This window comes from Lithobates pipiens, unplaced genomic scaffold (genome assembly GCF_037356315.1).
Source record: "Lithobates pipiens isolate NorthernLeopardFrog02 unplaced genomic scaffold, aLitPip1_a1.2 Scaffold_3, whole genome shotgun sequence".
NCBI classification, from domain to species: Eukaryota; Metazoa; Chordata; class Amphibia; order Anura; family Ranidae; genus Lithobates; species Lithobates pipiens.
The window spans coordinates 86451357-86523445 of record NW_027507790.1 but is presented as its reverse complement, the minus strand read 5'-3'; the positions used below and the strand labels follow the sequence as shown (position 1 = coordinate 86523445).

Here is a 72089-nt window from a genome sequence, read left to right as displayed (position 1 = left end):
AGACGTTGTTACCATGTTAACCAGCTACATAGCCCTGTTATCGGAATTCAGCACATCTATGTTGGAATGAGTAGTATCTCATATTCAAAAAACTTCCATGTTATTCTCTTTGGCTATTTACTGGATATATTGTTGGAACTATGCTATACTGACTTGCCCTATTGACACTGTGTGTTTTTAGATGTATTTTTTCTATGTATAATAAATGTATAGTTTTTTAATAAGTAGATTTGTTTGTGGTTGTGCCTATAAGGTCCAAGCCCTCCAACTCCATTTTCTTGCATTGTAATTTATTTTACAGTTTCTAACAAACATAACATGTCCCCCCCCCCTTCTCTCTCCTCTCTCTCTCAGGAGAAGCTGTTCTGTGAAGGATGGGGGGTGCTGGGCAGGTTTAGGCATGCCTGTCTAAGCCCCTGTACACATGGTCGGAGATTTCCACAACCAAATCCGTCGGATTTTGTCCGTCAGATTTAGTCTGACGGATTGTGTCCGAAACTGTTGCATACACACGGTCGGACTAAGTTGTCGAAAAATCCGATCTTTCAGAACGTGATGACGTAATTTCGTTACAATGGGACTAGATTCAGGCTAGTAGCCAATAGCTTTGATGTAGGAATTTGATCTGAGCATGCATGGCACTTGGTCCGATCAAAATTCTCTACACATGATCGGATTACGTCCGACAGGCCCAGTTGGTTGGGAAATATTTCCAACATGTTGGAAAATTGGGTCCGACGGAGATTCGGACGGAATCAGTCCGATGCATACCACACACAGTCGGATTATCTGACGACACGGTCCGATAAAACGCATTCCGACGGATTCTCCGACCGTGTGTACCCCGCATAAGAATGACAAACAACCTTTTCAGGAAGTGCAGGACAACTTGGCAAATTCAGATAAAGGGAGATAGTGTTGTCGGTGAAGAGCAGGAAGTAACTGATTGTCTGGCTTAATTAAGACTTTCTAAGCTAAACAATCAGCTAGCCAGAAAATGGACAATATCAAAGAAAATGATATTTAACATACCATTAATAGGGAAAAGAAAAAAAAACATTTTTGTCTCTACTTTAAAGCTCTTACCTCAAAGGTTTTACTTTGTATTTGTGCAGTAGTGCTGTCTTGAAATCTTCAAATGCACATATTCGCCAGCACACCACAGATTGTCCATTACACATTTTTTTTTTGAAGAAGAAAAAGAATAATCACATCACAAAAGACTCCTCAGAGCCATGCAGGACCCCTTTGTCAGGCATGTGATGCCTCCATGTGATCTCTCCAGTTTCTTTTTATATTCTTCCTGATCTGATGATGTTGTATAGAAACATTTGTAATAAAAGGACATACTACACCAGACTTGGGGTCTGTTCTTTTAGGCCTCAGGAGAAGTTCCCTATCAGTCATAGGAATGAGTCGAATGAGGGACCATTGGGAGGCACAATGGACTCCCATTAACTCTGCTGATACACCAATGCCACATCCCAAAATCAACTGATAGTAAATTACAAAGGGCTTTGAACCATAGTTCTCCTATGGGCATGACTCCAACAGGTAAGTAAAAGACAAAATCTTTATTGATACTTAATACAATTCATATTAAAAAACAGCTACATTTAAAACCATAGTAGCATTGAGCACCATTTGTAGAAGGAGATGGTGGTCCAAAATTTGTCCAAAATTTGTGGAAATGATGATCTTTCTATGTTCCTCAGTGGATGAAAAATAAAATGTTTTTACTACTGTAAAATATTTTTTTTTCTTGAAGTCCACCAATGGACGCAGGTTGTCCCCCCCCCCCCCCCACACACACCCCGTTATTGGTCTGATGTGTGACTTACATATTTGAGGAATTAACATTAAAGGCAGGATTATATGGGGGCTGGCTTAACAATCTTTTTATTTGCCACTGTACAAACCCTCTAAAGGCAACAGTTTAATCCACAGGTCTAAGAATTACTATATTTGCGTGTCCTTCAATGGACTTCACAAAAAAGATTTTATTTGTGACCAGAGTTATGCTATTACTCAAACTACAAATGACATTGTGTCTCATAAATTAATATATCTAAAGTCATTTTTTTTTGTTTTGGTTAAAGTAGAGAAGGGTTTAAACCACTGTCATGGTTTTTCAAACCTGACTGGTTCTAACCCAGATATTTTCACCCAGTCTTCCTCCAGAGGATTCCAGAGGTTCCTTGAGTAGTGGCTAATTTAATTACCATCATAGCTCTGGGTCCATGCCACTTGGCAAATCCAGTGGATTGATACCAATGATCTATTGATCTATTTGTAAGGGTGGCAATCGGACCACTGATATAAGTGAGGCATTCTTCCTACTGACCACCAATGTGAAGACATTCTTCCTACTAATCACCAATGTAAGGAAGCATTCTTCCTACTGACTACCAATGTAAGGAGGCATTCTTCCTACTGACTACCAATGTAAGGAGGCATTCTTCCTACTGACCACCAATGTGAAGACATTCTTCCAACTGACCACCAATGTAAGGAAGCATTCTTCCTTCTGACCACCAATGTAAGGAGGCATTCTTCCTACTGACCACCAATGTAAGGAAGCATTCTTCCTACCGACCACCAATGTAGGGATTGCATTCCTCCCACTGACCACCAATGTCAGCAGGCATGTCCACTAATTAATGGGCTGTAATATTTTTTTCAGTAAATTGTTACTGTGTTTTTCTGCTTACTTACAATGTCCTCCATGAACTCCTGAACCACTTATTTTCCCCTTTACTTCTGTTTGTAACTTTCTGTCAAACATACTGCTTTATGCACAGCACATATCCCATAGTCCATCTCTGCAGCAAGCAAGAGATGGTGACGTTACTCCAAAGACATGCTTGTAGGTTAATTGGATCCTTTCTAAATTGGCCCTAGTATATGTATGAATGTGAGTTAGGGACCTTAGATTGTAAGCTCCTTGAGAGTAGGGACTGATGTGAATGTCCAATATGTAGCAGAATCTCTTTCCTCTCCCAGCTTAATGAGAGCCTGTGAGGCCACAGACCGCTGACATCCTTCAATATGTGGTGGGTTGTGAGGCGTAGTGGGTGGTGAAAGTCATTGGACGCCAGACACTTCTTGGATGTAAAAGAGGTTTTATTTCTTTTGACGGTCCTTTATTTTTAACCAAAATTTCAGAAATAACAATGTATCCCTGAACCCGGCGCTAAATGGATTTTGTAAATCTTATCCCTACAGCTGCTGTTATCTCAAAAAATATATATAAAACTCAACAAAATACCTCTGTCTGATTAATAAACCAAGCAGTAACAGCGCTACATAATATTTACAACATAAATTATCAATTGTATATCATCATGCATCAAATTGCATAATAAACGTATAAAATCGCACAAATGGAAAAATGCATATAAAAAAACACACTTCAAAAAATAATAAAAAATTGCATTAGAAATTAGGACTGTTACTGCTACATGTATCACCATAGGCTACCAGTCCAAATAGAAGTATTTTCTAACACGTAAAGAAATCTCACATGCGCTAATACAGTTCAAATGATTTTATAACAGCAAACAGTGTCCATATATATCATTGGAGAGAATATAGAGAAGCAAAGTCACGCAGAGTGTCCCGCAACTTCCTGAAAATTAGAAAATCCTTTCCTTCTGTTATAAACCATCACCATTCACACCATGTGCAGTATCCCACAGATGGCCGCTTACCAGAGGGTCTATACAATCAAGCACATAATAAGGGTGTCTCACTGCTTTATATCGGCACTCCACTCTTGTAATCCTCCCAATGATCTCATTAGCGTCAAAAGCATGTAAGGGTAAACACAAGGCTTCCAATAGTGTTATATCTTTTATTAAAACACAAGCCAAAAACCACAAACTACATGCGCTTACATTTAAAACATCCTCCCTGTTGTACAGGGTGCCCGTAAGGTCCTCCATGTCTCTCAGTTTGTTTACTTTGGAAAACCACAGGGACTTTGCCGACGGGTTCTCCGATCTCCAGCACAGGAAAATGCATGCTTTAGCAGCATTTAGAAGCTGAATGGTCAAGGAATTCTTGTATTTCTTGGTTGGTCATTCCGACAGGTGCAGCAAACAGGCCGCAGGGTTCCCCTCTAGAGAGATGTTGGTCAAGTGTTTGATTACGCGGGTCACCTTCATCCAAAATGGGGTGATTTTGGGGCATGCCCAGAATGCATGTAGCATTGTCCCTTCTGCGGTGCTACAATGCCAGTAGCGATTGGAGACCTGCGGAAAGAAATGGTGGAGAGTAGTGGGTACTCTATACCAACGAGTTGTTATTTTATAGCAGGTCTCCTGGACTCTGGTGGCAATAGAGGATTTCTGGGCAAAGTGGAGAATCTTCTTCCTTTGGGAGTCAGTAAATTGGGTGCCAAGTTCCGTTTCCCACTTGCTGATTGGGTCAGAGAGGCGTAGATACGCGAGAGGCAGTGTCACGTTGGCTCTCCTCTGTGACAAACGAGCTCTAGGTTGGTGAGTTGACGGGAGATGCCCGGTCGCCGCAGGTAGCTGCACAAGAAGTTGCGCAAACTGCAAGCCGTTCCAAAAGTCCAAGGGAGGGTCTGTCGCCAATGCCCCAGCCGCCAGGGAGAGCCGACCATCCGGCCCTAAGAAGTCACACAAGCGGCGCCTAATGCCCGCTGCCAGCCGTTGAAGGTGGGGGTTCCGTAGGCCGGGTTTTAATTCCAGGTTGCCCAGGACTGCCACCATTGGAGATGGCAGTGGAGACACCGAGGAGCGCCGGAAGGTATCTCTGGCTACTGATAAAGTGCTGCCCAGCGTAGGGTGGTCCGCTAAGCCTAGCGGTAAGGGTGTGGTGATCCACTGGCCAGCTCTTGGCCGTGCCCTCGGAGTCCTCCATCTCCATGGCTACCCAGTGCTTTGCTTCAGCATTGCAGTGCCAGTCCACTATTCTAGTGAGGTGGACCACCCTGTGATAGGCTTTCATATACGGAAGTCCAACCCCACCATTACTTTTCGCCAGATAAAGGAGTTGCAGCCTAATGCGGGGCTGGCGACGAGACCAAACAAACGCACGGAACAAAGAGTTAATTTGTTTGAAAAATGCTGGAGGTAGGCAGATAGGGAGCGCCTGCATCAGATACAGCACCTAGGTAGCAAAGTCATTTTAAGGGTGTTGCAACGACCAAACCACATCAGCGTGAGAGTGTGCCAGTGAAGAAGGTCCATCTTTAGAGGGAGAAGCATTGTCGAGAAGTTTGCTAAATAAAGGTCGGCGGGATCAGGGGTAATGTCCACTCCCAGGTACCGAATATGGACAGGTGCCCATCTCAGTGGGAAGGTCGAACACAAACGTTGAACCACGTCCGCACTCGCCGATATGTTGAGAATGGAGGATTTGGTCAAATTGATTTTAAAGAGAGATAGTGCCCCATATTCTTGGAGGGATTGAAGCAAATTAGGAAGGGAGGTGAGTGGCTCTGTTAGAAAGAAAATTAGGTCGTCCGCAAATGCGGCCACCGTGTGGGGCCCGGAAGTTTTCGGGTAGCCAATGATGCCCGCGTCTGCCCTTATCCTACATAGGATTGGTGCCAGTGACAATATGAAAATCAGGGGGGACAGAGGGCAGCCCTGCCGTGTTCCATTCCGAATATTGAAAAGATCAGACCGCATCTCATTTACTTTGACTGCTGCAGTGGGATGAGAATAAAGGGACAGTATCCACCTCATCATCGATGAGCGGAGGCCAATATGCTTCAGCATGGCTTGAATAAAAGACCAATCCATGTGGTCGAAAGCCTTCTCCCCATCGGTAGACAGCAGGAGAAGGGCTCGTTTGGAGGTCCTAGCCGCGTGGATCAAGTTCGCCACTCGGATGGTATTGTCCCGTGGCTCCCATAGCAGCACAAAGCCAACTTGGTCTCTATGGACGAGATGGGGGATGCGAGGAAGGAGCCTGCTTGCCAGAATTTTAGCAAAGAGTTTCAGGTCTGTGTTGAGAAGTACGATCGGGCGGTAACTCCCACGCCACAGCAGGTCCTTCCCCATCTTTGGAATGAGGGAGATGTAGGCCCTCAGGGAGTCTACCAGAAAGGGATTACCCTCCGTGATGAAATTAAGGGTGGAGACTAAGGGTTGTGACAGCAAATCAAAAAGGTTTTAAAGTAAGTTGTGGTCAGCCCATCGGGACCAGGGGCCTTCCTTGGTTTCAAGGTGGCTAGGACCACTCCCAGTCCGTGATGGGCTCCTCCAATACGGTGCTGGGGAGTGATGGCATACCTGAGGTAGCTACGTAGGACTGCGGGGTTAAACCGGCTTTGGCCGGGGGAACAGCGGGAGGGGACTTGTCTAGATCGTAGAGACCTTCATAGAAGGAGCGGAACTCCATTGCTCTATCTGAGGAGGTGTTAAGCTTTTGTCCCGTTGAGGTTAAAATATGCGAGATTAACGTTTTGGTGCGTGGGCCTCGTAGGGCCCAAGCCAGCAGTGATCCAGGTTTGTTTGAGAATTCATACATGGTGCAGTGTGCCCATGCCAGTTTCTGCTTCGTTTTATGAAACAAAAGCATACGGAGTTCCTCATGGGCCTTTAAGAGGTCCTGAAGTGTTGCTCGAGTGAGACTTGCTTTATGTAGACACTCCAGGCTCCTTATTCGCCCCAGGAGTTCTTCCGTGCGTCGGGTTCTTTCCCGTTTTTCAGGCAGGCCCCTATTGTAATCAGTGTTCCCCTGACGACTGCCTTGTGGGCTTCCAAGACCACCAAGGGGTTGGCAACGAACCCCCCATTGATGGAGAAGTACTCGCGCAGAGTGTTCAATATCTCCATGCAGGTTTCCTCCGATTGTAACAGGGCTTCGGTCAGATTCCAAGATAGGGGGGGTTTCCGGTCCCAGTTGCAGTGTCATATGAACTGGCGCATGGTCCGAGAATGAAATGACATTGATGGAGGTAAACACTACTCTAGATAAGTCCTTGTGCATTATCAGCAGATAGTCTAACCTTGAGTATGTGTGATGCACCTGAGAGAAAAAGGTGTAGTCTTGGTCTTGCACATGGAGCAGCCGCCAGGGTTCTACTAGGTGAAGAGTGTGGAGGTCCGCCTTCAGGCGCTTTAGGTGTGAGAAGGCCAGATGAGAGGCCCCTCGAGAGACATCAAGGGTGGGGTCCATAGCGAAATTAAGGTCCCCGTCAAAGATCAGCACCCCCTCCGCAAATTCTAAGAGCTCAGAAAGTATTCGGCGTAAGAATTTTTGTCTTGCAGATACTGTGGACTCCTGGGGAGCACTCGAGGTGTCCAAACAGGAGGCCGTCCTAATTAGGGGTGGTTGGAGCGCAAGGATTTGCTCTAGTCGAGCAGTTACAGATTAGATAGGTAAAACAAACAGTACCAATAGAGATGCAGGGGTCAATGCCCCAGAGAAACATATTCTAAACAGATTCGTAAGCCACCATAACATAACTATAATTTAACCAATAGTAAGCGACAGTATAAGCCGTGGATCCACTGTGATCAACCGTGGCCATCGGCGATAAAGCCCCAGGGAAGTACAGGTATGTCAGGGGATTGGGCACCAGCCTCCCGACAAGTAGTCAGGGTTGATCCACAGCTGGGGTATATTTTAATATTACCCAGGGCACCATGACCGAGGGACCATACAGATATTCACACGAGCCCTGAAACATAACATATAAAAGCGTGTAAACAGTGGGTGAAACAGGAACATATGTGTGCAACTTAGACATCACCTATACCCATGGTTGATCAGTGCGGGCCATCAGGTAGGCCACACTCCCCCCACCCCTGCTAGGCAGCAGTCACTCCAGCATGCTGTAGGGGGTGGACCAAAATGGATCAACGGGTCCAGAGGTATCTGGCCAGTTCGGGACTTAGGGTCTCAATCAAGAAGAGGGAGGGATTTGTGGAGTCACATCCCCACTGCACCCACCGGGTGGGGAGGGCTGAATTGAGTCTAGGAACTAAGGTTGCCAGGCAAGGTCAGGGGTGTTGGAGCCTGTCGCCCACTCGTGGCCCCCTCAGGTACCTCCACTCCACCCGATGCGTGGGAGGATCAGTGCCCCCAGCCAGGTGGCACAGTGGCACTCGGGCCCACTCCCCACTCAAGTCTCAAACATATGTGAAGGCTGACAAAGTCCTCCGAAGTTCCTTGGATACCAGGAAGGCCCCCTCAATGAGCAATGACCTATAGGAGGTGCCATGGACCAGCAGCAACATGGGCTAACGGGGACACCCGTATGGGCAGGCACTAGGCAGTCCTGGGCATTAGTGTACAGGTGTATTGACAGCTGGGGTGCTAACAGGCAAGTCCTGTAGCAGGCCGTTTGTGTGACAGTCAGAGTTGCTTACTGGTCTCCATGACGAAGAGAGAAGTCAGATCTCCGATGACATGGCATCTGGCATTTTCCTGGCTGGGTGCACCTGAGCGAGGCTAACGGACACGCTGCGGTCTGGGTAGGGGTGGACCGAGCACCTCCTGGGATAGCAGGTGGTCAAACCAGTTGGATACGCTCACCGGAGGCGTGTTGAGGAAACTGAACAAATCCAGGAGTTGGTCCGGTGAGCAAAGGAAAAACTCGGCACCCCGTCTCCTCACTATTAGGTGAAAGGGATGGCCCCAGCGATACGTGGCCTCAGCCTTAAGGATCATCTCGAGGAGAGGTCGCATGAGCCCCCTCAGGGCCCTTGTTTGCCTGGAGATGTCGGGATAGATCCGGATCGAAGCTCCGTCAAAGTCAATTGGGCCTCTCTCCCAAGCCCGGTGCAGAATCTCCTCTTTTATGGTGAAAAACTGCACCCTGAATAGGATATCTCTCGGGAGGTTGATTGTTGCAGGGTCCTGTGGTGTTATGGAGGATGCTCTGGGTCCCGGTATGCGGTGGACCCTGTCCAGCTCTAGTTATGATCCTGGTGGCTTCCTCAAGAGCTGGTTGAAGATGGCCACCACTGTGGTGCGGAGATCGGGCCCCATGGTTGCTTCGGGGATGCCACGTAGGCGCAGATTGTTCCGTCTGCTCCTGTTTTCTCAATCTTCAAGCTTCAATTGGACCTCCACCCTGTGACTGCGGAAGGCCCTCTGTTCCGTCTCAAGGGTGGTGAGGCGGGCATCCACTGAGGAGTTGGAGGACTCCAGAACAACAACCCTCTCCTCTACATTGTCCACTTGCTGGCGTATGTCAGGTAGCTCCCTGGACAGGGCATTTACAATTGATGCTGCCATTTCCTGCAGGTCCTGCTTAGTGGGCAGGTCTGCCACAATGTCCCGGAGGGAGCCTTCCGCGCTGCCGTCCGGTTCCCCAGCATGGGCTGAGCTGGTCTGTGGTTCTGAGCCTGGGATAGCAGGGGACAGGATGGGTGAAGGCGCTCTGCCACTCTGTGCGGGCATGCTGCCGCTTACAGCAGCTCCCGTCTGCGAGCCTTTCTTAGTGTGGATGACGGCGCTCACAGGTGTGACTCGCGGCTGCGCCATCTTGGCCGATGCAGCGGGGAAGGAGTGCAGTACTGGTGGAGGAAATAATGAGTAATCTCGGGCCCCCTTCATGCTCCCGTGCTCAGCAGCTGCTTGCGAACCCCCGGGCATGGAATGTCAGCCTACTTGGCTGTTCCGGTGGGCTGTTCTCATGCTGCCATTGCTTGGCCACACCCCCCAGTCCTTTTTATATATTTTGGGGGAAAGAGGGAAGGGCTAGGACATCCTTAGATAGTTGCAAACTCAATTGTCAGACTCCTAGACTTCAATAGGAGAACAGTCGTACAGGCAAAGGTCCCAGCAAGGTGCCACTTCTTCTAACTAGAATGTATCAGTTCTTTCAACTCCACTACAACTGCTCCTTGCAGTTCTTCAATACTGAGCTCCTGGTCTCTCACTAGACCCACTGATTCACTATGAATCCCTTGAGCTCCTCCAAGGTTTGCAGTGGTATCCCCTCAAGCGTCACCCCTGCTTCTCTGCTGGGCCCCTAGCTTGGCACTCCAGATACTTCTCAAGCTTTACCCCTATTGACCGGCTCGGTCCCTAGCTTGACACACAATACTGCACTGTGTCACCTGGTTGGGTCCCTGACTTGATCACCACCTGAAATTTCCCAATTCTCCACCTTGCCTTTTCAGTGAGAATATGATTCCGGTACTTGCTTCAGTTACTCACTGTGGTCCCTGGTAAAGGCGTGTGGTCCCTCCGTGGCGACAGCTTCCCCTCTACCTCCAACCACTGACAGGTTCTTTGGCCGACAGAACCGCCACTTTTGGTTGGACTGCAAGCCGCAGTCCCAACCCTGTGCTGAATTTTTACTTCTGGATAGGCCCTCACACAGCCTGGCAGCCAGATGCCCCTGGTATAGGCCCAATCTCCAGCCTAGCAGCCTGGGGCAGATGACACACGTCCACCCAGAAGGCAGTCTGGGTGGCACAAAGCACAGATCACCTGACCTCTATATATAGGTTCTCCCTTCAGGCCAAGGTATTCAAGAAAACCCCTGCCCATTGGCTGGGGTTCATGCCATGAATTTATTCTCAAAACAGGAGTTTATTGTCACTTTATGCTGCAACAGAGGCTAGACAGGGTTGTACACGTGCTGCAGCAAATATTATACACCATGTCAGACTCCGCTTTGCTCCAACTATCCTGCAACTTAAGCAGTGCATGTGTGAATTTTTCAGGGTTAACCAGGGCCGGTGCCAGCATAAGGCTGCTTAGGCAGCCGCCTAAGGGTGCCAGGATGGGGGATGAAGGGAAGGAAGCTCACTCCCAGCACAGAGCCCAGGCTCTCACCAACAATTGGGACCTGGGACTCCCGGTTCCTGATCACCTGATTGTTGTGATAGCCTCTGATTGGCTATCACAGTGATCAGTCACTGTGCAGCCCATCCATGTCTTTTTTTCTCTCTCTATTAATGGAGAGAAAGAGACGCAAAGGGGTTAAAGTACCTTTTCCATTCCCTAATGCTGTGCCCTCTCTTTTACCAAGTACAGTTTGGAAGTTTTAACTGCCCGTAGCCAATGAGGGGAAGAGGGGAATGCATAACCCCATCCCCCTTGTTACACACTACTGTTTAGCCCCTGTTCACATTGACTGGGGCTTTGAAATCATGCGACTTCATCTGAAATCGCACAATTTCAAAGCTGCATGTCAGGAAGACATCTGTGTGGCTTTATGCATAGATGTCTATGCAAGTCACACCCGAAATCGCCAAAAGTAGTGCAGGAACGAAAGTTGGCGTCACACCAATTGGAACAGAGATTACAGGCAATAGTCTGTGACTTGTAATGCGATCTGACCTGTCAAATCACATGACAAGTCGCTCCAATGTGACACAGCTCAAATTTTGAGTGCTATTTGACGTCCATCACATTATGGGCGAAACGTGAAAGAGGTACCAGTATAGGAGAGGGCATAGGACATCTTGCATCTCACCTTCCCTCTAAAAAGCAATCCATTGCAGATTGCTTTTAAGATGGGTGTCAAGGGCTGCTGCGAATGTGAATGAGCCCTTAGTTATAGAATTTGGCTTTGGAGAACCTAAACCTAGAACAATGTAAGTGTGAAGAGAACTGGGTGTGTATAACTTATTTATATTGTCTAGGAATAAATCCTGGCCCAATATACAGATAATAAAATCATGCCCCAGAAATAACAGGAGACAGACCTGGAAGCTCTGCAGACTATGGGCATAGCACCCCCATTATTATAGCCCAGTGTGAAGGAAGTCCTCTCAGCTATCGCTCAGTATAACACTCAGACACTAAAGTCTTCTCATTAATAGAGCTTTAGACAAGATCTCCGCCAAGCCTGTTAAAAGCTCAGAGGTTAGCAGAAGCTGACATCCCGCAGATCAGCTCACTCGCTCTGTGATGACGCAAGGAGGGGATCCTAATCCTCTCTATCTGGTTGGTGGATCGGGAGGCCTGTCTTCATTTGGATTGGTCAACACCTCGTTCATCCCAGCAGAGTGACAGGTAGGCGGGACTTCCAGCATTAGAAAACCAGTGGCAGCGTATAAAAGTTCCTCCCTGTGTATAGAAGTTGTTGGGTGGATCGCTGTGTGTGTGGACGGACTGATCGGAGTTCTGCGTTGTCACCATGCTCCGGGCCGCCCTAGGTAACCTCTGCTCCAGGGTCTCATCTGTCCCTCTGGGGACACAGCTCACAAGGTTCTCTGCCGCTGCCATTCCTGCACCCAACCCTAAACCAGACGTGCACTTTAACCAGGTAATCTATATCTATGTATGACACAAGTCATTTCACTCTAGGCTTGTCCTGCGGCCGCCCTGTGGGCCATTGCATTGTTAAAATGATCCTGGTCCTATATCTCTGAGCGACCCCGATCTGTGATAGTGGGGGGGGGGGGGGGTGTCTGAATGTCTGAATGTGGGCTCATCTTGGGGTGCAGCATGTAGCTGAAGGAAGGGGGGTCATCTTGGGGTGCAGCATGTAGCTGGAGGAAGGGGGGGGGGGGCTCATCTTGGGGTGTAGCTGGAGGAAGGGGGGCTCATCTTGGGGTGTAGCTGGAGGAAGGGGGGCTCATCTTGGGGTGTAGCTGGAGGGAGGGGGGCTCATCTGGGGGGTGCAGCATCTTGCCGGAGAGGGGGCTCATCTGGGGGGTGCAGCATGTAGCTGGATGGAGGGAGGATCATCTGGGGGGTGCAGCATGTAGCTGGAGGGAGGGGGGCTCATCTGGGGGGTGCAGCATGTAGCTGGAGGGAGGGGGGCTCATCTGGGGGGTGCAGCATGTAGCTGGAGGGAGGGGGGGCTCATCTGGGGGGTGCAGCATGTAGCTGGAGGAGGGGGGGGGGGGGGTCTTCTGGTAATAATATTTAATCTTCATGCAAACTGTTGCATGGCGTGCTGTGAAACCCTGCCAGTTGTATCCCTAACATGGATTCAAAGTTTCTAGTATGCAAACAGAAGTGAAGATTGGCACAGCCCACCAGTGCATAGTCTGTCCCTCCTCCTCCCCCCCCCCCCCCCCCTCCTCTTTTTTTTTTTTTCTCCACTAAACTTTCTGACTTGTATTTCTAGCTGTGTAAATCTAGCCCATGTTAGGAATTTGCTGAATCATAATGTTTATTAGGAGGAAGACAAACATTGTGTATCAGTAGCTAAAAGTGCCAACAGTGCTGTACACAGACATGAATGATCTCACATGCAGCATTCATATCATTGCTGTTGCGCTCCAGTGTAATATAACAGAATAGATAATCGGTGGAATGATCAGAATGGAGGGGGTGTAACTACGTTTACTAAACGGGTACATAGTTAGAATCCATAATGCACAACCAAGTCCGGGTGGAGAAGTGCATTGATGGCGTGCAGGGTAATACAAAATGGATCAGGAAAGTTGCTCACACATATGGACTCTTCACAGCAATGTCTTTGTGGCTACACTAGGGTAGTGTGACTGCATAGCATAGCGGAGTGTTTAGCTGAGAATCGCTACTTGAGTAAATTGGGTCAGAACCCAAACCGCTACTTGCGATTATCCTGATAGCCTTCCACAATAAAGTCCATGGTAGTTCTGGTAATGGGTGAAGAGCTGGAGGAGACTAAAGGCAAAAGGACACCCGCTGGTACTGGAGCACTCTGATATCTATTGGGGAAGGGCTCCCCGCAATGGCTGGCTTTTCAGAAGCTGCAAGCTGTTAGTAAAGGGGCACACCGCTACAGTACTAATACTTAGAACTTGGTTACTTGTTATCTGATACAATGGGGGAGAATTTACTAAAACTTTTTAACCACTTCAGCACTAGAAATATTTACCCCCTTAATGACCAGGTAATTGTATTTATTTATTTTTTATTTTTTCCCCACAAATAGAGCTTTATTTTGGTGGTATTTGATCACCTCTGCAGTTTTATTTTTTGTGCTATTAGCAAAAAAACACCAATTTTGAAAACAAAATTTTTTTACTTTCTGCTATAGTACATAGCCAAAAATAATAATAAAAAAAGTTCATCAATTTAGGCCAATGTGTATTCTACATATATATGGTAAAAAAAAAGAAAATCCCAATAAGCGTATATTGATTAGGTTGCGCAAAAGTTGGTGTCTACAAACTATGGTCTAGATTTATGGATATATTCTATTTATTTTTACTAGTAATAGCGGTGATCTGCAATTTTTAGCTTGTGACATTGCGGTGGAAAAATCTGACCTTAAGTGATGCTTTTTGGGGACCAGTAACACCAATACAGTGATCAGTGCTAAAAAAAAAAATTGTACTGATTACTGTATAAATGACACTGGCAGGGAAAGGGTTAAATGTGTTCCCTCTGTTTTCTTTCTGTGTGGGGGAAGTGCTGACAGGAACACTGAGATCTGCTGTTCCTAGTGATTAGGAACAGCGATCTCCATGTTGTCCCATCAAAACAGGGATTTGCCTTGTTTACATAGGCAGATCCCCGTTCTGACTTTCTGTACTGCGATTGCGGATGGCATGGTGGCCATTAGGTGGTCTCCTGAGCTTGTGCATTGGCTCCTCTGTGCAGCGAGCACGCACCCACACTATTGCATGAAACGACATACAGGTACTTTGTCTCGCAAAATGGAGCCACCCTGCCGGAGTATAGTTGTGGTGGGCAGTCTTTAAGTGGTTCAGCTGCTGTTCACACTTGTGTGATCCAGTTGCTGCATGTGATTTGCACAGGAATCGCACCACATTCCTATGCACATCACATGTCCTGTCTTTGCGGCATGATTTGAGCCATACCTTATGTATATGTTCGGTAATGTAAATATTTCCTAAACATGTACAGTTTAGGAGACATTAACTGTACATGCAGCCTGTGACATCACTGGAGCATGCACTCTGAAGGAACGACCATCCGTGCGGTTTCTTCAGAGCTCCATGCCATGACCGCTTGCTCCTGTGCGCATGCGTGAGTGACATCGTGCTTATGGCCAGTCAGAGCTGGACTCCACAAACCCAGAAGCAAGATGGATGAAGATGAAATCTGTCTCGTATGTATGTAGATATATTAATAATAAAAAAAAATTACGGTCAAAAATGTCAATTTATTTAAGACAAATGTGGTACAACAGTCAAGCTGATGGTAGCTGTTACAGATCAATACTGGTTTGTGTATACAAGGTATGTACAGTTGAACAAAGAGTATAATCAGTTTATGCGCTCTATTTGTTTTGAAGGCAGCAAAGATTTGATAGGCGGAGCCAACAATTATTTGTTCAACGTCAGCAATATTGAACCACCTGGAAATGGTTAATGGTGAGGGGGAGGGAAGGAAGGGTATGGGGACAGGAAGGGGGAGAGCAACCCACATTCATAAAGTTTTTGGTTATCGGGCTACTCGTGCTGTTCATGGTAACCAGCTGTCGTCAAACTTTTTGGTACATTTCCTGTTTAGGCAAGTCATTTTATATAGCGGTAAGGCAATATTGATGGAGTTCTCCTCCCAGAAAGTCACTGTTGGTGGAGAGGCAGAGTTCCACTTAAGTAGAATGGCTTTCTTGGCATAATCATAGGATAAGAAATCAGGAGTTTGGTGTAGCGGGGCCTCTGATCATCTTCCTGTATGCCGAGCAGAGCCGGCTCTGGAGACAGTGCCAAGGACAACTGGAGGCGCTAGTTAGCAGTTTAAAAAACTGCTGCCAAGAACTGTGCCACCTTAGGACAGCACCAGTACATGTGGCAATACGTGCCAATTTCCATCTGGCATCTGCTATATAACTAAACCCTCTGGGGGTACAGTCTAATACACCTTATGTAGGAACTTAGTTTGTATCAGTTTATCCCTATATGAAATAACCAGTCCCAAACTATCCTCAAAACACTCATTACTAGTCCTCTCCTTAACGTAGGGATACCGATTTTCCAAGCCTCCCAAAGCCCCTCCAGCTTGGGAGAATCCAAGCTAAGTAGTGACTTATATGAGGGAACATAGGGGTTTGGTCAAGGACTCCTGGGCTAAGAGCTCCTCTATGGGATCCATGGTCATGACGATATGCAACAGAAATTGGGCCCTAATGGCGTGACTTAGCTGGCAATAACGGAAGTGCATCCATCTAGGTCAGGGGTCTCAAACTGGCGGCCCTATAGATGTTGCAAAACTACTAGGGATGCACCGAAATTTCGGCCGCCGAAACATATCGGCCGAAAATGCTCCTTTCGGCAAATTGCCGAAAGAGAAAAACGGCCGATAATGGAGCCGGAAATGGGGCGTGGCCTGTGTGGGGGCAGGGCTCCACCCCCGCCCCTGGTACCGCCCATCATGGGGGTGTCCTGTAGCGGAGGAGAGCCACCTCCGGAACATCACGGCTTTCATTTCAATGTGTGCCCCCATACTGCAGCCAGCCTGTGAAGGGGAGAGGAGAGCGGCGTCCGCTGCCTGTGTGGTCACAGCGCTGGGAACATCACAGCTTTCATTTCAATAGCTGTGTGTTCCCGGCCGCGCCGTCACACACAGCCCCTCCCCCTTGTCCGGGCACTTTGATAGACAGATCACCCGCAGGGAACACACAGCTATTGAAATGAAAGCTGTGATGTTCCCAGCGCTGTGACCACACAGGCAGCGGACGCCGCTCTCCTCTCCCCTTCACAGGCTGCCTGCAGTATGGGGGCACACTCTGGCTGCAGTATAGGGGCGCAGTATGTGGGCACACTCTGGCTGCAGTATGTGGGCACACTCTGGCTGCAGTATAGGGGCACAGTATGTGGGCACACTCTGGCTGCAGTATAGGGGCGCAGTATGTGGGCACACTCTAGCTGCAGTATGGGGGCACACTCTGGCTGCAGTATAGGGGTGCAGTATGTGGGCACACTCTGGCTGCAGTATGTGGGCACACTCTGGCTGCAGTATAGGGGCGCAGTATGTGGGCACACTCTAGCTGCAGTATGGGGGCACACTCTGGCTGCAGTATAGGGCTGCAGTATGTGGGCACACTCTGGCTGCAGTATGGGGGCACACTCTGGCTGCAGTATAGGGGCGCAGTATGTGGGCACACTCTGGCTGCAGTATGGGGGCACACTCTGGCTGCAGTATAGGGGCGCAGTATGTGGGCACACTCTGGCTGCAGAATGGGGGCACACTCTGTGGGCACACTCTGGCTGCAGTATAGGGGGACACTCTGGCTGCAGAATGGGGGCACACTCTGGCTGCAGTATAGGGGCGCAGTATGTGGGCACACTCTGGCTGCAGAATGGGGGCACACTCTGGCTGCAGTATGGGGGCACACCTCCTGTACCACATCCTCTGTCCCTGACGGTCTCCTGTACCATGTCGCCAGTCCCTGACGGTCTCCTGTATAAAAATTTTTTTTTTTTTAAATGTTTCGGTATCGGTGCTGTTTCGGTATCGGTTTCGGTTTTCGGCCTAGTGTATTTTTCATTTTCGGTATCGGCACCAAAAAACCCATTCGGTGCACCCCTAAAAACTACAAGTCCCATGAGGCATTGCAAAGCTGACAGTTACAAGCACGACACCCACAGGCAGAGGCATGATGGGACTTGTAGTTTTGCAACAGCTGGAGGGCCACCAGTTTAAGACCTTTGATCTAGGTAAATTAAACTTGGTCCAGAGGTCCTTGTATCCAAGTTATGTCCTGGCTGCAATTATGTCTCTAAGGGCCTTAACACCATGTTTCGCCCCAACTTGTGGGTCCGGGATGGACCGGCAGTGTGGGAGATTAGGATTACCCCATAGTGGATGAAAGGGTGACAAGGAATTCTGTCTATGAAACCTCTTCGTAATGACCACCCATACTCAGTCGTCATGGTCGGATGCAGTAGGTCGGCGTATGTCCCTGGACCCCAGTACACCGAGTTCACCAAATTGTTGAGAGCGCAGTGTGGCTGCATCCAGGCACACAGCTGCGCTGGTGCTTGAATGGACAAACCACCAGCGGACCAAGACCAATATGCCCACCCAGTAGTATACCTGGAAACAAGGCAATGCCACCCCCCCCCCCCCCCACAATGGACAAGGAGACGCAGGCTCAATCTTGCCAAATGTGCAGTGGAACCCTCTCAGATAAAGGCCCTAATGTATCTGTCTAGGTCCTGGAAGCAAGAACCCTGTGTCCATAACAGGGAATTTCTAAATGAGTAATTGAACTTGGGGAGAGACTTGGAGCGAGCTGGGCCGCAGGTAGCATGGAGTGCAGCAGATCTTCCATGAAGGTGGACGGATTCAGCCATTCTGACCCCTCAGCCAGCCCCACAATGCGCAGGTTATTTCACCGGCTCCTGTTCTCTGCGTCCTCCGTGCGGTCTTCAATGACTTTCACTTTCCTTTGCAAGGTTCGGATCGCTGTAGTGTGCTCCTGCCACATCCTCCACACAGCCAACCCGTTCAGCGACCGCAAGCTGGCCACAGATCTTATCAAGATCCTGTCTGATCAATCCAGTATCAATCTGTACGGTCTCCAGCTTCCCCGTTAGTTCCATCTGGCAGGCTGTTATTGCCGTCATGACCTGGGGTATACCAGAGAGCCAAGGAGAGGCATCCTTGACAGGTGTTGTCTGGGTGACCATGTTGGATCTCCTTCCCACCCTGCACAGTCTAGGGCTGTCTGGCTCGGGTATACACTGGGGAAATTGGAGTCTTACCACCTTTCAATTCTACGTGACTATTTGGAAGGCATAGAGGGACAATCCACCCCGCTCGGGGGTTAAGTAGTCCAGGCAGGAGAATAGTTACGGATGATACCCTAGCAGAGCTCTGTGAAGCATGTCTGCTCATGCTGCCATCTTGGACATGCCCCCGTTTTTAAGGTATGTTTAACATAATGTGCTAGTATGTGATGCATACTAGCACATTATGCCTTTACTTTGCCGGGCAAAAAAAAGTCAAACAGTTTACAACCGCTTTAATGTCAGCTCCGGCATCCCTTTAAACACTTTTGGGTTTGGGAAGGATTGCCCTTTAAGTGACTGTCAGTGGTCACATGCTTGAAAGCCAGTCCTGCCAGCTACTTCAGTCTAGGCCAAGAGTTGTCTTTGGCAGCTCGGCCTTTGTCCTGTGAGCACACTTGCTCTCAGCACATAGTGTCTAGCAAAAGTATTCACCCCCCCTTGGCATTTTTGTTGCCTCACAACCTGGAATTAACATGGATTGTTTGAGGATTTGCATAAATTTTAATTTGCAGAACATGCCCACAACTTTGGGGGGGGGGGTGTTGTGCTTTTTTGTGAAGCAAACAATAAGACAAAATAACAGACCATCAATGTGCATAATTATTCACCCCCCCCCCCCCCCCCCCCAAGTCAATACTTTGTAGAGCCACCTTTTGCGGCCATCACAGCTCCACGTTGCTTTGGATCAGCCTCTGAGATTGCCACATCTTTCCACTGGGATTTTTGCCTATTCCTCCTTGCTGAACTGCTTGTGAACAGCAATTACCTCTTTAAGGCTGACAACTGATTTTTCAATTGGATTGAGGTCTGGATTTTGATTAGACCATTCCAACATATTTTACATGTTCCACTTAAACCACTCAAGTGTTGCTTTAGCAGTTTGTTTGGGGTCATTGTCCTGCTGGAAGGTGAACCTCCGTCCTAGTTTTTCTCAAGAATATCCCTGTATTTGGCAACATCCATATTTCCATCAACTCTGACCAGTTTCCCAGCCTGGACTGCTGAAAAATATCCCCACCGCATAATGCTACCACCACCACGTTGGCTCACCACCATACTTTTCTTTGGCCAAAAAGTTAAATTTGATCTCATCAGACCAGAGCATCTTCCTCCATACATTTTTGTGAGTCTCCCACATGCCTTATCGCAAACTCAAAATGTCATTTTTGTTTCATTTTGCTGAAAGTAATGGGCTTTATGGCAGAGTGGCCAGAAGAGAGCCAACTTCATGGAGCATACAGCTCCTTGTCGTCATGTGTACAGATACTCCAGTCTCTGCTGTGGACCTCTGCAGCTCCTCCAGGGTCACCTTGGGTCTCTTTGCTGCCTTTCTGATGCCCTCCTTGCCCGGTCCGTTGAGTTTTGGTGTGCCATGTTCTTTCCATTTTGGTTATGATAGATTTGATGGTGCTCCTAGGGATCATCAAAGATTTGAATATTATATTTATTTATTTTTATAACCTAACCCTGACTTGTACTTCTCAACAACCTTGTCCCTTACTTGTTTGGATCATTCCTTAGTCTTAATGGCAGTGTTTGGTTAGTGGTGTCTCTTGCTTAGGTGTTGCAGCCTCTGGGGCTTCAGTGAATACATACGCATGTGCCAATTATCGTTTTTTTATTTCTGAAAAATAACTTTATGTATATATTTTACTTCACCATCTTAGAATATTGTTCTGATCCATCACATATAATTCAAATAAAAAACAATAAAAGCTGTAATGTAACAAAATGGGTAAAAAGCCAAGGGGGGATGGGGGGGGGGTGAATACTTTTACAAGGCACTGTAAATATCTGTCACCCAGTGATACATGTATGCAGCGTGTGGGCTTTAATGTTCACCCTTGTGCTGCATGCATATATGTTGGACAGTCTTATTCCTTTGACATTGTTGCCCTCTGTTCTAGAAGCCTTCAGAATGCAGGGGAGGGGGGAGGAGGAAACAATCAAACCAGCCGCTCCTCCATAACGTGCAAAGTGTTGAGGAATTTCTGACCCTCCAATGTGTGTGGGGGGGGGGGGGGACATTCAGTACACCACTGCAATATATGCATATTACCATATATTTTATCCATTTTAAAAGAGAAGGTCAGGATTTAAAAAAAATACTTGCCTAGGTGGATGTAGCATCGATTTCCTCACCAGCTCTTCTGTGAGAACAGAATGATCAAATGCTGCTGATCTCAAATTTTTTTCCCCCCTTTATATCAAGGGAAAACTGGCCCAAAATAGTAAAAAAAAAAATTATTTTTTTTTTTTTTTTTTTTTACATTTTACCCATGCATTTCTTGCTACCACCAAAAAACAACCGCAAATATATTCTCCTCCTGCCAATTGCAGTGCTACCACATATCTGCAGTGTTTTTAATTCTTATTATTCTTGACCTAAATCAAACCAAGATCAAGGGGGCTTGAGTGGCTGATCCAAAGCTGGGTGTTCCGGGTCCCAATTGTTGGTACAGGGCCTGGGGCTCTTGGTGAGACCCTGGTCTCTGTGCTGGGAGTTTGCCGCAGAGCACAAAGGCAGAAATGCATAGAAATGGCCCCACAGGAAAAAGCCCAGTCAAGTGAGGCCGCATATATGTTGTGTTAACATTTTAGAACCTGTTGTTCTGCTTTTACCAAGAGGGAAAATGACCCAGATCTCAAAGTACCTTGGTCTTCTAAATACCTGAAGAGTCTGTAGAAAGCTGTTTGCAGTTGTATACATTATGTAATGGTGTCAGTATATGCTTATTCTGTAAATCTTTCTTTTAGGTTCTGTTTATACTTGTGCAATTTCTGGTGTGATTTGAGTCGCACAGCATCGCATGAAAACGACCTTGTTTTTTAATGGTGGATGTTTTCATCCATGCGAGTTTGGGGAAGGGCCCTGTGCTACTTGGGTACGATGCAATGCGCTTTTGTGGCCACTAGACTTCAGTTGAAATGTATCAAAACGCATGCATACATTTTTGATGTGGTGTGTTTTTTTTTTTTTTTTTTTTTTTTTTTTTAATCTCTTCTCCTCCTTTACCGGTCCGTGTGCTGTTAGTAGTAGAACGTGTCCAAATGCACAGCTGGTAAATCAAAACCAAAATCACACTTGACAAAATAATCAAAACCGCATTGCAAAGCACTAGCAATGCAGAATCGCACCTCAAATCGCAGTCTAAACTGTGCGAATGTAAACCAGGCCTTGAGTTTCCAGCTGAGGTCATGTTTTTTATGGAGTATTTTAAAAGCTGTTTGCTATGCATTTCATATATCTGATGCCAGTAAAAATAAATTGGTACCAACAAACACCATTGCCTGTGATATTTATTTATGGCGATATTCAAACATTCTAAAACGTCCAGATTAAACAATTGTCCCGCTCCTCTGAGGCATGCTATTTGGTGTGACGGAGCCGCTTTGAAAGGCTTCTGCCATTCTCAAGCATATGGAACAGATTCTGTTTACTGCTGTTACTTTAGTTACATAATTGGACTCTTGGCACTGACTTATTTACACACGGGTACAGTCATAACTTGGTTAAAGCAGAACAAAGAGCCAATAATGCAGGCCATTATGTTTAATAGGCAAACTAGCCACAGCAGTTATTGGTCTGTAATTGGTGTCCTAAATTTTGCCATTTTAAACTTAGTTCAAACAAGGACAGGAGATTAAAAATGGATAGTAAAATGGCAAAATTATTATTACTATCTGGCTGAAACTGCATCGCACAGAGCTCACATGTTGCAGTGCAGTGTGAATCGCATCTGATGTCTGACATCGCACCAGTGGGAACCAGCCTTTAAGTATATACATGCATACTTTATTTGTATATATTTTTTTTTTTGCCTTTAATGCATTCTCTGTATTAAAGTAAAAAAAAAAAACTTACACTAGCAGTGCCCTCCCTTCCTAACACCTCCTTGTATTGATCCAACGCTGTGCCCAGGTTCAGTTCTTACCCACTCCCTATTCTCACAAGTTTGGCTAAGAGCAGTGGGCACTGTTGGCTCCTGCTGCTGTCAATCAAATAAGCGATTAGGGAGGCCTGGCTGTGTCTATTGATGCACATGGCCTGGTTTAGGAACAAGCTGGCAGTGTGCCCCCATGGCAAGTGGTTTTCTGTGGGGGGGGGGGGGGGCACATGGAGAAGAAGGGCCAAGAGCACTGGCAGGGAACCCTAGAAAAGGGAGATTCAGTGTGTGTGTGTGTGTGTGTGTGTCTCTCTTAACAATAGGTAAAGAATAGGTAAAGCTGCATGGTGCAATTTAGAGTGGCTGACATTTAATTGATAAAGAATCTGGAAGGTCTAGAGTTGACATAAGGTGTCTCTGTTTATACTAGGCATTTAATTTGGTGGTAACCTCGTATATTTGCATGTTTTTGTTTACACCACTTGGCAGTAAGATATCAGCACCATGTTGCAACAGGTATCCTGAGAAGTGTTTTCTCTAGTCTCAAAATCCATGCCGTCTCCATGCCTACTTGGTGCCTACATTAACTGGCTTGACAAGGTCTCGCACCTTACAGATGTGCTGGAGAAAGAAAAGGGAATAGGTAGTCTATACATCACTGAGAACTGCTTTTAATTTGAACTGCAAAACTATAAACTGTTTGCAACATCAAACTTCTAATTTAGCCCATGCATTTTAAAGTGTAGTTTGCATTGCGTAGCACTAGCATCAACCTGTCTAACCAGCCTTGTCTAATCCCCTGCACTGCTGCACTTACTGTAGACTGAGAATGTCTATCTGAGCGCTTTTTAGGCCCCATTCACACCTCAGTGTTTTGTGGATTGAAGCTCAAAGCTCCAAAATATAAAAAAAATCGGTTCTCTATAGTCACCTGAAGCTCAACGTTCTGGAGCATTTTTTTGTGTGTGTTTTTTTATTTTTTTTCAAAGCGTCTTTTTTGTTCCATAGAAATGCATGGAAACGCTTGATTTTGTGGTCTTTTGCTATGCTGTTCTGAGCGTTTTTCTGCTCAAATGCAAGAAATTTAATTGGTCAATACATTAAACAATAAAAAATAACCCTAATGAAACCCCCTACAAAAAAATAAATAAATAAAAAAGTGGATGAAAAACATGGCATGAAACAGATTGTTTTTCTCTATTGGCTTAAAAAGGCCCATGCAAGAGCCTGAATATCTCCAACATGACTCCGGTGGGAATGCAGCCTAAAACAGAGCTCAACTACTTTGTAGCATGCTGTTAACAGTTTGTATAATCTTATTTTAATAAAATTTTACAAGGCATTTTGTGACCATTTCAGCATTTTTGTCTTTCTATTTGTGATATAGATATGTTGTAATGCTAATCTGTGTGCTACTTCTACTTCATTTGGTCCAGTTACAGGCAGATTGGTGACCTCACTTTTCTCTACAGCAGTGTTGTCACCAATTTATCACATTTGGCAGGGATGCCTAGATCTGTCTAAAACACTATTAGAAATTCTTTTGCAGGCAAACCATCGGTCATGTACATGCGTTATAACACGCTTTTTAGCAGTTTGCATGAAGTTCAGTGCATCGCCTGTAAAATTGGCTGGTAGGATTTAGGTTTTGTTCTGTTTCCTTACCAGCCTGTTTGCTGTGTGGTGTTTTTTTATTTTTATTTTTTTCTAAAATGGCATCTTGTGGTGATGTTGGAGGTTACAAATTGGTGAATTTATATATCCAAATCTTGTTTCAGCTTTTCATAAACAATGAATGGCATGATGCATCCAACAAGAAGACCTTCCCCACCATCAACCCATCCACAGGAGAGGTCATCTGCCATGTTGCAGAGGGTGATAAAGTAAGTAGAATCTGTCCCTTTCTGACTTTTTTTTTTTTTATTTTTTTTTATTTTTTTCTGTACTGTAACTTTTTAGTTTAGTTTATCCCAAAGTTTGATTAACTTCTAATTGAACTTTAAGAATTCTTGAAGGAGACCTTTCAAAGTAGAGGCAGGGAGTTATATTAGTGACCTTGAACTTGCTACTGACATACATTTGCTACACTTAGTTTTTTTTTTTTTTTTTTTTTGTTTAATGTATCTAGAACTGAACTCGGATTGGGAAACTAAGTTAATGGGTTGTAAAGAAATATAATAAAATCGGCAAACAAGATTTTATGAGAAACTTTGAGGGTGGTAATGTCTTGATTGCTTCAAATGAGCTGAACAATCGCTAAACGAAAAGGAAGGGGATCGTGGTTACTCTTTACTCTGTTCCTCCAGCAGCTGTGAAAAGTCTCATGTATATTAATGTTATGCGTATGGGCTTTTTTTTTATAAAACTTTGACCCAGTTTTCAATATGTGGTATATGTCAGACAGAATAACAAGTAAAGTGCTATGTATGTACAGAAACTCCCAGCAGCCATACAGTGAGGGGGGAGAGGAGAGTATTTGATCCCCTGCTAATTTTGTATGTTTGCCCACTGACAAATGATCAGTCTAATTTTTAAAGGTAGGTTTATTTTAACAGTGAGAGACAGAATATCAAAATCCAGAAAAAAAAATGATTTCAAAAGTTATAAATTGATTTGCACTTTAATGAGTGAAATAAATGTTTGACCCCTTTGCAAAACATGACTTCGTACTTGGTGGCCAAACCCTTGTTGGCAATTAGAGGTCAGACTGTACTTGTAGTTGGCACCCTAGATTCTCTTTGCAGATCCGCTTTAATGACTTGAAGAGGTTGTATACCCGAAAAAAATCCTTTTTTTTTTTTTTTTTTTTTTTTTTTAAACCTGTAAGGTAAAGGCATGCACCGCATACTAGCTCATTGTGAAATACTTACCTGAGATCGAAGCGTCGGCATTGTATCCCGGTCACCATTGAGGGAGCTGAAATTTTTCCCCTTGGCGTGACTACCAGGTTTAGGTCTCCAGCGCTGTGAGTGCCCAGAGCCGATGATTTTCTGGCAGCATCCGGTGGCCTTTCAGAGCACATGTGCTGCTGACGTCAGCAGTTGCATGCAAGGTGAATATCTCCTAAACCGTACAGGTTTGAGATATTCATTTTACCTACAGATAAACCTTATTCTAGGCTTACCTGTAGGTAAAAAAATGTAAAAAGGGGTATACAGCTGTTTTTTAAAGGGAAAGTAAACCCTGATGGGTTTTACTTGCTTTCTTTTACCCCACAAAGTAAAAAAAAAAAAAAGCATAATGTGCTCGTATGCATCACATACTAGCACGTTGTGATGCTTGCCTGCAAACAAAGCCTGCACTGCTCCCGCTGCAGGTCGCATCCATCTTTGCCTATCTTCCTTTCGGGGCCATTGACTCCAGTTCTGTGATTGGCCGGAGCCCCGTGAAGTCACTCCTGCGCATAGCAGCTGCCGAACACTGCACACTCGCCTGAAGAAACGGCACTTAGAGCCATTTCTTTACAATGTATGCACTGGTGACCTCATCGGCGCAATATACAGTAAATGCCTTCTAAACTGTGCATGTTTAGGAGATATTTACAGTACCTATAGGTACGCCTTAGTCTAGGCTTATCTATATGTACAACTTGCAAAAGAAGGTTTAAAACCTTTAAAGTTTCAAGGCTTACGTTTGGTAACCTGAACCTTCAGCTCCCTTAACATTTTCTATGGGATTAAGGTCTGGAGACTGACTAGGCCACTCCAAGACCTTAATGTGCTTCTTCTTGAGCCACTCCTTTGTTGCCTTGGCTGTGTGTTTTGGGTCATTGCCATGCTGGAATACCCATCCACGACCCATTTTCTATGCCCTGGTTGAGGAAAGGAGGTTCTCAACCAAGAGTGGACTACATGGCCCGTCGGTTTTTTTTTTTTTTTTTTTTTTTTAAAGTGTGTTCACTGTTACAGAAAATCAAAAATGTGTTTGATCCATCCGAGGGTGGTCTCTCTCCACTGATTCCTGCTGAGCAGGCAGATGACAGGTCCTGCCCGCTCCGCTATGCATAGATAAGGACGGAGCCTGCTCTGCTCTATGGGGCAGTCTGATGGAAACAGACTGCATTTCCATTTCCATCTGGTAGCCATCGGATAACAAATGTATCGCCAAACCTCCTGTTTTCAGCAGATGCCAGGCAGGTGTCCGCTGACATCTGTCTCCCCATAGAGGACAATGGGTGGCCCAATCGGGTCCATCTGAACGGCAAGGTGGACCTAATCATGTGAAAGAAGCCCATGTTCTTTTGCAGTTTCTTATTTGCAGTTTCAGCTGTACTTTTGAGCATCGTTTTGCAGTGTAAAAAAACAAAACAAAAAAAATCCTTCCAACACCATCTCTCACCCAGGTTTATATAAAACTGGTGTGTCTGGGGGCAGGATCTAGCATGGTGTGGCTTGTAGCAACAGCAGCAATGCAAGCTAATATACAGTATTTGGGAAATCTTTCAAAACTTGTTGTGCAAGGTTGTTTGTGGAATCTAATAGAACTGTGTATTGCACAAGTATTTTGGCTATCGGTTTATCTTGTCTAAGTTGGCATGCTCAGTTCTACAGTTTTGATATTTTCTACTTTTTGTATTGCAGAACAATAAGATGGGTAAATTGAGGTTTTGCAATAGTAGAAAATGTGTCTTTTGTAGGTGAGGCACAGGGTGGGCACCTTTTTGTATAAAGAGATGTGTAATCTGGGCTGCAACTAATGATTTTTATGATCAATTCCTCCCAGTTTGGTCTATAAATTTTTAGATCTGTAAAGGTTTAAAAATTTGTTCTCGACTATCTGTATGCAGTAAATGTATATAACCAGCTATATGGTTGGGCATCAACGTATCTAATAACAGACAGTACTATTAGAGGTTGAATCTGGTACTTATTATTATTATTATTATTATTTACCAATTCCCATCCAGGCCAATTCTGACATTTTTCTCCTACATGTAAAATGCATCCTTTTTTTCTTTTTTTCTAGCAAAAAAAAAAATTGCATAGAACCCCCAAAACATTATATATGGTGTTTGGTTTTTTTTTTTCTTTTATTTGGTTATTCTAATCGTTGGTAGGGTCAAATCGACATTCATTTTTGACCACAGTGATGCAAAAATTCAAAATGGCAGAATTAAAAAAAATAAAAATAAAAATAAAAAAACTCTTCTCAATAGAACAAATTTCGACAGTGTATAGCATCTCACAAAAGTGTTTACGCCCCTCATATTTTTGTAAATGTTTTATCTTTTTATGTGATGATACTTTGCTACAATGTAAAGTAGTGAGTGTACAGCTTGTATAACGGTGTAAATTTGCTGTCCCCTCAAATTAACTCCACACAGTCATTAATGTCGAAACCGCTGGCAACTAAAGTGAGTACATCCCTAAGTGAAAATGTCCAAATTGGGGCCCAATTAGCCATTTTCCCTCTTCAGTGTCATGCGACTCGTTAGTGTTTACAAGGTCGCAGCCGTGTCAAATTTGGTGGATCTCTCTCGATCTCTGGATCTGGGAAAAAAAGAACTGTTCTACATAAAGATGGCCTAGGCTATAAGATTTTCAAGACCCTAATTGAGCTGCAGCACGGTGGCCTAGACCCTACAGCAGTTTAACATGACAGGTTCCACTCAGAACAGGCCTTGCCATGGTCGACCAAAGAAGTTGAGTGGACGTGCTCAGCATCATATCCAGAGGTTGTCTTTGGATAATAGACGTATGAGTGCTACCAGCATTGCTGCAGAGTTTGAAGAGGTGGGAGGTCAGCCTGTCGGTGCTCAGACCATACGCCGGCCACTGCATCAAATTGGTCTCCATGGCTGTCGTCCCAGAATGAAAGCCTCTTCTAAAGATTATGCACAAAGCGCGCAAACGTTTGCTGAGACAAGCAGACTAAGGACATGATCCCCTCCCATTGGAGACTGGGCTACAGGGCAGTATTCCAACATAATATTGACCCCCAAACACACCTCCGACAACCACTGCCTTGCTAAAGAAGCTGAGGGTTAAGTTGCTGGACTGGCCAAGCATGTCTCCAGACCTAAATCCTATTGAGCATCTGTGGGGCATCCTCAAACAGAAGGCAGAGGAGCACAAGGTCTCTAACATCCACAAGCTCTGTGATGTCCTCATGGAGTGGAACAGGACTCCAGTGGAATTCTGTCAAGCTATGAACTCCATGCCCAAGAGGTTTAAGGTAGTGCTGGAAAATAATGGTGGCCACACAAAATATTGACACTTTGGGCCCAATATGGACATTTTCACTTAGGGGTGTACTTGCTTTTGTTGGCAAAGGTTTAGACATTAATGGCTGTGTTATTTTGAGGGGACAGCAAATTTACACTTGTACAAGCTGTACACTCACTAATTGACATTGTAGTAAACATTTCTTCAGTGTTGTCACATGAAAAGATATTATAAAATTGCCAACGTGTAAGGCATACTCTCAAAAGATACTGTATGTGTGGGGGGGGTTGGCTGTGTGGTTGTTTGGTGTGTGTGACACACCTTCTCGGCATGATGCTGCCACCACCATGCTTCACTGTTGGGACTGTATTGGACAGGTGATGAGCAGTGCCCGGTTTTCTCCACACATACCACTTAGAATTAAGGCCAAAAAGTTCTATCTTGGTCTCATCAGACCAAAGAATCTTATTTCTCACCATCTTGGAGTCCTTTCGGGGTGTGTGTTTTTTTTTTTTTTTTTTTGCAAACTCCATGTGGGCTTTTATGTGTCTTGCACTGAGGAGAGGCTTCTATCGGGCCACTCTGCCATAAAGCCCCGACTGGTGGAGGGCTACAGTGATGGTTGGCTTTCTACAACTTTCTCCCAACGGCATCTCTGGAGCTCAGCCACAGTGATCTTTGGGTTCCTCTTTACCTCTATCACTAAGGCTCTTCTCCTCCCCCGATGGCTCAGTTTGGCCAGACTGCCAGCTCTAGGAAGGGTTCTGGTCTTCTCAAACGTCTTCCATTTAATAGATTATGGAGGCCACTGGGCTCTTAGGAACCTAAAGTGCAGCAGATTTTTAATTTTTTTTTTGTAACCTTGCCCAGATCTGTGCTTTGCCACAATTCTGTCTGAGCTCTTCAGGCAGTTCCTTTTTGACCTGATTCTCATTTGCTCTGACATGCACTGAGCTGCAAGGTCTTGTGTAGACAGGTGTGTGGCTTTCCTAATAATAAAGTCTAATCGGTATAATCAAACACAGCTGGACTCGAATGTGTAGAACCATCTCAAGGATGATCAGAAGAAATGGACCGCATGTGAGTTAAATGAGTGCCTCAGCAAAGGGTCTGAATACTAAGGATCATGTGATTATTTCAGTTTTTATTTTTTGGTGCTAGTTCTCACCAGACGCAGTTCCTTTCAGTTCCGTGTGTGTTTTTTATTTATTTTTATTTTTTTTCCCCTGTCAATATGGAGTGCTGTGTGTACATTTAATGAGGAAAAAAAATTACTTAAATGATTTTAGCAAATGGCTGCAATATAACAGAGTGAAAAAATGTAAGGGGGGTCTGAATACTTTGTCCCCACTGTATGTATGTGTACAATAATTTTTTTACCATGAAGGCAATATATACAGGGTTTTTTTTTTTTTTTTTTTTTCTTTCTAGGAGGCATCTGAAGCTACATGAAGGGTATAGGGCAGGGATATGCAATTGGCAGACCTCCAGCTGTTGCAGAACTAAAAGTCCCTTGAGGCTTAGCAAGACTAGGACACCCAGAGGCATGATGGGACTTGTAGTTTTACAACAGCTGGAGATCCGCTAATTGCATATCCCTGGTATAGGGGAATATATTGCTCTATTAAAGTAATACTGAGACTTTTTTCATGGCTAAGGGGTTACTACTCCACATTGTATAAAAATGCTGTGTGATTCCCATTTTCTGATCCTCCAATTCTTCCACTGTCCCAAATCTATCTCCTGTTAAGACATAGCCTTTAGAGTAACTTTGCACTTGCTCAGTTTGTGTATTGTTGGTGTTTCTTAGCCCTAGTACACACGGTCGGAGAATCCGTCGGAATGTGTCCTATCGGACCGTGTTGTCGGATAATCCGACTGTGTGTGGTATGCATTGGAATATCCGTCGGACCCAATTTTCCAACTTGTTGGAAATATTTCCTGACCAACTGGGCCGATCGGACATACTCCGATCATGTGTAGAGAATTTTGATCGGACCAAGTGCCACGCATGCTCAGATCAAATTCCTACATCAAAGCTATTGGCTACTAGCCTGAATGTAGTCCCATCGTAACGAAATTACGTCATCACGTTCTGAAAGATCGGATTTTTCGACAACTTTGTCCGACCGTGTGTATGCAACAGTTTCGGACAAGATCCGACGGACAGAATCCGACGGATTTGGTTGTCGAAATCTCCGACCGTGTGTACAGGGGCTTAGGCTTGTACATGTGATCAGCACTGTCCTGACAGAGGGTCAGGGGTCCTGCAGCCTCATAGAACAGTCACAGTAGAATGAAAAATCCTCCAAGCTTTAACCAGACACTGATAGCAGTATATAGCAGTCTTGGGACTTCTAATAGGTATTTAGCAGTTGATATTTACTAAAATTGCATTTCCATGTTCTTTGTATTGTAGTAGACCAGATATAGTGAATGAAGGGTCCTAGGATTAATAATTTAAGGGTACACTCTAGCTATATATCTTTGTTCTACATACCCGTTCTGTGCAATTTTTTTGCACAGAGCAGCTCTGATCTTCTTCCTTCTCCCCTCGCTGGCACTTATGCCCCCTTTTCTCAGTGTGCCACCATAGGAAGCTGCCTCTTGTGGCACACTCGTGGGCTGTGCTGTCTGTGCCCACAGACATTCGCTAATGCCCAAACTTGTAGACTGTTTAATATAGGCTACAGTTTTGGAAAATGCAAATCTTTTTTTCATTAGTTGTGTTGGATGTTATATTTTATGCATCTTGCATTGCTTTTTAACGGCGTATCTGCTACTCTGCTAAAATGCAGTACAATACGCTAAAAACCATGTGTAGCTTCTGGGCCTCACGGACATTAGTCATTTTAAATGGTCTATTCTCATGTGATCCATTTCCCAGTATACTGGACAAAACTGGTGTATTCATTTTCTACAAAACTAGATTGCGGTTAGATCAAAATATGAATTTGTTTCTAATCATGTGCCTACTGACTGGCTTTCTGGGACAAATGTGCTTTGGGCAAACAGGAGTTGAATATTCTGGCTAGATTCCAGAACAATGATGTCTATTTGATAGGAGTTCTCTGTAGAAGTAATAAAAAAAAAAAAAAAATAAATAAAAAAAAAATAATAATAATTAGAATGCATAAATGACTTTTCCAAGTTTAAGTGAATATTTAAAAACTCCTGATAGGATCTCTTTTTGTAAAAGGTGGCAAAATGGCTGCTACTGTCCAACAATGGCAGAGTGCTAGATCTTGGTTCTAATTAGTAAAAAATACCTTGACAAAGCTGGTGGACTTCTAGAGTATGGGGTAAGTAGACATGCACTATCTTTCTGTGCAACCCCATCCATGGAGCTCAGCCTATGTGGAACCCCTGGTCCTAGTGTGTTGGGGGAGCGTGCCTTTGCCTATTTCTATTTTCACAAGTTCTTAAACTTGCAAAAGAAATCAGAAGGTCCTAGCAGCACTGTCGCGTAAATTAAAATGCGAATAAGATCGGGCACCTTTTTATGCCTACAGTGTACCAAATGGCTTATCTGAGTACTTACGGAGCATAGACCACCTTATAGCTGTGGTGGGAAAAAATACTAGATATTAGGTAGCATGAGTGGCTTCATATATGGAAGGTATGTTCACTTGAAGGCACACATTCCATTTATAATTTTATAAATAATTTACTTAGGAATGCTATGGCTCTATAAAAGCATGCTATTCTACAATAATCCCCCTGTATTGATCTACAAGAAAAAAATGACAAGGTGGAAACACCCTGGGCCTATTCATTCCGTAACTGCGTACACCGTACGTGGTGCGCATAGACGCTGGCCCCTGGTGTTTGCTGGTGGAAAGTAGCCAGGCTGTGGAAAGCCAAAGGGGGGCAGGATGGACCAGTCTGCAGTTCCTTTAAGCCTAAAGGAAGCCTAAGCCTAAAGTGTTGTCACTATCTTGCTATCCCTGTGAGTGTTCCCTCCCCCTCCCTTCTCTGTAGTAGTGGGTTATGGGGACACATTTCTTCCCTCTTGTAAGTCATGTTTCAGCGTATCAGGGTGGCTGAGACTCTAATTTGGGGTCATTTATTTTTTATCTTGCAGAGCAATACCCAGGAGAAAACTCAGGCACAGCCACCTAAAAGGAAATGTGCAGTGTGCGCAAACTGAGCCCCTCTTGGGGCAAAGCAGTTTGCGGCAGCTGTATCGAGGACTTTGTAAAAGATGACCCAGTTGCCTCTTGCCAGAAGATGCTAGCTTCTGTCAGATGAGCTTGCATCCACCTTTAGTTCCTTTTTAGAATGCTTATTGACAAGCTCCAGACTCCAGCTGAAGGGCCGTCTTCACAGAAGACAGCAGTCAGCACTCCGCAGCAGGCAGACAGTGAGGACTCTGAAGCTGAGGTCAGATCTACCCGTCCCCCTAGAGGAATCCTGGTCAGATAGAGTCCGGGGATAAAGAATCAACTTAAATCTCAAGCTTCGAGTGATCTGTAGAGGATGTGGATGACTTTTTAAGGCTATCTATACTAACCTTGAATTGAAAGAGAGGAAGTTCAGCTATCGAAACATGATCTCATGTTTAAGGGATTGCATAAGAAAATAAGAAAAAATCTAGAGTTTTTCCAGTCCATAGTTCAGTGATTGATACTATCAAACTAGAATGGGATAATCCTGAGAGAAAAAAACATTTTTCTCTAGTAACCTAAAAAGGTTTCCTTTTGATGAGGACACTGCACAGCCGTGGAATAAGAATCCCAAGCTGGATGTACCCCTTTCAAAGTTTTCAAAGAACTCGGACCTAGTGTTCGATGATATGGGCACGCTTAAGGATCCAATGGACAAGAGCGGGGATATCCTTCTCCACAGAGCCTGGGACTCTGCGGTTGGGAACCTCAAACATGCTCTGGCCTCCACTTGTGTGGCCAGAAATCTGGAGGTGTGGCTAACTCAGATTCAGACACATCTGTTAGCCGGTACCTCCAGAGAACAGATTTTGAAGTCTCTTCCACTTCCAATTTCAGGCCCTCCCCTTCTGTCTTTCCTCAGTCCCATGCATTTTCACAAAGGTGTTGGGGGAAACCCTGGCTCCATTGAGGCTGAAGGCGATAACCATTATCCCTTACTTGGAGGATTTCCAGGCTCTACGGGACTTCCTACAATCCTTAGGCTGGTTGATAAACCTAGAAAAGTCGTCCTTAATTCCGGCCCAGAAGTTGACTTGCCTGGGTTAGGACTTGCTCGTGGATCAAAGGGCCTTTCTTCCTCAGGAGAAGATTACAAAATTGATCCAAGCTATGTCAGTGTTGCAGACCAACCAGTCACTCTCTAATACAGGTTTCGTGGTCAGTGGGTCTGATGACCTCATGTTTTCCCACAGTCCCATGGGCGAGACGTCGTCTACGTCCATTACAACTGTTCCTGTTAAACTGGAACAGGGATGAAAGGTCCCTGGAGAAAAGGGTCTGGCTTCCCACCAGGGTAAAGAGAAGCCTGTAGTGGTGAACAAGCCAGCACCTAGCAGGAGGTCTCCTATGGTCCATTCCAATTTCCCAAAGGATTACTACAGATGCGAGTTCCTGGGGATGGGGGGGCCATCTCAAAAATGCAGTGGCACAGGGAGAGTGGTCCTTAAGGGAGGCAAGGGTTTTATCCAATCAAAGAGCTGCTAGCATTTCAAAGAGCCCTGCAATCTTTTCAGGCAGATCGGGGGTCACAATCTTCAAATTCTGTCGGACAATATCACGACAGTCGTGTACCTCAACAAGTAGGGGGGCACGAGAAGCCGGATACTTCAGGCAATTGCCCAAGAGATCCTTACATGGGCAGAGGGGAATCTGGCTTAAATTTCAGCTGTGCACCTGAAGGGGACACACAGTTGTCTAGCAGATTACCTCAGCCACCACCAGGTAGATTGAGACAACTGGTCCGTTCATTCTGAAGTCTTTGCAGACCTCACCAGCAAATGGGGATACCCATTACTGGATCTGTTCGCAAACCAGAACAACCGCAAGATGGAAATGTTCTTTTCCATTAACCCAGCAGACCAATCATTGGGGATTGATGTGCTGGCAAACCCATGGCCTTTCGGCCTGTTATGCCTTCCCACCAATCAAACTTATTCCAGAAGTCCTCATTTTTTTTTTTTCTAGCAGAAATGGAACTCATTCTAATTGCCCCATTTTTGGCCCAAGACGCCATGGTTTTTCCTGCTACCGACTCTAGTTTCAGAGCCTCTGCAGAGTCTTCCAAAGAGGGAAGACTTATTGTTGCAGGGTCCAGTATCTCACCCCCAGGTGATTTCACAAAGATTGTTGGCTTGGTAGCTGAAGAGAAGATACTAAGCGCCCAGGGGTTCTCAGACAAGGTAGTCAGGACTCTGGTAGACTGCGGAAAACCCAGTAACCAGAGCCATATTCCAAGGTTTGGAAAAAGTTTAATTCACGGTTATCGGAGAATCTGAGGTTAACTTATGATATTCCTGCAATTTTGGAATTTTTTTCAAGAGGGGGTCGACAAGGGTCTTTCCATTATTACCTTAAAGGTACAAGCAGCAGCGATTAGAGGTGTGTGTGTGTGTGTGTGTGTGTGTGTGTGTGTGTTTGTGTTTGTTTTTTTTCCCCCTCCAGGTTTCTCTCCTGCAAAATCCCATTGTAGCCAGATTTTTCAAATCCATTTTCAAGGACCAGGCCAGTAGTGGTGAGAAGTTGTCCAGCTTGGGACCTGTCCCTAGAGCTTCAAGCTTTGGTCAAATCTCCTTTTTGAGCCCCTAGAGGATATGTCTGTTAAACTGCTTGCGTTAAGATTGTTTTTCTTGTAGTTATTACCTCTGCTTGTAGGGTAAGTGAGCTGCAGGCCCTGTCAGTCAGGGAGCCTTTCCTCACGATTTTTGAGGATCGAGTAGTTTTAAAGACTGATCCAGGTTTTTTGTCTTAGGTGGCTAGTACATTCCACCGAACTCAGGATACTGTACTGCCATCCTTTTGTAGTTCGCCACAGGGTGACCAGGAAAGAGTTTTTAGTTGCTTAGACGTAAGAAGGATCCTCCTTGTCTATCGTAAGGTCACCAAGACCTTTAGGAAAACTGATGCCTTTTTTTGTCTTTTTTTTTTTTCAGGGACGCACAAGGGAAATAGTGCATCTAAAGCTACACTAGCCAGGTGGATAAAGCAAGTTATCTTTGAAGCTTGCAAAATCAGGGAGGCCACTCCACCTTTTGTCACTGCGTTCTCAACCAGAGCTTTATCTATGTCTTGGGCTGAGAGGGCTGTTGCCTCACCGGAGCAAATTTGCAGGGCTGCCACATGGTCCAGTTACTTGACCTTCATTAAACATTATTGCCTGGATCTCCTTTCGGCTCAGGAGCAGGCATTTGGTCGTAAGGTCCTGCAGGCAGTTGTCCCTCCCTAGACTGGCAAGTTCTGGCTCATTGTCTCATAGGCTGTCCTGGAAGACATTTTGAGAAAAGCTGAGTTAGACTAACCAGTAACTTTTTCTGAGAGTCTTCCAGGACAGCTGGATTCCCACCCAGATTTGTCTAACGTTCTATATATTTTATGCATACGTTTTGCAGAGACGTCCTATGGTTCTTGAGTAGACTGACACAGCGCCTGGAGGGCCGCCCTTTTATCTGGTGGGGGTAATGTGTTTCCTGTCCTGGTAGGAGGAGCCCTAGGTCTCATGGGCTGTCCTGGAAGAGTCTCAGAAAATGAGTTACCGGTAAGTCTAACTCTGCTTTTCTTTACCAATGCACCTCCTTCACCTTTCCACTAATACGCTCTTGTCACCTGAATCAGTGACCATAAATCTACCTGTTATCTGTTCTGGGACTCTGCAAATAGTCATTGACCTTTGCACTAAATCGTGTGTGTGTGTGTGTGTGTGTGTGTGTGTGTTTTTTAAGAAAAAAAAAAAAATGCTATATTGTTAACAGGGTTCTTATGTGTGACCCATTTTATATAGTCCTATTTCCTAATATCCCTGCTTTTATTTAAAAGCGGTGTAATCTCTCCTTATTTGTAGACCACTATCTCATGAGCCTGGTCTTCCTAACTCCCTTGTCTTGAACTGTACTGTAACCACGCTCTTGCTTTTGGTATACATCCCACCCCTGGTTTAAAAAGAGACCATAATACCTGCGCGTTGTGCTTTCACAGATTTTTTTTGTTAAATTGTTCTTCACTCTAGTTTTAACTGGCTTCTACTGGTGCATGGATTAGTATAAGTGGCTGTATTAAAATGTTAACCTTTTCTAATACCATTACCCTGGATTTACAGCTGATAGAAAGCCGTACAGGATAACCTGGTATGGCAGCGGATGCTGAGATTTTATCACTGTACCTGAAGATGTGTCTGATTGTAATCTGCTTTCTACCAGTCCATATGGTGTAGGTGAATAGATCACAAAAGCATCTTTTCTGCTGCTTTTGTTTTCCATCTATTTATTTAAAGCACGTCTAAGCTTGGATTAGCTTCAAGTATACTTTTCTAGGAACCTCTAGACTTTTATAGACAGTAGCTAGAAAGTAATATTTGCTGTATAAATCTGTGCCAGAATGACAGTAGTATAAAGTAGTGGGTGATATAAAAACTTATTTTTGTGCCAGGATCTACCTTTACAATTTGCACTATTGGATTAAAATGGAAGTTGGTGTACATATTCCTTTGTAGAAACTGCAAGCATTCCATAATTTTAAGTGTTTTTGACGATCTTTTGGTAAGAGCCTGCAGTCCCACCCAGACAGCATGAAGAAACCAGCTACATTTGGTAGCACATACATCTCCTCCTAGTGACTATAATCAGTGGTAGTTTTTGCCAATATATATTTGGAGGTTAAGGATGTCCTTCATTTGTTGCCTGGAAATTGCAATTAAAGTACCCTTTTATGGTAGAAAGTCGGCTGCCGTTTATGGTTATTTTCCCCACCGTGTTTTCGGAATTAATCACTTGATCCCCTGCAGATTTTGTAAGTTTGCCCACTTACAAAGACATGAAAGGTATCATAGGTCTGGGTGTCCAAACTTTTTTCAAAGAGGGCCAGATTTGATAAAGTCAACATGCATAAGGGCCGGCCATTTTGCCTGACATTCTTTGAACCATTAAAATTCGGTACTAATATACTGCCCATCAAGAATTCTCTTGCCTTTGTCGCGCTCGTTCCCAACAGATGAATGCTCTGCTGTTTAGGGGTACCATTAATTCTTGATGGTACCCCACACATTGGAAAATCTGAGGTGCTTTTGGTGCAGTGCAATTAAAAAAAAGCTTGGACTTCTTTCCCTGCATCTTTGTGAGTAGGGAAGTCCACTGAAACGAATGGGCTGCCCTACACGCAGCCACACAGATGTGAACCAAGGGCTTGTTCACATGTCAGGTTGGAGGGGCATTAAAAGCGCATGGTTAAGCAGTTTTTACCACCCCAACTTCTCCCCCTTTGGCTGCAGAGGGAGCAGTTGGGGGTGTACACATGCTGTGGCTGCAGCTGTAGGTATACCCAGGGCGAATGGGCCTGCAGTGCAACTAATCCGAAACTGTGGATTGCACAGTTTTCTTTCATTTTTTTTTTTTTTTTTTTTTTTACAGTATTTCTTTCATTTTGCAAATAATCGCTCCAACAGTTGTCTCCTTGCTGATAGGTCTTGTAGCATATTTCAGCCTTGTGCAGGTCTACAATCCATTTCCCTGACCTTCTTTTGACAGCGCTTTCGTATTGCCCATGATGAATGGTTTAAGGCTGGGTTCACACCTAATATCGTTGCAGCTCAAAGCAGGGTCTGGTGTGTCCCTGTTCTCAGTTTTTTAGGGATGAATTGGGATGAATCACTTCCAAACAAAAGTGAGGGGAAAAGGTTCAGGATGTTACAAGGAGGCATTCAAACGCAGAAACAATTTCATAAAGAAAATGGATTACAGAGCAATTAAGCGGTGGATGCATGTAAGATTATTTTCGTAGCATTCAGATATTTAGTGTTATTGTAGAAGTCTACCCCCTCCATGTTTTTAAATTGTACCCTATTACAAAAAAATGTGGATGGCTTCATGTAGAAATATAAAATGGATAGTGTTTCTTGGTTTGTAAGAGTTCATATTGTCCAGTCGGCAAACAGTTTCTGTATGCTTACTCCAAGTTTTTGAATATCTTTTATGTAGAAGAGCATTTGTCCCAAATTTATAAAGAAACCAAATATTGTGCCAATTAATAATGCATCCCTTCTGGCGGTGCTTGGTACAGCTACCTTTATGAATAGCGTGGCTACAAAAGGTGTTTACTCAGAAACCTGAACGGTAGTATTGTTCAGTATGTAAAGTGCCATCTTATCAGAACTGCTATTTCATGTAAATGCCTTGCGTTCTTGGCTAAGTTTACAGTATTGTCCTAAGGTTAATCTTTTTTTTTTTTTTTAACTGGTATTTTTATAGGCAGATGTTGACAAGGCTGTGAAAGCAGCAAGAAATGCGTTTAAGTTGGGATCACCATGGAGAAGAATGGATGCTTCACAAAGGGGACTCTTGCTAAACAGGCTTGCTGACCTTATTGAACGGGACAGGGCTATTCTGGCTGTAAGTAGATGGTGGGGGGAAAAAATGGTCACAAGTTTCAACCTAAAACAATTATTTAAAAATATAAGATTTAATGAAATTGGAAACTTGCATCGTTCTGATTGGTTCACACAATCAATCTGTGTAAAGCAGAGTGTGGGTTTATTTTATTTTTTTTTTGTACATTTTAATAGGGTTATTTCACCAAAATCGGATGCAACATATTTTTCACGACACCTGACATTTTGTATAATTCACATCGCAGAACTTTATCAATGATTCGATAATTTTAAAGTTTAATGCATGCCTTTTACCCCTGAATGAAATTTAATAAGACCCGTTTTGGGATGGTTGCTCGATCAACTAACTGCAAGCTTTTGCCAGAAGTAATACAATCTAGTGCAGCTATTTCAATCACTGGAGGTTGGCACAGGCATCCTCTTGCCTCTCCCAAAGTCTTCTTTTACCCTAGTTACTAAAAAAATATTGAGTGACCATGAGGCCTTTCATACCTGGTTGTAAGGCCGAAACTATCGATTATGAAAATAGTATCAACCATTTTCATAATTGGTCAGCCAATTAGTTGGCCTGCATACAGAATGCATTATTTAACATATCAGGTAATACAGTGCAGCACAAATACAGCTCGGTACACCATCCATACATGTAAGTAAGTGCCTGGGCTTGAGGCACTCTGAAGGAAGGAGGAGCCTAAAGTGTCAGTGGGGGACCCCAAAAGAGGAGAATCGGGGCTGCTCTGTGCAAAACCATTACAGAGCGGGTAAGCGTAACACGTTTGTTTAAAAAAAAAAAAAAAAAAATAGCTTTAAAGACGTTAATACAAGGCATTACAATTTTTAATTTAAAGTAATCGCTAGTTGCAGCCCTACCTGGTTGCATTTATAGCCTTGCCTTTTTCACCTGGACATTGGGGAAAGTTCACTTTGGCCTAAACTTGTAAATAATCCTAACATCCCATGATTTGTGAAGCTGGGATCTGATAAATAGGCCCCAATAAACATTCTTTTTCTTGAAAGAAAGGAGTGAAAAGTCTGATGGCATTCTTTACCAACATTTCTGTGCAGTGTTTTAAAAAAAAAAAAGTTTTTGGCTTATTTGTCCTGTTTGATTTTAGCTTTCCATAGGTTGGCCATACATTATACAATTTTTACCAAAACATGAGGTCACTCCTAAAACATTTCTAATCTGTATGCAATCAAGTAGGCCCTCGCACTACATAGAACAGGGATCCTCAAACTACGGCCCACCACCTGTTGCAAAACTACACATCCCATGAGGCATTTGAAAACTGACATTCAGACATGACTAGGCATGATGGGAATTGTAGTTCCTGAACAACTGGAGGGCTATAGTTTGAAGACCCATGTAGTAGAAGGTAAATCTAAAGAAAATTGAATAAAGTATAATGTAGGGTCAGCCATAGACCTAAAAGTACCCCTCCATAAATGTATCACAGGAAATAATGCAAACCGCCCAGTTTCCTCAGTTTGTCTTCCAAGTATCCCTTTTCCAGCTGTTTGCATATCATTGCATGACAATAGATTTTTTTTGTTGGTTAAAGGCCATCTTCCAGAGCTGATATTTGTTCTGTTTGAAACTAACTGCCTATGGAATTAGAAATTGGTGTAACGTTCCTGTAACATATAGGCTTTTAGAGGAAGGGGGATAAAAACCTCACAGCCAGTCAAGAGCAGCAGAATTTTGGTGGGGGAAAAAAAAATGCTTTGACGCTTCTAAAAGCGTGTTAACGCTAGGTGTGATTAGCGCTTGGGCTTTAATTTCAATGGCCAGAGTAACACCCTAATGCCCCGTACACACGAGCGGACTTTTCAACATCCAAAGTCCGAAGGACCGAGTCCGTCAGACTATCCGATCGTGTGTGGGCTGCAACGGACTTTTGATTCGCCAAAGTCTGACGGACTTTAGAAATGAAGCATGCTTCAAATTTTCCCGACGGAACTCCGCCGGACCCGGTCCCCTTCGAAAACTCCGCTCGTGTGTATGCTACTCCGACGGACTAAAACCGACGCTAGGGCAGCTATTGGCTACTGGCTATGAACTTCCTTATTCGAGTCCGGTCGTACGTCATCACGTTCGAATCCGTCGGAGTTTAGTGTGATTGTGTGTGGCCAAGTCCGTTCGGCCGAAAAGTCTGTCAGAACTCCGTCGGAATTCCAGCAGAACTCCGACGGAACTCCTTTGGAAGTCTGTCGGACTTAAGTCCGCTCGTGTGTACGGGGCATTACACTTGACATGCTTGTGTTAAACTTTTACAAGAGTCTCTTTTTTTTTTTTTTTTTTTTTTTTTTGATTCTGCTAAAATGGCCATGTCATGGGGAAATATGTCTAAAAGTGAACCTGTGGCTAGAATATGCACACAATTTTACTTAAGCAGCAAGGGAACAAGCAGTCCTTCACATCTGCAGCCATAGGTACTGTGGAGAAATTCATCTTTTAAAATGTAATGGAGAGAGGGTCCTTTAGCCCATATGGGGAGAGTGACAATGCTGCGCCTCCAGAATTGCAGTATGGTCAAGAAAGCATTGTCACCCTAGGACAGGAAATGTCAGGACTAACAGGTGGAAATTGGGGGCTGAAAACGAATTCATTGACTAAAGTGACAGACTGGTGAGCTGCAGCCATGACGCCAAAGGACCATTAATCTCCAATATAGGACTTTTTTTTTTTTTTTTTTTTTTTTTTTTTTTAGGCATGATTTAATTTTCCTTTTGCAGCTAAATATTTTGTTTACTAACCTTCCAGAAATCATTTGTTTTTCCTTTATTTGATAGAATTTGGAAACCCTAGATAATGGAAAGCCTTATGCAATCTCCTACGCAGTGGACTTGGATCTTGTACTCAAATGTCTGAGGTAAGCTGCTTTTTAAGGAGAATAATTTAATTTATACTCTACCACACTGAGAACATCCTACCATAAATAAGATTAAGCATTGTAAAAGATGTTTGCCTTGTTTTAAATGGAGAACTGTCCTAGTGACATTTTATAGTGTGGCTGGAACTCTTACACACGTCTTTATTCTGTGCTTCAGATACTATGCTGGATGGGCTGATAAATGGCATGGCAAAACTATTCCCATTGATGGAGATTATTTCACATATACCAGACATGAGCCCGTTGGGGTCTGTGGACAGATCATCCCGGTACGTCTTCACAAACTTGGTCATATTTGACTGTTAGTTAGAAATCAAATGCAGCAGATTTCCTGCTGAATATTGCATGCACTATTTTATATAGCATTTATTTTCTTTAACGGATTTCACTGACTTGATTATATCTGATTTTGGTGTCTTACATTTAAATCCACCTTTTGCAAAAAAGTAGTAAATGCAGCAACATTGATTTCATGATCGGTGTGTATTTACAAGTCTGCAGTGAATTGCACCTGCATTTAGCACATTTTCAGGTGCTGTGACAGGCTTTTGCAATGTGTTCCCCTACTCTTGGGTCCATATGTTTAGGTGGAAGTGCTGGGGAAGTATGGCTTAAGAAGGGGTTTCTGCATGCTTTGAACTAGTCCTTCTGCTACAGTGGCAAATGGGACTTCCACTGAGTGATCCCGGACTTTGACCTTTTTAAATTAAAAAATGTTGCAGGCAGAAGCAACTCCTCCTATACAGATAAGCGGGGGTCAGTTTTGGGGATGTTTTGTGCAGCCATGCTTCAAGTGCTTCTAAAGTCAGAAGGGTTTTTCCTAATGCATTGTATGCATTAAAGTGATACGAACAAAAGCTATCCCTCTATAGTGTGTACTTGTCCCAATTAAGAGCACTAAGTGTCATTGCTTTCTCTGCTGCTTGATTCCTCTATCGGCATGAATTCCTTCCTTCTGACAAATTTTCCTGGCACCAAGAGAAAAAAGTGACAGGGGAGGGAGCTACAGCTGATTGGCAGCCTCGGCTGTTCCTGTGTGCTGTGATTGCTCCCTTCCCGCCAATCAGTCGGCTGTCGGCTCTCCTGAGATCTGAGTAGTGTAATTTTCAGCTCTGTCCCCTTTTTTTCTGACAGCTCAGATGAGCTTTATAAATTCTGGATTTTTAATTGGTTGTAGATAAGACTGCAGAATAACTGGTACAATTTATGTAGGTGGATTTGATTCATCTATCACATGTTTACAACCACATTAAGCTAAAATCCTTTTGTCCCACTCTTCACCCCTACCCCTTATGCTTACCTGAGCCAGATCTCTAGCACTATACATGAGAACTGTGCCTTTCTCCACTACCTCTCTTCCGGCTCAAACAGCGACAGGAGCCATTGGTTCCTGCTGCTGTCAGTCACAGCCAGTGAGGAGGTGGTGGGGCCAAGCAACACGGTTTGTCTATGTACACAGAGCCAGCTTGGGAGTTTCCCCATAGCAAGCGGCTTGCAGGGGGAAAGAGCCAGGATCACTGATGGGACCAAGAATAGAAGGATTGGGGCTGATGCTTAACTAAGTATAACCGGTTTGTAAAAACTTTCCCCTTTTACAATCGCCACTTTCATGTTGCACCCTAAATATAGGTGTGGCATAAAACATGGTTAAAAAGGGGACTTGGCTTTTTTTAAATGTGACCTATCCAGTCATTTGTGTGATTGGCAGTACTGGTCTTTGATGTAGTAATTTTCTTTAGAGTTTAACTTGATTCATATTGTGTGGTTTTTTGTTTTGTTTTTTCCAGTGGAACTTCCCATTGCTGATGCTTGCCTGGAAGTTTGGTCCTGCCCTGGCAACTGGAAATGTGATTGTCATGAAGGTGGCTGAACAGACTCCTCTCACTGCTCTTCATGTTGCCAGCCTAGTGAAAGAGGTAGATCTTTGGATTCCAGTGTATTGCTTGAGTTTTTTGCCTTTACAGTCCATATCTTCTGTTAACCTTTTTTTACCAGGAGGTATTTAGAATATTTGAAAGCCTAAAAATGACCTCCAGTCGCTGTAAAGGCGTGAAGAGCTCATTCCTGATGTTTTCCTGCAAGTTGCCTGTAAAGCTGCACATATCTTGGATACCTGAATATATTGCACCCCCTGATCTCTTCCTCCTGGTCTTTTCAGAGTGAAGGGACAGGTCCCAGTCAGATTTCTACTTATCGGCTAGAGACTTTTTGTTTCTACCCTCTGGAAGCAGCAGCCTACAAGCTTTGCACAAATCGAAGACTTGATGGCCACTGACTTTTTAATAAATCCGGAACTGTTTGTAGAAATGATCTTCTTGAAACAAGTAACAGAATGGCCTCACGTACTTTTACTTATACAGACATTGAATAAAGTCTGATTTGTGAATTTAAGCTCCACATTGCTCTATAGTGATATTGTTTGTTAACCAAACCACCCCAAAATCAGGAATTAATCGAATTTCTCTTCATTCAGGCTGGATTCCCACCCGGAGTTGTTAACATCATTACAGGAATGGGTCCCACGGCGGGTGCTGCCATCTCTTCTCACATGGATGTAGATAAAGTTGCCTTCACTGGCTCTACAGAGGTAATCCTGCACATTCCTGATCCTTAAAGACCAAATGCCTATATGCTTTGCAAAGTCTGATAACCTTTATCAAGTCTGGTGCCATTTGGTGATGGCAAATGAGGGAAACTGTTTATACTCCCAGCATGTAGCTATAGAATTAGGCTGGTAATTTGGGTATCTCCTCTGTGTGTAGTGAGGGTTGCAAAAAAATTGTGCCCAAATCCAACAGTCGTGTTTAAGCCTATTAACCCAATGGACAACTGTACAGTGAGTAAAAGTATATCCTTTTAGATGAAAGCCCCCATCAAGTCCTCCAAGCCTGTTACCTGCCTGTCCATGATAAACTGGGATATTTGCTTTTGGAACTGCTGGGTGCTAAACTATCTATTCACAGCATGTCTCCTGGCTGGTCTGTGCATGCGCAATATAGTTCGAATTACCATCAATGGAAATATGTACAGATATTTTCTAGTCTGCCTGTTGAACTGAGCACAGTTTTAATAATAAAGATTTCATTTAATCTAGAACAGTGAGAAGGCTTGTTCCTTGTCTATGGAAAAACTGTTAAAAAAAATAAAAATAAATAAATAAAAAAAACGTTATATACCTTCTCCCCTCATTTATACTTGAATGAGTAAATGCTTCATAGTCTGACCCTGACCCTATTGGGGGAGGTGTCACCTCCCTCATGTCCCTGTAACATTAGATCAAGAGATGAGGAGATGGTTGTCAATGGGAGAAGATTCAGATACTAATGGTAGCAAAAACAAGTTTTTGTTTTTGAGGTTTTTTCCCCTCCGCCTTCAGAACTAAAGGGCTGACCCATCCCTGCCCCCTCAGAGAATAAAAAAAAAGTATGTAGTGGTACTTGTGGTACTTTTGAAATAACATATTAAAAAATAAAAGTACCACTACATACTATTTTTTTTTTCTTTTTTTTTTTTCTTTTTTTTGCGTTTTTTGTTTTGTTTTTTATACGTAATTTCAAAGCATATGCTTTGATATTGTAGTGTACATTGTGTTTTTAGGGCTGAAAAAGATCTTGAGACACAATGCGTGCGTACTTATGTCATCTTTTTTGCCTTAGGTGGGTCGTTTGATTCAGCAAGCAGCTGGTAAGAGTAACTTGAAGAAAGTCACCCTTGAACTTGGTGGAAAGAGCCCCAACATCATATTTTCTGATGCAGACTGTAAGTGACTAGCTAATATACCACAGTCGGTACAATTGAAATTTTGTCTTTCATCTTAAAAATGCATATGATTGAAATAATGTAATGGTTTTTGGATAGCAACAGTAAATGGGCAGCAGAGCCATGCAGTCAGGTGTGTATCCAGCAATTAAGAAAAAGAAGCTGTGCTGAAAGTCATAAAATGATGTGCTATATGCTCATATACCATAAATAGTGCTAAAATTACCACCATGAGAAAACATATTTCTCACCATGTGTACAAAAATTATTGATATTGCAAACTTAAATAAAAACGATGCTAAGAAACAAATGTATATAGTCCAAAATTGAATGGGAAGCTGATGGTTAAATGTAGAGGCAGGCGGATAAGAAAATAAAACTTCAGTCCACTTAGGTGACACCGCACAACACCCTCAGAATATGAAGCAAGTGCACCAAGGAAAAAATCCTCCATCATTAGATCCAGTGAGGCTTACCAGCTAGCCAGATCTCTTTTTAAGGAGATCAAACTTGCCTGCAACTTTAACCCCCAATCTGGACCTCTGTATCAAGATACACCACAGGTAACTCCAATCTGTACATCTCCTCCTTAGAGCGTCTCTCATCCCAGCCACATCAATTTAATGGGATAAAACAAACAGATCCCATAGCTTAACTCCACAAAATACTTATTAAAACATGTAAAAATTAGGATATCAAACTCACAATTTAGCCGTATACAAGCGTGTGTATAAAATAACGAGCCGGCCGGCTCTTTCTCACTGCCCGTCCTTCCTAGACCAACGGGGAATGGCGGTGACGTCAGCACGCCACTCAACCCTATGTCATTTCATCAAAGCTGACTTCTTCCTGAGGTACCCAGGAAGAGAGCCGGCCGGCTCGTTATTTTATACACACGCTTGTATACGGCTAAATTGTGAGTTTGATATCCTAATTTTTACATGTTTTAATACATTTTAAATTTTATTTAAGTTTGCAATATCAATTTTTGTACACATGGTGGGAAATATGTTTTTTCATGGTGGTAATTATATTAGCACTATTTATGGTATATGAGCATATATCACATAATTTTATGCCTTTCAGCGCAGCTTCTTTTTCTTAATTGCTGGATACATTTGGTTGGTTTTAATTGTGTGTATCTCACATTTAAGTTGCAGCAGGAGTTTTCTAATTTATTTTGTCAACGGATATTCATTTATTTACTTATAGACAGCGCTGTTTTTTCACTTTTTACGTGTATCCAGCAATACAGGTAGTGATTCATTATTCTTTAGACTTGGTCAAACTCCAGGTATTGTAACAGTCTTGGACCCCACATAAGCCATGTACACATGGTAAGATTGTTGCCAGGGGATTGTCTGACAGACTGTCCTAAATTCTTACCATTAGTACACTCCTTTTGACAATTGGCCAACAAACGTTGGATGACAGGCTAGTAAATTATCTGCAGACAATGGCTTGCCGTCAGATTTTCGTATGCTCAGTACACAAATTCGTCACAAAAGTCAAACGTACAAACATGCATGCTCGTGATCAATGATCACTAAATGTGAAATTAGAAGGGGCCCAAAGGGTGGTGCTCACGTCACTACGTTAGTGTTTGTGGCACGACAATTGTGTACTGTTGGTATGCAAGACAAGACCCTGGCACACGCCCTTTTGACAAAAATCAGAAGCTCGGTTGGCCAATAATCGTACCGTGTGTACGAGGCTTTAGTCTCCATGTGATTTTTTTTATTTTATTTTTTTATTTTTTCAGACATTTGTGTAGTGTACAGGTTGGTTAGTTATTGACTGACACATTACCAAGTCGGTGGTTTGGCTTTAGCAAGAGTTCATGCTGCATTGAAACAAACATTCTCCATGCAGGATGTTGGGCAGTTCTTGGAAGTTAAAATGGAACTCTGGTCTCTCCTGAAAATTAAACCGCCACTCTTCTCCCACGATTCAGCAGGGTGCTCACCCCAGCCATTTTCTCCGTGTCCTCCCTCACCAGCATCTTTACTCTGACAGCTTTCAGCTTCACAGCTGGGTGTCCACTGTGCATATGTGAGCTGCGATGCACTCTGTGACTGGGCCCGCAGTCTTCTGGAAGCTCAATTTCACAGAGGAGCTGGGGAGGAGGTCTTAAAGCAGAACTTCCCCTTTTTGGTTTAATGTGTTGCCAGTGATTGTCCCATCTGGCTACAAAATCATACTGGGGAGGCACAACCTAAAAAATGCATTTAAAGTTAAGATGGTGCTGCTGTAAGACCAATAAACAGTACAAAATTGATTACAGCGCACACATACAAAAATTACATTTAAATCCTGCAAGGCTATTTAAAACGCCTGAACATAATAAAAATGGGGATTTGGTCGCACTATATGGTCATGTAGTGCTAAGCCCACTTGCTGCATCAAAGTGCCCCATTATCAGTGGATCCTACACTAGTAATAGAATGAGAAATCCTGTGTCTCAATCATGGGAGACAAACTCATCTTTATGGGAGAACTGAAAGGACTCCTATGAATTGTGACCAAATCCCCATATTTTTTAATATGTTCAGGGTGTTTATAACTAGCCTTGCAGTAGTAAATGTCATCTTTGTATGACTAACCAGCATTGACCGCCCCCTCTTTTTTTTTTTTTTTTTTTTTTTTTTTCTCCTATTGGTTATTTAATTTCCTAAAACCTCAGTTCTTTCTTGGGTTTGTGATGCACCAATTGGGTTGGTAGTCTACTTTTAATTTTGAAAAGCTGTCCATAGATGTTTGGTCCTTTTGCAGTATAACAGGATGCTGATTAAAATCTGTGTGATATCTGTTTTGGATCTGAACTAGAACCGCTCGGTACCTTTGTTTCTGTCCCCCTGGCCAAATTAATCCTCAATATAAAAGTGTGCACACTTGAAGTCAAACACTGACAGACAGAGTTCAGTATTCAGATACTTCTCCTTTTTATTTCCTGAACTCCGGCTGATATACAATGAGCCGATTATCTTACTATCAAATCAAAAATTAGATGAAAGGCAGTGTGTACAAACCACAAATTATACATATTCATTATTGTGACGGAGTATAAGCTTTTTAGCTGGGTTATGTCTAAGAAAAGGGAAAAGCAAACTATCGTAGCTAAAATAGGGTCTTGTTTTCAGCCCCTTCTTCCTCTTGGGTGTAGTCTCATGGTGCCGAAAACAGGCGCAATCTTCTTTTTGACGGTGCCCTTTTTAACCCTTGCGGTTTCGTTCCACATGAAGGGAAAAGCTGGCAGACATCTTAATTATGATTAAATAAGTATGATTAAGGTTGATAGCTGATAGTGAAAGATAAGCACTTATATCTATAAGAGTAACAGAAATAGGCATTTCACTTAACACTCATGATCACATCTGTTACATACCCCTGGAACAAGGATTTGTAAGGTGTGTGTGTGTGTGTGTTGGTGGTGGGTGGGTTTTTTTTTCTTCCTCCCCTCTTGTGGTGGTTTTACTTGGTGACGGGCTCTTCTGAAGAAAAGCACTGCACGCAAGATTTCCACAATGCTGGTAATGCTCCCAGTGGTTTTGAGGTATTGCATAAAACCTTTGACCGACTAAATCTAAATATTTACACGAATGCTAACAAATCTAGAAATATCACAATTTGGCTGCAACAAAGCTACCAAGTCTTGTGAGTTTTTAACCACCTTAATACCACGCTCTATCTATTGCCTTGTAATAAGGTAGCCTCAACCATGATCCCAGTTAACCACTTCCCGACCAGCGCACGACGATGTACGTCGACAGAATGGCACGGGCAGGCATATTGGCGTACAGGTACGTCCAATATTCAATGCCGCCCTGCCATCGGGAGCACGCCGGCGGCGGCGCGCTCCCGCGCTGGTCGGGACCCCCGTGAGTCCGGTCGCGGGACCCGCGGACTCGATTGCCGCGGGCATCCCCGCGATCGTCTCACGGAGCGGCCAAATGGAGGAAATGCCGAGTAAACAGCATTTCTCCATTCTGCCTACCAACTAGTGATGCTGATCTCTGCTCCATGTGATTGGAGCAGAGATCAGTGTTCACTAAATGAAAGCCCAACCCCCCCCACAGTTAGTAACACACCCCTAGGAACACTTAACCCCTACACTGCCACCCACTGGTTAACCCCTTCACTGCCAGTGTCATTTACACAGGAATCACTGCATTTATATAGCAGTGATTACTGTATAAATGGCAATGGTCCCAAAAATGTCTGGGTCCCCCACAATGTCGCCGCCATTACTAGTAAAAAAAAAAAAAAATAATAAACGTATTAATAAAAATGCTATAAAACTATCCCTATTTTGTAAACGCTATAACTTTTGCGCAAACCAATCAATAATCGCTTATTGTGATTTTTTATTTTTTTTTATTTTTTTTTACCAAAAATATGTAGAATACACATCGGCCTAAACTGAGGGAAAAAATGTTTTTTTATATATTATTGGGGGATATTTATTATAACAAAAAGTAAAAAATGCGTTTTTTTTCAAAATTGTGGCTCTATTTTTGTTTATAGCGCAAAAAATAAAAACCGCAGGGGTGATCAAATACCACCAAAAGAGCGCGATTTGTGGGGAAAAAAAGGACGTCAATTTTGTTTGGGAGCCACGTCGCACGACCACGCAATTGTCAGTTAAAGCGACGCAGTGCTGAATCGCAAAAAGTGGTCTGGTCTTTGACCAGCAAAATGGTCCGGTGTGCAAGTGGTTAAACCACAAGTATGATCCCGACACTGGTATGTGGTGTGTGTGTGTGGGGGGGGGGGTTCTTCAGGAGAACATTCCCCTCAATGTTGGTGATCCGAATGGCTATTACTGTTATTGGCTTATAAAGCATCTGCTCAAACCAATCTCAGTTTTGATCAAATTCTTTTGAGGCCAGAGAACAGATACTGTATGTGGTCTGTAAGACACCTGATCTCTCCATAAAGAGGACTTGTTGTGGCCCATATTATCACTTGTGATAATAATGCAATGATGTGGCTTGATTTACACTAGTGTAAATCATAGGTCCCTCACCCATATGTAAACAATGATTGCTCAACACTTGTGAGGTGTCAGCGCGAACATCAGAGTGAGAGCAATGATTCTAATGGCAGACCTCTTACTCTAAGTTGGCAGCATCCGAAAAGGCTATTGATAGCGTCCCCAATGGAGATTTTTATATATAGTTGATCACTGTTCCACAGGCTTGCGCAGCTGTAAGCGTGACATGTTTGATATCTTTTACTCAGAGTAACGACTTAGTTTCATGTCACCAGGGGGTTACCCTGGTAACCTTTTATATTTTGGACTGTAATCTCTTATCTTTAACCCCTTGGCACCTCCTGGCCCTTAAAGAGTGTAAGATGCTGGGAGGCGGGAAGTGGGTTTATGGTCATGTGACCGGCATGAGTGGTTGTCGCAGCAGTCACATGATCGGAAAGCGCCTGTTCACAAGCAGCAATCGGGAGCTTTTGTTTAGCCACCGGTAACGGACTGGAATGCCTAGCCGCTGAGAAGCTCCATATTTGCATGCTGAGGTTAATTGGCTTTTTTGCCTTTTCCCTCAGAAAACGTGAATTTTGGTAAACTAATGCACAAATTTTAAGCAACGTAAAAATAAAAGGCAACAACCATTTTTTATTTTCCAGGGCCTCTGCTTAAAATTAAAATGCATACATAAGTGCTAAGTAATTTGTCTAGCAAAAAAAGCTGATTTTTACATGTACGTGAGAAATGTCAGTTGGCTGGGGGGGGTAGTAAAGTGGTTAATTTGTGTTGAATATAAAAACTGGGTGAATTTGATACTGTAGAAGCACCTGGTTTACATTGTATTCATTCTTGTGTTGTGTACAGTGGACTGGGCTGTGGAACAGGCCCACTTTGCTCTGTTCTTCAATCAAGGACAATGCTGTTGTGCAGGCTCTCGTACCTATGTTCAGGAGGATATTTACAATGAATTTGTGGAGAGAAGTGTACACCGGGCCAAAAACAGGATTGTCGGAAACCCCTTTGACTTCAAAACTGAACAAGGCCCTCAGGTACATCCTAAATAGTCACATGATCTGGTTTCAATATTTTTGTTTTAATACATTATTTTTTTTTTTTTTTTTTTTTTTTTATTGAAATTGGAAACAAAATGTACAAATGGATATCAAGATCAACAAGCAAATTTGATAAAATATACACTGAGTTAATTTAAAACATCTGCTGAATTTTCACCAAGTGAATAGCCATCAAAATGTTAAATCTGAGACCTAGATCTCTCCACAATTTTGCTACAGTGGGATTAGGGAATGATGGAATAAAGAAATGGTTGATGTGGGAATAGGAAAGTAAAGCCTTTCTTAGAGGGGCTCAGTTCTCACCTAATGTCTACTAGATCATGGTAGAAAAAATTCTAGCCAACTTGGTTCCAATCTTGGGTGAAGCGGCCTGAAGGATGTTGGAATTTATCAAGGGTGGAATCTAAGGCTACATTCCAATCTCCAACACAAAGCAGAAGTAAGCGGCCAAAACTGAAATTTCCAGAAGTGAAGAGTGGTATTGGGTATTGGCATATGCAGACTATTTGCTTTTCGTGCTGACCCAACCTTTGACCCCCTTGCCCAATCTCCCTAAAGCCCTAGACAATTTTCAGGCCGTCCCGAACTATAAAACGACTCAAAGTCCTATACCCTAAATATCGCTCTCCCTCCGGATAATGTAGCACAATGCAAATGCAACTTCCCCTTTCAATGGTTGCTGCGCTCCCTTAAATAACATGGCATACATCTTCCAACGGTGCATGCTGACCTCTACCCTCTCAATTTTACCAAATTGGCTGCTGCCATACACTCTGATCTACACTCTTGGGACAGAGCACAATTCTCATGGTTTGACTGTGCATCCATAATTAAAATTAACATATTGCCTTGCCTTCTATATTCTAAACCACCCCAATTTTACGACCCCTTAATTTTTTATTTTTTTTGTCCGACAGACTGAGAACCTTTCTTTGGCTTAACAAAAGCCCTAGAGTTAAATATGCCACGCTTATGCTATGCAAATGAGCCAGCTTTTATTATCAGGAAAGTGAAGGACTGGGTTGTGCTGTAACAGTCCATGCCCACCCATCTGCAAGTCTGGCCTTGGCTTAAAGATCCCACCAGGCCACATGTAGAAGATAATCCTGTGCTGAAACCCACCTTTGTTCCCCTTCTGGATGCTGGAATTGCGATACTTCTTGACAACTAAACATTCCTCCTAAAACATTCCTTTAAAGCTGGATCTCACCGACAAAGACTGGTCCTATATGAGTTTTAACCTCCTAACGCTGCATTCACACTTCAGCGTTTTGAATTGTGGGCAGATTTGCCGCGATTTGAAAGCACTAATGTGTGAATAAGATTGTGGGACTCCCATTTTGAGATGCCATTATGTGGAATGGCACTTAAATTTGTGGTGCGGGTCTGTGGCAACCCGCATCATGTGAAGCCAGTCGGTCAAAAAAAGTTCAAGAGCTACTTTTGCGTGACATTCTTCACACAATGCGGGTTGCCACGATTGCAGCGTGATTTATGGCGCCAGATCCACGCCATGATTTTGGGTGTCCTTCAGGAGAATGCCATCTCAAATGTGAGTGCTGAAATTTGTCATTCACACATCAGCTTGCCCACGATTCAAATCACTGAAGTGTGAATGCAGCCTTAATGTTAACATCCAAAAAACCAACTACAAACTACATAGTCACTGGTACCACACTCCCACATGCCTCCATGCCATCTTCCCTGCTGTCTGGAACACTTGCTGGCATTGCCAAAGGGACACTATTGCACATGGTAGTACTGGCCTATGTTCTTTCTGAGAGGCTATCCACTCAGCGATCACATAGCAGGCAGACCAGGAACCTACCTTTTTTGAGCCAGCCACTTTACTGCTACACTGCTCGGATATGCCTCTCCCCCCCCCCCCCCCCCCAAATATATACCATTCCTTACTGTTCACCTGTTGAAAGCAGCCAAAATGCTCATTCCCAGTTCCTGGTGTTCCACTAAGCTTCCAGGACTCGCTGAATGGTTCCACCTTATAAACCAGGTGGGAGAGAGATGGAGGAACTGGTACACCCCAAGCAGAGAAACTGACTTCATACCTTTTTTTTTTTTTTTTTTTTTTTTTTTTTTTTTTTAAGCTCTCTAAGCAGCACTACACCCCCCCCCCCCCCATGGGGAGGCAGGAGGATATTTGATTCCCCCCCCCCGCTGATTTGTAAGTTTGCCCACTGATAAAGAAATGAATAGTGTATTTTAATTGTAGGTTTATTTTAACAGTGAGATAGAATAATAAAAATCCAGAAACTAATTTAAAAAGTTATTTCACTCATTAGTGCAAATCCATTTAATTTACCCCTTTGCAAAACATTATTTGGTGGAAAAACTCTTGTTGGACTTTTGCAGAGGTCTGACATTTCTTGTAATTGGCCACCAGGTTTGCAGATCCTCTCCAGGTCCTTAAGGTTTCAAGGCTGACTTTTGGTAACTTGAACCATTCATCTTCCTCCACATATTTTCTTTGGTACTTAGGTCTGGGGACTGGCTAGGCCACTCAAGAACTTTAATATGCTTCTTCTTGAGCCACTCCTTTGTTGGCTTGGCCTTGTGTTTTTGGATCATTGTCATGCTGGAATACCCATCCGTGACCCATTTCCAATGCCCTGACTGAGGGAAGGAGGTTCTCACCCAAGATTTGACTGTACATGGCCATGGTCCATCGTCCCTTTTTGATGAGGTGAAGTTGTCCTATCCCCTTAACAGAAACTCCCCCAAAGCATAACGTTTCCACCTCCCATGTATGACAGGTGCTGCAGGATTTCAGTCCTTCACAGCATAGTGTTACCAATTGTTTTCTTGGTGACTATGAATCCCAGCTACCTTGAGAACATTGACAAGATTCTCCCATGTAGTTCTGGGATGATTCCTCAGTTCTCATGATCAGTGAAACTCAACTCCACAAGGTGACATCTTGCATGGAGCCCCAGACTGAGGGAGATTGACAGTCATTTTGTGTTTCTTCCATTTGCGAATAATCGCACCAACTGTTACTTTCTCAATAAGCTGTTTGGCGATGGTCTTGTAGCCCATTCCAGCCTTGTGTAGGTTTACAATCTTGTCCCTGACATCCTTGGACAGCTTTGGTCTTGGCCATGGTGGAGAGATTGGAATCTGATTTGCTTCTGTGGACAGGTGGGTGTTTTTTCTTTATATATATTTGTATGTGTATATTAGCACTTTTTTTTTTTTTTTTTTTTTTGTTATTTTAAGTGCTCCTAATCTCAGCTCATTACCTAGTATAGACACCTGGGAGCCAGAAATCCTCCTGATGGGGGATTAAATACTTATTCCACTCATTAAAATACAAATCAATTTATAACTCTTGAAATGCATTTTTCTGGTTATTTTTGTTCTGTCTTTCACTGTTAAAATAAACCTACCATTACAATTGTAGACTGATCATTTCTTTGTCAGTGGGCAATGTACAAAATCAGCAGGGGGTCAATACTTTTTTTTTCCCCTTCACTGTATTTTGTATGTTTAGACGTATGTTGAGAAAAAACACTGTTTAATGACGACTCAACCATATTTTCCCACTGCAAAACATTAAAGGGAGTCTAGTGGGCTGCTTTTCAGTGCACATGTTTTACAAGAGCATAACAATCCTTTTTTATAAAGTGCAGGAAATAGGGGGTGTGGTGGATTTTCTTTGAAGGGGGAAAAAAATGAAAAATGTCTGTCTTTCAGGTGGATGAGGAACAGTTTAAGAAGATCCTGGGTTACATAAAATCTGGTAAACAAGAAGGTGCCAAGTTGTTGTGCGGTGGGAATCCTGCTGCTGACCGTGGATACTTTATACAGCCCACAGTGTTTGGAGATGTGACTGACAACATGACCATTGCTAGAGAGGAGGTATGAAGGAGCTCTGTAGGAGAGATTGGTGGCGCTTTTTAGGAATAAAAACTCTTCTTTATTTCAACTACATAAAAACATGACATACAATGTACACTTGGCAATGAACGTATTTCACACATGTGCTTAATCATTGCAATGAAGTGTCTTAATTCCTAGAAGTGCCCCCAACCTCTCCATCTACATGTTCCTCTGGCCACAGACCAGGCTGGCAACTGGGTCTGTACAGCTGCTAGGGATTTTTACAGGTTGCCTGGAGTGGTCACAACACACTGCTTTGCATACGAAGGAGCTCTGAGCTACTGTGGAAGGGACTCGAAAATATGTCAGCCTGGACTTTGGTCTTTTAATTTTACCTTTTTTAATTTTGCTATGTTTGCTAATTTTTGCTATGTGGCACATTTTCCCTGACATATATATTTTTATTTTTTTGTTTAGATTTTTGGCCCAGTAATGCAGATCCTAAAATTCAAGAACATTGAGGATGTTATTGATCGGGCCAACAGTTCGGAGTATGGTCTAGCTGCAGCGGTGTTCACAAAGGACATTGACAAAGCAAACTATGTATCTCAGTCTTTGCGGGCTGGAACTGTGTGGTAAGGCTGCCCACTGATTACTGCTGTAACTTTTGCAACTCAGGTTGGGGTTACTAATGGTCCTGGAAAGCTAAACCCCTTCATGCTGATGTAAAACATATATGCGGCTTAACGGAAGTGTTTTTTTTTTTTTGTTTGTTTTTTTTTTGTTTTCCCGTGGGCTGCATATGTGTATATCTCCCTTTTGTGCTGGGAGCTTGCTGCGCAATGTGCTCCTAGCAGGCTCTCATTCTAACGATTGGGACCTGGGACTGTTGGTTCCAGGTCGACTGATCGCTGTGATGGCCAATTGGAGGCTATTAGTGATCAGTCACTGTGAGCCAGCCCCTGTGTTTATTTCCTCTTCTGAATGAAGAGGAAGATGAATAAAATGTTCCTCTAGATGCAAGCGAGGAAAATATAAACAAATCAAACTATAGGTACAAACTACTAACATACACATGTGCCGTTGCAATCAGGAGCAGGAATTTTATTTTTATTTTGGCTTGTTCTTTGGTAAACCATGATGTCTGAGAAATATACAGCTAAATTAAAAACTTGGGCCAGTTTTCCTTTGGTAAATAAATCGGTAGATAACTGTTTACCACCAGAAGAGTTCACTTTGTCCTGGAAAAACACAAGGTATAATCCACCTAGGTACACTAAGTAGGTGTGATAATCTGTACAGTTTTACTAACTCATGTCAAACGTGCAAAATTGTGCTTGGGCACTTTGAGTTTTGACCTGAAGGGGTTAAAGTGATTGTAAAAGATCAAATTTTTTTTGTTTATGAAAAAAAACACCATGTTATACTTGCCCTCTCTTTGCGATGGTTTTGCACAGAGCAGCCCCAATTCTCTTCTCGGCCAGTGCTCCAGGTCCAGCAGACCTTTAGGGTAATAGTCAGACTCGCAGGCTGACCAGTATGCATTTTCAATTTTCCGATAGATGTTGGTAAGATGACTTTTTATATATGGTCAAATTCACACCAGAGATTTGAGGGCCTTTTAGGGACCTTTACAATTTGGCTATGAGTATATGTACAGTATGTCCTTCAAATAACTACCTGTTCATTACTCTTTTTGAGGCTTAAGGATTTTTATATATGGGATTAGCTGAATCCACTTTAACAAACGGAAAGGAGTGCTGGCTGGCATTGAGCTTCATAGCACAATATTCTGTGCTGTGCACCTGTTTTTTTTTTCTTTCTAAACTGCAGAGAGTAGTGCTGGAACTATGAACTGAACATAGAGTCGCAACCATTTTAGGAAATGGGGATAACTGTGTAGTGATTTGGTGACTTTGAAATCAACTACAAGATGATGATCTAGATGACAAATGCCACTCGGCGGGTAGGCTGTGTGCAGTGTCTAATTAAACTTTGTTTTCCTGGTGCAGATTGCATAGTGCACACACTAGTCAAAAGCCCACTTGCCTTCTTTGTACATCTCTGGCAATCTTACTTGTTTGGGCAGTTGCTCCTTTACTGTGCTTTTCTACTAACATCCTTAAACTGTCAGAATTATTTGCGTTGACATCGCCAACTTGGTTTTTATGTGTACAAGTTTCAGGGCTGTCTTCTGCTTACGGAGTTATTCAAAATAAGTAGGTTTTCAGTCCTGACCTCAATGCATGTTTACAGGACCGCAAATTTAGCCAATTAAGTGGGTGTGTGTGTGTGTGTGTGTGTGTGTGTCTGCATGTGTTTGTTTTGTTTTTTTCTCCAAGTATGTTGTTGAGGAAAATACACAAATATACAAACGGTACAGGTTCCAGTCAAAATTGTATCGCATGCATGCATACATGCATGCATACATGCATACATACATACATACATACATACATACATACATACATACATACATACATACATACATTCTCCTGTTGGGGGTGTGACCGGATGAGGATGTGAGGGAGCGAACGTGGTACCTCTCCCCCCTTGCTATTCCGAGATGCCGATGAGTGACGGAAGCTGGCTGAGGATCTGAAAGCTGCTGGGTGAGTGGTGACTGCGTGGGGCCATATGACTCTTGGACCCTCGGTCTGACAATGGGCTTGGCTGAGTGGCGCAGTGGTGAGTCCCCTGCCATGCTCATCGGACAGAGGAATAGATCTGGCAGCAGTTTTGGCAGGCTGAGAGCCAAGCACTAAGTGCACTGCAGAGGTATGAGAGGCTCCTGCCCTGGCAGAGGTGTGTGCTGGCAAGAAGCCAAGCACTGAGTACGAGGCAGCGGTGTGATGCTCCTGCTGTGCTCACTGGGCGGAGGAACAACACCAGTGGCAGTGTTTACTACTAAAGTGCCATGCACAAAGTGAGATTTGGAAATCTATTCCTTGTGGAGCACGGTGTCACAAGTAGAGACTTCCCCCGAATCGGAACCAGCCTGGTGGATAGGTGAGAGACATTCACTATACTTTCCTCCTTTTTTTTTTTTCTCCCTGGGGTGCAGGTGTTATACTGCCCTAAGTAGGACAGAAGGCACTGGATTAAGTAAATGGCTCGTCGTGATAAAGGGGGGATGGAGGAGAGTCACCGCAGCAGGATAGTGCTGGTGCCACGGCTACTACGCAGCCGCAACAAACTGTAAAGGGGAGCCAGGCAGCAGCCAAGTTGGAGAGGTTCATGCATACTCAAAGCCAGACCCCTCCAAAAGGAGGACAACAGAATCCCCAAGTTCAATCTAAATCAGTCTTGGGGCTCCAGCTGTGAGAAAAGGCAAAGGTCATGGTCAAGTAGCAGCAGTAATGGAGGTGAAATAATGCAGGAGGCAAATCCATAGGGGAGGAAGCCTAGGACACTTTAAAATCACCATCTGGGGCTGGTGCGCTAATAGAGGCAGAACCATCACTAAAGGAGGTCTTGCAAGCAATTTACTCCTGTAAGCTGTTTTAAGATGGTCAGACAATTTAAAGAAAATCAGGGAAGATCTGACCTTTGGGTTTGACTTTCAAAAGTTTCGCGAAAGGACCACCACCCTGGAGGGCAGAGTTTGCTTAGGGGAGGATGACCTGAATCCCATTAACCACTTCAGCCCCGGACCAATTTTCAGCCTAAGGACCAGAGGTCTTTTTACAATTTCGCACTGCACAGTTTTAACTGGTAATTGCGCGGTCATGCAATGTTGTACCCAAACTAAATTTGCGTCCTTTTCTTCCCACAAATAGAGCTTTCTTTTGATGGTATTTGATTGTCTCTGCGATTTTTATTTTTTGCGATATAAATGGAAAGACCAAAAATTTTGATTAAAAAAAATCAAATAAACTCAATTTTAGTCATACGTTTAGGGCAAAATTTATTCAGCCACATGTCTTTAGTAAAAAAAAATGTCTAAGCGTATATTTATTGGTTTGCGCAAAAGTTATAGCGTCTACAAACTAGAGTACATTTTCTGGAATTTACACAGCTTTTAATTTACGACTGCCTATCTCATTTCTTGAGGTGCTAAAATGGCAGGGCAGTACAAACCCCCCCCCCCCCCCAAATGACCCCATTTTGGAAAGTAGACACCTCAAGGAAATTGCTGAGTGGCATGTTGCGCCTATTGATTTTTTTTTTTTTTTTTTTTTTTGTCCCAAGCGATTGAATAATGACACAAAAATAAAATAAAAAAAGTTTACAAAAAGTTGTCACTAAATGATATATTGCTCACACATGCCATAGTTATATGTGGAATTGCAACCCAAAATATATTCTGCTGCTTCTCCTGAGTACGAGGATACCACATATGTGGGACTTTTTGGGAGTCTAACCGCGTACGGCACCCCGAAAACCAATCACTGCCTTCAGGGTTTCTAAGGGTGCAAATTTTTGATTTCACTCCTCACTACCTATCAGTTTCGAAGGCCATAAAATGCCAAAATAACACAAAATCCCCCAAATGACCCCATTTTGGAAAGTAGACACCCCAAGCTATTTACTGAGAGGCATGTTGAGTCCATGAAATATTTTATATTTTGCCACAAGTTGCAGGAATATTACAATTTTATTTTTTATTTTTTTGCACAAAGTTGTCACTAAATGATATATTGCTCACACATGCTATGGGCATAAGTCAAATTACACCCCAAAATAAATTCTGCTGCTTCTCTCGAGTACGGGGATACCACATGTGGGGGACTTTTTGGGAGCCTAGCCACGTACGGGATCCCGAAAACAAAGCACTGCCTTCCGGATTTAAATATAAAACGCTACCAAAAAAAACTGTTAGCGATCGCAGGGATCAGGCCTGACTCTGCGAATGCTGCAGTTGTGTTTAGTGTTTCGTAAGAGACAGCGATCGATCGATACTGCACTTGGGTGGGCTGGGAGGAGGGGCAAAACGCAGGTGCTAGCAGGTATCTGGGCTGATCCTGCTAACAATGCGTTTTTTTGGAACCCTAAACTGCTGGGGACGCTAGTATAGATCTGATTAGATCAGATATTGATCTGTTCAGATTCTATACCACTACGGGAGGTTTATCCTTTGCGCGTGGGTGTTAGCGGTACTGTCACTAACCTAGCGCTGCCTGGGGCGACGCAGACCCTGACCCTAAAACCTAATTGATATCACGCGCCGGGTGATCAGGGGGTTAAACCTTTATTGGGTAATGGTGGGTGCCCTGATGCTATAAAAAACAAACTAACCAGAGTCACCCGTAACACTTATACGGTGATCACTGGTGAAAGGGAAAGGGTTAACTATGGGCAATCAGGGGGTTCAAATTTTTATTAGGTAGTATATGGGGGTCCCTGGCGCTATATAAAAACCTGGCGGGAACCTAAATAACTGGCTAACCAGCGTCACCAGTGACACTTATACTGTGATCGCTGGTGAAAGGGTTAACTAGGGGCAATCAGGGGGTTAAAACCATTATTTGGTAGTATATGGGGGTACCTAGCGCTATAAAAACCTGGCGGTGAACCTAAAAAAATAACTAGCTACCTAGTGACACTAATGCAGCGATCAGAAAAATGATCGCTTAGTGACACTGGCAAAAGGGGGTGAAAGGGTTAACTCTAGGGGCAATCAGGGGGTTAAACCTTTATTGGGGGGTGGTAGGGGGCTACGCTGGACCTAACACTAACTGCCCTGACAGTAAAGAAATGATCACTGCAATCAGTGACACTGTGACTGGGAGTGGGGGGGGGCGGAGGGGGATGGGGGGGGGGGGGGGGTTTGTACCTATGTTAGTGTAGTGTTGGTGCACACTTACTGTGTCCTCTCCTCGTAGTCCGGTCCATAAGACCGCCCTGAGGAGAATGACATCACTTCCTGCCTGTGTTTACTATACACAGAGGGAGGAAGCTTCTCGTTCGCCAGGAGCGATCGAGAGGGGATGGCCAGAAACCAACGGCCATCCCCTCATCCCAGATCGCTCCTGCAGTAAAAAGGACCACCTCCAGCGGGAGGGGGTCCGATCGGACCCCCCCCACCCGCTGGAAGGCAAGTACGTACATGTACGTGCTTGTGCCTGTACATGCCATTGTGATGACGTACAATGGCATGCGGCGGTCCTTAAGTGGTTAAGCGGGAGATTAGAACAAATGATTAAATGAGTTAAAAAATGATGACATGGAAAATAGGATGCAAAGAAAAAATTATAGAATTGTGACGCTCCCTGAACAAAGTGAGGGTCCGAACCCTGTCGCATTTCTGGAGAAGTGGTTTAAAGATTTATTTGGAGAGGACACTTTCACCTTTTTTTTTCACAATGGAGAGAGCCCACAGGGTGTCCTTTAGTGATGGCTATGCAGGACTTTAATATGGTCATGGACCAGAAATTAGATGGGTTTCCCCTGTTGAAACAAATGGGCACCATAGTGGATCACAGTCTGTCCCAATTTATGGGGGAGGCTGGACTGAAGTATATATGGAGAGTACAGAAAAGCCAGCGATACTTGTGCTTTTCCAGGACGCTCCATACTGCCCAGAGGCTATCTGGTTCTGGGGAATGAGAAGGCGTTATTTGTGGTAAAGAATGCAAGCTACATGTCAAGAGGCCTCTCGGACCATATTCCGGTGACAGTCAGTAGCATTAGGGTAGAGTAACCACCCCAGGGAGTGGAAAATAAGCCCTTTCTGGATGGAACTGATGGGGGAGCTGAATGAGGTTTTAAGGGCCTTAAGAGAATTTGTTGCATTAAATGGAGTGTCAGAAACCATGAATCAGACCGAGACAGAAGTAAAGTTAATCACACTTGTTTACCCGCTTCAGCCCCAGAAGACTTTACCCCCTTCCTGACCCAAACACTTTTTGCGATTTGGCACTGCGTCGCTTTAACTGACAATTGCGCAGTTGTGCAACGTGGCTCCCAAACAAAAGTGACCTTTTTTTTTTTTTCCCCACAAATAGAGCCTTCTTTTGGTAGTATTTGATCACCCCTGCGGTTTTTATTTTTTGCGCTATAAACAAAAAACTATTTTTAGAAAAAAATTTTTTTACATTTTGCTATATTAAATATCCCCCAAAAATATATAAAAACTAAATTTTTTTTTTTTTTTCCTCCCGCTTGGGCCGATATGTATTCTACATATTTTTGGTTTGCCCAAAAGTTATAGCGTTTACAAAATAGGGGATAGTCTTATGGCATTTTTATTAATACTTTTTTTTTTTTTTTTTTTTTTTCCCAATCATCACTGCGACATTATGGCGAACACATCGGACATTTTTTTTTTTTTTTTTTTTTTACACCTTTTTTGGGACCATTGTCATTTATTCAGCAATCGGTGCTATGCAAATGCAGTGATTCCTGTGTAAATTACACTGGCAGTGAAGTTTTTCCTGGGACGTGTTTCTAACTGTGGGGTGCGTGGCTACGTGTGACACTTTGCTTATCTCTTCTCCCGATCACAGGGAGCAGAGATTGGTGACACTGTCACTAGGCAGAACGGGGAGATGCTTGTTTACAGTAGCAGACGATCGCGGGTATCCCCGTGACGATCGAGTCCGTGGGACCTGCGACCCGACTCGCGGAGGTCCCGGCCGGCGCGTGCACACGATGGCACAGCGGCAAATTTAAAGGGATGTACAGGTACTCATTTGCCCAGCCATGCCATTCTGTCGACGTACATTGGCGTGCGCCAGTCGGGAAGCAGTTAATAATAAAAAGGTAAGCATAGTCAATACATAGCCAGAGTTCAGTAACCAGATCTGGTAGTATGCCAATGTCAGAGATAAACATAGTAGTACAGCAAGCAGGATCAGGAGCCAGAAGGGATGTTAGCCGAGCAAGTCTTCAACAAGAACGCAGGAGAAAAGTCTGAGATGTGACCAAAGGCAGAGATGAAGTGAGCTGGACGGCTTTAAGTAGGCAGGACTGACGAGCAGATCAACAGCCGAGTCACTGTGGCAAGAAAGGAGCTGGCAATTGGCTGACAGCTGAGCGGCCAGCTCCGAGGGCAGTGCTGAGCCCAGCCCTGACATGGAGGTACCACCTCCGAGGGGGTGGTATGGGATACCTTGAAGGCTTTCCTTTGCGGTATGATGCAAGTGCCAAAAAATTTAAAAATGGACCAAGGATTAGGAAAAGGTGGCTGGGGAGAGGGTGACAATAGAAGAACTGTTAATGACCCAACACTTTTATATACTCAGGGCATGGATAAATGCCTTAGATAGAATAGATAGAATTATCAGTTAATGATGCTTAGGGAAGTAGAGAACAAGCTTTTTCAGAAACTACTTGCCTTTGGGGAGGGAGGAAAGTGTAGGGCGAAATGCTCGCACACTTGGTTAAAACAAACTCTCCCCATTTGTACTTCCATCCCTCACCATAGGGGAGGGTAGGGTATCTTCACATATATGCCAGAAATGGTGGATACGATAGAATATTGTGAGGATTTGTATAGCTCCCGGCAGGAGGAAATTGGGGAAGAAATGGATGTCTTTTTCAGGAATTTGGTGATCCTTTTTTCTCTGAAATGGCTAGGGAGGAATTTGATCTACCCAGAACAATGGAGGAACTACAGAGGGTTATGCAGGAGATGGCAGGTCAGAAATACCCAGGACCTGATGGTTTCCCAGCCGAGACATACTGGCACTACGCAAAGGTGCTGCTGCAGGTCCTGAACTGGTCGGCGACAGGGGGGGGGGGGAGGAGCGGGAGCTCCCCTCATCTATGATGGAATCCACTATAGTAATAAGGAAGGTAAAGGCCCACTTAATACATTGTTGTATAGACTGATCTCTTTACTAAGCACAGATATAAAAATTCTTGCGAAGGCCTTGGCAGCTTCATTGAATAAAATACAGAAACTTGTCCACCCCGATCAGTCGGGATTTATACTTGGAAGAGCTACTAGTACAAATATAAGGCGGAAATATTTGCACCTTCAGGTCCCAACTGATGAGGATGGAGCAAGGGCCATTTTGTCCTTGGATGCCACCAAGGCCTTTGATAGCCTTGAATGGCAATATTTGTGGAGGTCTCTGGCAGCATTTCAATTCGGCCCGATTTTTATTAACTGGGTAAAAATTCTTTATAAAAAGCCAGAGGCAAAAGTAAAGATGAATAACAAATTTTCTGATAAATTTTGATTGATGGGTACGAGGCAGGGGTGCCCTTTGTCACCCCTCCTCTTTGCCCTCTCAATCGAACCTCTGGCAATAGCCCTTAGGTCCTCCTCCGAGATGAGAGGACTTAGAAGGAAAGGGGTGGAAGAAAAAGTAGCATATGCGGACAATCTCCTACTATTTCTCGGCGATGCACAGAATTCCCTATTGAAGGCCACGGATATTTAAATTTTGGACAACTTTCTGAACTTGCTATAAATTGGGAAAAATCTTTATTGCTACCGGCGGATCCCATAGAAAGTCCCCTGCCTGAGGAGATTCAAATAGTGCATAAAATTTAAATACCTGGGAATAGATATTTCTAGCGATTCCCAAACAATATATTATGGAAAATGTCCCACTCCTAGTTAAATTTAGGGGAAAAATTTAATATGGAAATGGCGTACACTATCTGTAGCGGGCCGATATAATTAAAATGCTATGGATGCCGCAGCTTCTGTACACACTACATGACTTCCCGGTGTGGGTGTATAAAAAACGGTTCCAAAATAGACTGTTTAGAGAATTTATTTGGAGGGGTGGTCCATCAAGAATTCGAGTACTTTACAATTACAAAGACAGGGAAGAGGAGTAGCACTTCCACACCCTCTGCGTTACTTTCTGGCGTCACATCTCCAGCATATGGGAGGGTGTAATATGCTGGGGGAGGGAGATGTTACAAAGCACCCCCGCATAGATCAATTGTGGAAGCCATGGAGGCAGGCTCCTTTTCTTCTGGGTTCCCCACTCTAAGTTTGAGAGTATGGGACACAGCGAAGGCACTATTGGGGTATAGGGGATTCAGAGTATACCCGCTTGTAGGAAAATGGCAATCTGGGGGTAGTCCAGAAGATTGGGACAATCAAAGAATGGGAAAGGTGTGGAATAAATGTCATTATCCATTGTGAAATCTTTCCAGGAACTGAGAGGATGTACAATACTGAACAAATCTTTCTTTAGGTATCTACAGATCAGGCATGCCCTGTGAGAACAGTTTAGAGGGAGGATATTGGAATGGAGCAAGATCCCTTCCCTTTGCTCCAAAAAATTATCAATGCAAAAATTATGAAGGGTCCAATATTGAGTATACCCTTATATACACACAAGGGGAGTCTGGGAGGGACAGAGTCCACCATGTAGGAAGAAGTGGGGGGGGGGGGGGGGGGATGTGGTAAACATAACTGAAGCACAGTGGAATAGAATCCTGGAACTCTCACCATTGGTTTTGCTCTCCCCCTCCCAGAGGATGTCGCACTTGTTACATTATACCCAGCAAAAGCTTTTTTTTGGCCGCAGATTGGCTGCCAGCTACCCTAGGTGTGGGGAAACGGGGACTTTATTCATATGTAAGCTGTTTTGTTACTGGAGGGAGGTACTAGGAATTCTAGACCATATATTTGGGATTCCCCCAAACCTGGATGTCAAGCTGTTTCCTAGGTCTGGTAGAGGGAGAGGGAAATCCAGGAAACACTCAAGTTGCAATTTTTGAGATGTTTATTTCAGGCAAAAAGATTGATGGCTCAGATGGCACTATGTTAGACAAAGCGGTGTAAAGAAATATAAGATTTGGAAACCTTGGTGTGATATAAGAAGCATCAATATTTTAAAAAGAGGGTAAAAATAAGGAAGATGGGCTGTGACCTAATGAGAGTAGTGTAAATGAGTGAAAGGTGTTGGATGGGAAGATGAGATGAATGGTTGTGATTGTCGGAGGCTGTTTGGTGTGGGGTGGCTGGGAGAGGCGCTCGGAGTAATAGAATGGGTGTTGGGTGGAAGATATTGGGGCTTCCCACTTAATTATCCGATAAACTTGCATCTCATAGGTTTACTATTTTTACTCCTGACTGGTGGGGGGAGGGGGTGAGTGGAGATGAGCTGATTGTATAAGATGTATAATGAAAAATGTTTCTATAAAGTTAAAATTAAAAATCGCAGTCTCCGCACATTGCAACACTCAGTAAATCTCCCCACTCCTCTGTCTCCCTAACCATGAAATATTTCACGTTTCCTTCTTTAAACATAGAGCCAAGTAGGGTTAAAGCGGAGGTCCACCCTAAAATGGACCTCCGCTCATCGGAATCCCCCCCCCCCCCTCCGGCGCCACAATCGGCACCTTTCAGGGGGGAGGGGGGTGCAGTTACCTGGATAATCCAGGTAACTGCACCCACTTCCGGGCTAGCTCTCTGCGGAAAGGGGCGCAGTAGGGAACCGGGAAATGAAGCCGAAAGGCTCCATTTCCTGATTCCCATACCCAAGATGGCGGCGGCAGGACCTGACAGACGAGCGAGCGATCGGCTTCGGGTGCCGACATCGCGGGCGCGCTGGACAGGTAAGTGTCACTATTTAAAAGTCAGCAGCTGCAGTATTTGTAGCTGCTGGCTTTTAAAAAAAAAAAAACGCGGGGTCCCGGTGGACTCCCGCTTTAAGGGTTGACAATTGTTCTGGGGCTTGCCTAGTCAAAAATACATGGCAATTAAATCTTCTAAATATCTATCCTCCCTGGCTCCCTTTTAACTATATATTCCCTGCTCTGCTACTTAAATATGTTGCACTCAAAAATCCCATGTATATACATATTAATTTTTTTTTTATTTTTTTTTTTTAGGGTAAACTGCTATGATGTCTTTGGAGCACAAGCACCTTTTGGAGGGTACAAAGCTTCTGGAGTTGGGAGAGAGCTGGGAGAATATGGATTGGAGGCATACACCGAAGTGAAGAATGTAAGTGCACTGCAGACTTTTTTTCTTTCTCATTTCTCCACTCTCTTGGAAAAATGTATTTACTGTATTCAGTATTCCTTCATTCCTGTCTTTAAATTGTCCACTGGCATATAACCTATGCAGTGTCATCAGCACCACTTGGGAAGAGTGTGCTGGCCTTTCATTTTATATATTTCCATAGGATTGATTGACATTTGATCACCGTGGCTGGATTTGGTGAGGATTTAATATCTATGGGTTGCCTGTAGATATTGGCAGCTGAGGCTCAGGGGGCTGAATAACTTTCCATTTAAATAAATTGGGACATATTAAAACTTATATCTGGGTGTATTGATGTGTTATGCCATGCATTGGCATGAAATCTGAGGCATCCAAACAGGTGTTTTTATGTGGGTTTTAATGGGAAAACTCTTCAGCAAAAGTGTATATTGCGGGGTGTTGGCTCAAGGGGGATCACCTTCCCTGGGGAAAAAGGGTAGTCCAAACGGCAGGTTTTCTTAAAATCTGACTTATAGCCAGTTTTTATTTTTAAAAGGTTGCATGAAAATAAAATAAACACAACCGACACTAAATCCTCACCATCCAGGCACTAACTAAACAGTTCAGTCTCCTGACTCCCAGGTGAAGGGGGTCACCCACAAAACAAAGATAATGCAAAACTTTTTTTTTTCCCCTCACAAAGCAGACTTCACATGGGGCTCTCTCTCTCTCGGTTATGGCTTCCTGAGTCCCAAGCCCAGAGCAATTCTTTGCTCCAGTCCTACTTTATACCACCAGTTGGTGGACTGCAAAATCTGGTCTGGAACCAACCCTGGTAAGGTGGCTGGTAAAACCCAGACCATACCCAGATGGTGTGTGTATAGCTAGGAAAAATATTCATACCCCTTGAACTTTCCACAATTTGTCATGCTACAGCTAAAAATGTAAATGCATTTTATTAGGATTTTATGATAGACCAACACAAAGTGTCACATAATTGTGAAGTGGAAGGAAAGAAGGAAAATGATTGTTTTTTGCAAATATGTTAAAAATGTGGCATGCATTTGTATTCAGCCCCGCCCCCCCCCCCCCCCCGAGTCAGTCCTTTGTAGAACCACCTTTAGCTGCCATTACTGTGTGTCTCTATCTCTATCTCTATCTCTATCTCGTCTGGCCTTCATGATGCGGTTTGTTCACGAACGTTCTCTAACAAACCTCCTGGGGGCTTCACAGAACAGCTGTATTTATACTGAGATTAAATTGCACACAAGTGGACTCTATTTACTAATTGAGTGACTTCTGAAGGTGGTTGGTTCTACTAGATCAGGGATCTGCAATTAGCGGACCTCCAGCTGTTGAAACTACAAGTCCCATCATGCCTCTGGGTGTAATGCTTGTAGCTGTCAGTCTTGCTATGCCTCATGGGACTTACAGTTCTGCAACAGCTGGAGGTCCGCTAATTGCATATCCCTGTACTAGATTTTAGTTAGGGGTATCAGAGTAAAGGGGGCTGAATACTAATGCACACCACACTTTTCAGATGTTTGTTTGTAAAAAAAAAATTTGGAAAATCATATAGCCTTTATCATTTTCCTTCTACTTCACAATTCTGGGCTACTTTGTTGGTCTACCACATAAAATCCCAATAAAGTACATTTACGCTTTTTGTTGTAACATGACAAAATGTGGAAAACGTCAATGGGTATGAATACTTTTTCAAGTGTATATCACATGTATATGTACAGTTGTGCTCATAAGTTTACATGCCCTGGCAGAATTTTATGATTTCTTGGCCATTTTTTCAGAGAATATAAATAACAGATGTTTTTTTTTTTTCGCTCGTGGTTAGTGTTTGGCTGAAGCCATTTATTATCAATCAACTGTTTACTCTATCTGTGGGAAAAGTTAATTGAACTGTGTAAAAATATATTCAAGGAATTGAGAATGCCAATCGGCAGTGTTCAAACTCTAATAAAGAAGTGGAAAATGAGGGGTTCTGTTGAAACCAAACCACATTTAGGTAGACCAACTAAAATTTCAGCCACAACTGCCAGGAATTTTTGTTTTGGGATGCAAAGAAAAACCCACAAATAACTTCAGGTGAAATACAGGACCCTTTCAAAACATGTGGTGTGGCTGTTTCAAGATGCACAATAAGGAGGCACTTGAAGAAAGATGGGCTGCATGGTCAAGTCGCCAGAAAGCCATTACTACGCAAATGTCACAAAATATCCTGCTTACAATACGCCAAACAGCACAGACAAGCCTCAAACTTTCTGGCACAAAGTCATTTGGAGTGATGAGATCAAATGTGCACTTTTTGGCCACAACCATAAACACTACATTTGGAGAGCAGATGACTATGATGAAAGGTACACCATTCCTACTGTGAAACAGAGGTGGATCGCTGATGTTTTGGGATTGTGCAAGCTACAGACACGAAATTTGGTCAAAATTGATGGCAAGATGAATGCAGTATGTTATCAAATGCTGGGGGAACATTTTCATTTATCAGGCAGGAAGCTGCGCATGGGATGAAAGTGGACATTCAAACATGACAATGATCCAAAACGCAAGGCCAAGTCGACCTGTCATTGGCTACAGCAGAATTAAGTGAAAGTTCTGGAGTGAGCATCTCAGTCTCCTGATCTGAATATCATTGACCCTCTCTGGGGAGATCTCAAACATGCAGTCCACGCAAGAATTTTACAGGCAATGAAAAGGACTTTTGCCGAGAGGCATGGGCAGCTTTGCCATCTGAGAAGATGGCGGTCCTCATCCACAAATACCACAAAAGACTTAAAGCTGTCATTGATATTAAAGGGGCAATACATGGTTTTAAGAACTGGGTTATGTAAACTTTTTTGATGAGGGTCACTTGGGTAGTTTCTGTTGTGATTTTAAAAAGTAAACGCAGTTGATAAATGGCTTCAGCCAAATGCTAACCATTAGTGAGCGTTTCATTCGTATTCTCTGAAAAATGGCCAATAAATCATAAATTCTGCCAGGGTATGTAAATTATGAGCACAACTGTGTGTGTATAGATGGCTTGTGTGTGTGCACTGATTGAGGCAGACTGGTTAGAAAATCTTGCAAATTGCAATTTCCTCCTATAAACTGATGCTGGGGGTGTCAGCTGACCCGAGGGCAATTGTGATTGCCTTTGGCCCTCTTCAGTTTTCACTAATGTCGCACCATGCTTTATTCTGGTATTGACAACTGCAGCATTTTTGATGACCACAGAAATGTATCTGCCTGGCTTCTTATCTAGACCTTTCCAGCATTGGGTGGAGCTGCGAAGATGGAAAAAGCAATGGGCTTGATAAATATAAGTGGCTTCCAATTTATCAGATGGCAATGATAATATATATGATCTCAAAGTAATGAATGTTAACTGCCTACGTATTTTGTAGCTTACACTGCTGACAGACTTTTGTCAGCCACACTGTAGATCTTACTAATAACATCCCTTTTTTTCCCCATCTTACAGGTGACCATTAAAATCCCACAGAAGAATTCATAATCTGAATAGTCCTTTCCTCTCTATATGCACGTCATGTGTTCTGCTTTCAAAATGTGGATTTTATACACAAAGAAATGTGAAGTCAGCAGTTACCTGTCAATAATTTCTTTCAGTAGGACCAATAGAATTTCTAGTCTAAACCTCTTGTCACTTAACTAAAGCTACTTTTTTTTTTTTTTTTCTTGTTCTGTAACAAATTTGCCTTACTGCGAATGTCATAATCTTTTGACAAAAAAGGTTGAATGGTATCCAAGTGGAAGAATGAAAACTAAAGTTTGCCATCCATCTCCATAAGATAGCAGGTAGCCGTTTTTTGGTGTTTTTTTAAAAAGACAAATTAGTCAGTTTTGAACTAAGCACTTACAATATATTGTTACAATAAAAGTCCAATTCATGTTTGAGTCATCTGAGTCTTGTCATTTCTAAACTTTATTTCTTCCCTTTTTGCTATTTTTATACATTTTATTTTCTTTATTTTGTGTGTGTACACACTTTGTACCAGTAACACCCTTATTGGCATAATGTTTTGCCATTTGCTGAGGACGCTGATTGGGAGCCATTAGGCAGACCTTTTTTCGGCCATGACCCTTCAGCCGAATGGCCATCTATCTCTATTGAACCAGCCGATGGCTTGTGTGTGTACTAGGCTTAAGAGTAGAATGCAGTGTGTGTGTGTGTGTGTGTGTGTGTGTGTGTGTGGGGGGGGGGGGGTGTCATCAGGTCTGGACAGTTTATATTATGTTTAACTAGTTGACCGCCGGCCGTCAAATGACGGCCAGGCGGCGCAGCTATTGTGGCGGGAGGCCTCCCGTTTAAACAGGGATGCGCGCGATCGTGCGCGCGCATCCCTGTTTCTTCGGTGGCGGCGTGTCACGGAGACACCGCTCGCCACCGAAGGGGGTGAACAGCCATTCGTTATGGCTGTTTACCACGTGATCGGCCGTGATGAAGTCACGGCCGATCACAGATGGTCACACCCCCTACGTGCACGGCGCGAGCG

At 43.6% G+C, this 72089-nt stretch overlaps 1 protein-coding gene across 1 annotated transcript; it reads left to right on the top strand.

Moving 5' to 3' along the window:
* The first annotated feature begins 11984 nt into the window (after positions 1 to 11984).
* On the top strand, positions 11985 to 71494 carry ALDH2 (aldehyde dehydrogenase 2 family member). Its single transcript, XM_077462007.1, has 13 exons — positions 11985 to 12211; positions 24256 to 24360; positions 39041 to 39181; positions 41974 to 42053; positions 42232 to 42343; positions 43862 to 43990; positions 44548 to 44661; positions 45731 to 45833; positions 51679 to 51863; positions 55599 to 55763; positions 56202 to 56359; positions 67473 to 67587; positions 71057 to 71494. The coding sequence occupies exons 1-13, from the start codon at positions 12083 to 12085 to the stop codon at positions 71087 to 71089; spliced, it is 1569 nt and encodes a 522-aa protein (XP_077318133.1). The 5' UTR covers positions 11985 to 12082; the 3' UTR covers positions 71090 to 71494.
* The last annotated feature ends 595 nt before the right edge of the window (positions 71495 to 72089 follow it).

What these genes read in the sequence shown, in the direction of transcription:
- ALDH2 (XM_077462007.1), top strand. Translation starts at nt 12,083, where the DNA reads ATGCTCCGGGCCGCCCTAGGTAACCTCTGCTCCAGGGTCTCATCTGTC. An exon ending in CCTTCACTGGCTCTACAGAG is followed by an intron (nt 44,662 to 45,730) that starts GTAATCCTGCAC and finishes TTTTTGCCTTAG; the next exon opens with GTGGGTCGTTTGATTCAGCA. An exon ending in TTGCGGGCTGGAACTGTGTG is followed by an intron (nt 56,360 to 67,472) that starts GTAAGGCTGCCC and finishes TTTTTTTTTTAG; the next exon opens with GGTAAACTGCTATGATGTCT.